At 31.8% G+C, this 72,089-nt stretch overlaps 4 protein-coding genes and 3 long non-coding RNA genes across 25 annotated transcripts in view; 5 read left to right on the forward strand and 2 right to left on the reverse strand.

Moving 5' to 3' along the window:
- Positions 1 to 21,959: 21,959 nt before the first annotated feature.
- On the forward strand, positions 21,960 to 35,813 carry LOC123888969 (protein NRT1/ PTR FAMILY 5.6-like). Its single transcript, XM_045938145.1, has 4 exons — positions 21,960 to 22,271; positions 32,814 to 33,031; positions 33,379 to 33,926; positions 34,710 to 35,813. Exons 1-4 carry the CDS (start codon positions 22,139 to 22,141, stop codon positions 35,569 to 35,571), a joined length of 1,761 nt encoding a protein of 586 aa, XP_045794101.1. The 5' UTR covers positions 21,960 to 22,138; the 3' UTR covers positions 35,572 to 35,813.
- On the forward strand, positions 25,250 to 30,310 carry LOC123888970. 19 transcript variants are annotated; one of them, XR_006802403.1, is made up of 8 exons: positions 25,250 to 27,210; positions 27,495 to 27,611; positions 27,905 to 27,972; positions 28,079 to 28,302; positions 28,384 to 28,484; positions 29,399 to 29,574; positions 29,678 to 29,750; positions 29,939 to 30,247. XR_006802403.1 is itself a non-coding variant. In XM_045938147.1 (7 exons), exons 3-7 carry the CDS (start codon positions 28,160 to 28,162, stop codon positions 29,528 to 29,530), a joined length of 249 nt encoding a protein of 82 aa, XP_045794103.1. In that variant the 5' UTR covers positions 26,857 to 27,210; positions 27,495 to 27,972; positions 28,079 to 28,159; the 3' UTR covers positions 29,531 to 30,287. The 19 variants fall into 19 exon arrangements, 2 of the variants coding, with proteins under 2 accessions (XP_045794103.1, XP_045794102.1); XR_006802398.1 differs by having other exon boundaries at positions 26,857 to 27,210; positions 28,079 to 28,183; positions 28,245 to 28,302; positions 28,384 to 29,574; positions 29,939 to 30,287; XR_006802409.1 differs by having other exon boundaries at positions 26,857 to 27,210; positions 28,167 to 28,302; positions 28,384 to 29,574; positions 29,939 to 30,309.
- A 636-nt stretch (positions 35,814 to 36,449) lies between the features above and the next one.
- Positions 36,450 to 41,019, reverse strand: LOC123888971. The gene is made up of 3 exons (XR_006802411.1): positions 40,926 to 41,019; positions 40,677 to 40,762; positions 36,450 to 36,548 (listed from the first exon to the last, which is right to left on the reverse strand). It is a non-coding gene; the product is annotated as an uncharacterized LOC123888971 (long non-coding RNA).
- Positions 41,020 to 47,716: 6,697 nt separating this feature from the next.
- LOC123893204 (BEL1-like homeodomain protein 9) lies at positions 47,717 to 51,802 on the forward strand. Its single transcript, XM_045943134.1, has 4 exons — positions 47,717 to 48,489; positions 50,219 to 50,583; positions 50,932 to 50,992; positions 51,089 to 51,802. The coding sequence occupies exons 1-4, from the start codon at positions 47,794 to 47,796 to the stop codon at positions 51,572 to 51,574; spliced, it is 1,608 nt and encodes a 535-aa protein (XP_045799090.1). The 5' UTR covers positions 47,717 to 47,793; the 3' UTR covers positions 51,575 to 51,802.
- A 4,627-nt stretch (positions 51,803 to 56,429) lies between these two features.
- Positions 56,430 to 57,786, forward strand: LOC123890548. The gene is made up of 3 exons (XR_006802858.1): positions 56,430 to 56,588; positions 56,682 to 56,778; positions 57,494 to 57,786. It is a non-coding gene; the product is annotated as an uncharacterized LOC123890548 (long non-coding RNA).
- Positions 57,787 to 62,961: 5,175 nt separating this feature from the next.
- LOC123888093 lies at positions 62,962 to 65,257 on the reverse strand. The gene is made up of 2 exons (XM_045937054.1): positions 64,101 to 65,257; positions 62,962 to 63,308 (listed from the first exon to the last, which is right to left on the reverse strand). Exons 1-2 carry the CDS (start codon positions 64,261 to 64,263, stop codon positions 62,962 to 62,964), a joined length of 510 nt encoding a protein of 169 aa, XP_045793010.1. The 5' UTR covers positions 64,264 to 65,257.
- A 5,848-nt stretch (positions 65,258 to 71,105) lies between these two features.
- The window catches only part of LOC123889343, a 1,933-nt gene continuing 949 nt past the window's right edge, over positions 71,106 to 72,089 (forward strand). Inside the window, exons 1-2 of the long non-coding RNA XR_006802460.1 lie at positions 71,106 to 71,260; positions 71,353 to 71,452. This is a non-coding gene — a long non-coding RNA (uncharacterized LOC123889343). The remainder of the gene's footprint in view (positions 71,261 to 71,352; positions 71,453 to 72,089) is intronic.

A 72,089-nucleotide genomic window follows, 5' to 3' on the forward strand; every position in this document is an offset into this window, starting at 1 on the left:
AAGTTGTGCAGGCATGTGCCCACACAACCGTCTACTTGCCTCCGTCCCTAAACAGTGTTCGCAAGTTATGTTGTGAAACATTTTTTTTTTTAGATTTTGCGTATTTACAACATTTGCTTTGTATAATGCAAGGGGGCATCACAAATCAAGGGGCACGCGAGAAAGATACCGGTGGGAAAATAAATTCTCAAATTAGATATCACATCTTTCTATAATAAAATCTTAAACATTGTTGCATGGAGCATAGCTCAGTTGGCAAGTATTGTGCTATATGTGCAAGAATTGGGGATTGGAGTTCGAATTCCGAACACTCCGCTTATTCACTTTTAAAGTAAATTTTCTAGTCACTACGCTATTTTTATACAATCCTTATTGTGCTAACAACTACATTTTTTTTATGACACAACTAAGAGTAACTACATAAACAAAACGACACACCACATTTTTATCCCAAACTTTAAAATATTAGATATATGAATCTAATTTCTCTTATATATTATTTAACATCCATATTTCCATGCAATATGAGATTTCTGCTCGCACTTAAACAAACTAGCACATTCATTAAAATGTGCCGTAAAATGAGTACCACATATTTCCCCATCATATATATATAATTTAATCAAGAGATACTCTTTTATTTTTATTAAATAATTGTTTTTAATAAAGCTCAAATTGACATATTTTATGTGTCAAATGGCTGTTGGGTGACAAAATATATGAAAGATATAGCTTGATTGTCAGTGGCAGAGTGCCAGAGTGGGCCGTAAAGATTTTGATTAGTTCATTGCTTTTTGTTGCTATGTTCTGCACTACTAACAAAAGCACACTATCTTAAAAGAAAGCAATTATCAAATTGTAAACATGCTGATAAATTTATCTAATTCATTTATGTTAACCCTATAATTTTGAGGGAGGTTTTAATAATCTAGAGTTCAGTTATGAGGTAGATAAAATTTGGATTTTTTTTAATCAGTTAAATTTTATTAATAGACAAATCTCCTAAACAAGAAGTATAAGAGATTGTCGGATCAAATAAAGAAAGACAAGGTGATAAAAACACCTTAACCAATCAAAAAGTACGATAAACCTAGACCACCACATCAAGACACCTTTAACAAAAGTTTAATTGTCTATCCCCACCACTAAAATGCAACAAAACAAAGCCAACAAAAACAAAATCACGCAAACACAACCGCAACCGTAACCTATATAACACCATGTAAAATTCTAAAATACTCCTTGACGTCCTACTCCAACCCCAACTTAAAACCATAGCAAAACACTGAAGTGAAGCAGAATAGAAATATCTCCCACCGAAAACACCATTGTCGAGTCAGACCCTTCCAAACGAAGAAAAACCCGTCAACTAAACACACTCCACACAGATCTAAGCAAACTACAACCCACCAAAGCATCTAGGTCGGTAGAGACCGTCGGAAGCCTCTGGTATAAGCAAACAGTTCACATTTGCGATTTGATTGCATGGCTGCCGGAGAAAACTCGGGAAAGAAAGCATCGACAAAGTTTTGACGGAGAGAAATACATTCTTAAACTACAACAAATCATGCATCCATCAACAACCACCAAACATCACACCCAACCACTGCCAGAGCATCAAAACATCGCTTGAGCAGCAACAACACTATCGGAACCCCCACTGCAAATAGCACCAAAACACACCAAACACAGAAGTAAAACAACAACCACCTCCAAACATCACACCCAACCATTGCCGGAGTTAAAAATTATTCTTATTAAGAATTAAACTCTAGTTCTCTCGAATCATTCATCTTAAAAAGAGTTTATATTAACCACTTAAGCCCAATATTTTAGTTGTGTAAAAAAAAACCCCAATATTTTAGTTAAATTTATCCAATCAATTCTTTTCATGAATGTAACATCAGTTTTATGAGTGAATTATTTACTCAAATTATTGATAAAATCTTTAAAATCTCAAACGTGGGGTAAAGAGATCTCAGATACCAACTTTAGGGAGCATATATATGTTACATTTTAAAAGTACTTTAAACTATTATGAACAATCATTTTTCGACCGATAACAATGTTGAAATTTTTTATTTTTTTATTGTTACAGAAAAAACATGTTAATTACAAATTTTTTAGCATTTACAACATAATGACAAGTTCACTAGTTAACTTTACATTTTTTTCGATGGCTTTGACATTCACAATTACAATTTTTTAAGTTTTCACATTCAAAGGTGTCCACGGTGGGTCAAGAAAAGCTTGTTTACAAAAATATATCATTCTCAAACAAGGTGAACTTTTTTTAGTGTATCAAAATAATAGCCTTCCAATTGAGACTAAGAATTTTTTTTTTTTTTTTTTTTTTTTTTTTTGTGTTTTGACGCAATTGAGACTAAGATGTTAAAGAATTTAAGCCACAACATTTTGACCTTATTTGCTATTTTCTGAGGTATTATTTGCTTTCACATTCACAACAAGTTTGATTTTTTTTATTATTACGATTTTTTTTAACCCACTTAATGTTGGTCCAATGATGTTGGGTTGAGTCCTTGAAGTATGCTCCTCTCAAGGTCTCAGGTTCGATTCTCTCTGGTGCCAATTTTCGGTAGGCTAAAAAACTCTGGCTTTAAATGAGGCCCCCATAAGTGGGCGGTGGAATTGGTCCCTTTGAATTAGTCGGCTCTAGGGTCGGATACCAAATTTTCAAAAAAAAAAAATTGATTTTTTTTTGTTTTTTTTTTGTTTACTTCAAGTTTGATCTTAAAAGTTGTCTTTAGTGAATTGAGGAAAACAATATTTATAAACTACCATGAACTTTAAACCATGTGCTAAGAAAATTTTGACGAAGTACAAAGAGAATTTATATAAAGCATAAGATTGACGGTCAAGTTTAGTATGAGAAAAGCGTGTAGGTCTTCTATGGTGGAACCTAATTTTTACTGTTAGATCACAAAAGTTTACAATAAACTATAATAAAGTGTCCACACCGTATTCTATCCTCTTTCATTAAAATTATTTTTTAATTTATATATTATTATTATTATTACGATTTAATTGATATGCACCGACGGTGTAAAATAATTTTACACTGTCAACCAATACCAACCATGTTTTCCGCCACATCACCCCACTCCATCCCACTTTCTTGATATGACATGGCAAAATAATGATTTTTTATTGGACGATTGTGCAAAACTATTTTACACAGTCGGTGCATATCAATTAAACTCTTATTATTAAATTAATTATGTTTTATTATTAAATTAATTTTTATATGCCAAAATTAATCTTTCTTTATCTTTCAAAGTTTATATTGTGATTGCAATTTTTAATCTTTGTCGATATTATTTTCATTTCTTAATCCTTCTTTAATTTATTAGTAATTTTATTTGTTGTTACCATGTATGACCAAATATCAGGAGTAAGGAAACAATGGAATTCTCCATGTTAATTAATTTATTTTTTATCTCCTCAATTCACTATATTAATATTTTTAAAGTATGTTTGTTACATATTATTTGAGAGAAAAATCAACATTTTTAATAGTTTTATTTGTGTTTATTTAGGCTTTGAAACAATTTCTAGTCTAAAAATGTAATTTTTCTCATTAGAATATAAATTAGTTTATTATTTTAATAATTATTGTAAATGATAGAGAATATTTAAAAAAGCCACTATTAGGAGATTCGATCTCCTGCAACTGCTATCGGAGAGGGGTAAAAACACTTGATGTCAGAACAGACCACCGAACCATTAGGTGATCCAGTGGACCGGATACTAGTGGGAAAAAATCACTATTATGTAGACAAAAACAAATCAACTTAAAATTGAGATGTTAAATTAATAAAATGAGATATTTAGTACAATGAGACTTCCTCTTATGTGTGTTTAATCTATCAACCTTCTCTATTTCTAAGTTCGATTTTTCGATTTTTTTTCACCTTTGTTATTGTACATGTACACTTTGACGTGAAATATATATTACATTAAAATAAAATTTTGGCATATAAAAATTAATTTAATAATAACATATAATTAATTTAATAATAATAATATATAAATTAAAAATTAATTTTGATGAAAGAGGATAGAATATGGTGTGGATACTTTATTATAGCCTATGGTAGACCTTTGTGATCTAAAGGTGAAAATTTGTTTCCCGCCATGGAAGACCTGCATGTCTTTCCCATGCTAGACTTGCCCAAGATTGACTTGGGCTTAACTATCCAAGGAAATTGAAAAATTGTAGCCAAAGGTCATTCGTGGGGTTTGTTGGAGTAAGCCCTAAGAGCCAATCTATTTTCATAGTATTTGCTTTAGGAGTTTGAATATAAATATGGCATTTCTTTATTATATTTGTAAGGTTGCAAAATAATGAAGTCCCTAGAATAGAAAGTCCGTTTAATAATTAAGTGTGACTTAATCATGAGATAATATTAAACATAAGGACACTATTCTTAAAGTATCCGTAGTCGAGCTTTAAGGTAAAGGGGATAACCTTAAAGCATAAAGACTATTATGAAGATAGACTGATGATCACATCTCATGGATCATGGGATAAGGAGTTATCAAGTCTTGACGTAGGTATAAATATTAGGAGTAATATTTATACTGGATTGACCCGCTATGAGAGTACTACATGCAAAGTTATGCAAAGTGTCATAAGTTACTCTCATGGTGATAATGGTGTAAACCGCCCTTAGACCTGAAACCACTTTGTACCCTAGATGTGGAGTCAAGTACTTTGTTGCTGATCTAACGTTATCCGTAACAGGATAACCATAAAGGCAGTTGATGGGTACTTCACAAAGCATGCTGAGGGACAGTAGTGACCTAGATGGAATTTGCCAATCCTGCATAACAGGATAAATGTCATGGGCCCAATATTGAACTGGACAAAGATGACACCAAGTATGTTTTGTGTTCAATATAGACATAAAGGGCAAAGGGGTAATTATACACACTGATATTATCACAAGAGGTTATGTTTAGATCATATGTTAATTTCTCGTAACTTGAGTAGCAGTGATGTGTTGCTAGATACCGCTCACTGTTTATTGTAATAAATAGTGATTTATTATAATTGTCAATGTTACGGAAACCTACAGGGTCACACACATAAGAACAATCTAGTGAGATTGGAACACCGTAAGGTACGGTGCACCTTGGAGAAATAAGGAAATATGATAAGGGTATTATGGTAATTAAAATGAGCATTACATCATATGGTATGATGTAGCAAGAAGGGGGTGCAAATATGTACTAGACATATTTACATGAGAATGGCGCCCACTATAGCCCATTTAGTTAAAAGGGCTTTAGTGTAATTTTGCCATGGCAAGTGGTTCTATAAATAGAACCCTTGTGGTAAGGAGAAAAAGTTACACACTTTTGTTACTCATTCTCATGAGCCTTTGTTCTCTCCTCTCTTGAGAAACCCTAATCACCTTTCTAGAGTTTTTTGTGAAAAACCCTAATCCTTATTTTGTGCCTCCTTTCTCCTAACCCTTCAAACCATTGGAGCTAGCACTCCATTGAAGGTTGTTGTTCGTGTGGACTGGCTAGAGGCGTTATACCTTTAACGCTTGTGATCAAATTCGTTGGTGACTTGGTGGTGACCTTGTTCGTGACGGTTCGAGGTTCTTGTTCGTGACCTTGTTCGTGATTCGAAGTGTTCGATAGCCGTTCGTGATTTAAAGGGAGTTTTCGAACCAAAAGGTAAAACTCTAAACACAATTCATGACCATTCGTAAGGATCACAAAAGGAAAATTTTAAAATTCCGCTGCTTTTATCGTATCAATTTTCCTTCAGTGGTATCAGAGCCACTTACGAAACCATGAATTGATGTTTGTTTAAATTCATGAATTCAGTTTTAATATGATTAAAACAGTTAATAAAAGATTAAAATCGAGTAATTAAAATTTGACGGTTGTTTGTGTATAAATTGGATGATTAACATTGAAACGGCTCCGGAATCCGACACTTGTATGGTGGAGCATGCGATATGTTGATTGTCCTAAGGTTACACGAACAAGAACAGTCAATACTTACATGTGATGTAAGTTTTGTGTATGAATTGGGTAATTAACATTGAAACGGCTTCGGAATCCGACACTTGTATGGTGAAGCATGCGATATGTTAATTGTCCTAAGGTTACACAATCAAGAACGGCCATAAACTTATATATGATATAAGTAACCGTAATGCAAAATGGTGTATGTGATATACCGTTAGTAATTTCGTTAAAATTATTATGAAAGTTATTCAATTAAAGCGAGCCGTGTTCATTTGTTTCGGAATCCGACATTTGTATGGTGAAACAATGACATGTTGATCAATTGGATTGAATTTGGTCATAAGGAATTTTGACGGCATGAAAGGGTTGCACAAATGTTGTGTCATTAAAATTAGGATTTGCAAAACGTATCAAGTGTTGATGCGAAAAGTAGATGATAAATATATTTAATTTTGAAATCGTTTCAAAATTCTAGAAATATCTTTTAAAATTGTTTTAAAAGATAATATCATCAATTTTGGAAATATTTTATTCAAAAGGGTTTTGATTAAATAATTTTCCATATTTGACAAATATATTTAATTATGAAATCGTTTCAAATCTCTAGAAATATCTTTTAAAATTGTTTTAAAAGATAATATTGCCAATTTTGGAAATATTTTATTCAAAAAGGTTTTGATTAAATAATTTTCCATATTTGGAGAATTGTCAAAAGATTTAATTCTACTTTAAAATAATGTTATTTATTTTAGCAAATTTTGATTCGAAATATTTAATTGTGAATTAAATATTTGAATCAAACTTACCTGATTTGATCAATCGCCGGATTTAATTAATTATGAGACTTTAATAATAATAAAGTTTGTTTGTTATTATTATATTTGATGATCGGTTATGGCCTTAGTTTATTTATTTTATTGCATTTGGTTTTTAAATACGGCCTGCGTGTCGTGCCTTATCTCTATTCTCTATATTCTCTTCTCATCCACTCCCTCGTATGTAAAACGAGTATTCTTTTATATTATTATGTAATATTATGAAGAAGAAGAACAATGGAGGTCAACCTTGGAGATCATGCTTGGAGAAGTATAGATCGTTTTAGGTTAGATTAGGTTCTCTCATTGGCTTGGGAGAACAAATGCGCTATGGGCCATAACTGTTTCATTTTATTATATTATGTATGTTGATGCATGTTATGAATGGAGTGACGTCATTGTATGTAAGCCGTGGTAAGGTGAGATCAAATTAATTATAAAAGCCCTCAAAGGAATTAATATTAAGTTTTATTGCTTTCCAACGAATAGCGCCCTTCAAGATCAATATCGATCAATGTAGGTTTTGCCAACGCGAAGTGCATTGTCAATATTGATAAGTTGCGGTGAGGTAATTTATTTATCCGATCGCTATTTAATGGGTCTAACTTAACTAAAGAAAATATAATAAGATTATATGACTTTAGAAGCAAGTATTGGGTCATTCCATGTGATGGATTAGAATAAGTGTTATTCACCCAATAGAAAGGATATGAGAGTTGTATGAGATACAATTGGAAAGGAGTTTCCTACCTAAATAACTAAGTTTTGTGTAATCAGCCCAACGCTGACTTAAAACGAAGTGAAATATGGATCTCATTCTCACTAGAAAATCTTCCAACGGGATTTTCCGAATCAAATGTCGAGGGTCATTTGTTTTGAGTAAAATAGTGAGAGAGCGTATTTAATTAAAGACCAAATTAAATATGATTTAGTCATAATATCTTACATATCTTTGTAATTAGAATTTCGAAATACAATACATATTAAGTTGTCCTTATGAAGGACAAGATTTTCAGAAAGGAGTTTCTGTATTGGTACAAATTGAGAATTGTTCTCAAATGCGAGAAAACTATAAGTCTTGAACTATAAACTGTGAACAACCTACCATAACTAGATTGAAAAGGGATACTTGTTAGAAGCATCAAGTTGACGTCTAGATATAGAATATATAATAAATGATGTGATCATTTAATCTCAAGTAAGATCCTTTTGAAAGAACTTTAGAGTATGATAAATTTCTCAATGGATCAAAAGTTGGTCATAGGATCAATCTAACAAATTATAATGGAATAGATATAGACAAAATTGTTTTGAATATCTACCGGAATTTGTTGAGTTGAATGAGAATTAATTTGCACTATCAAAGATTTGAGATATAATATAAATAAGATTTATATTCCTCTTATTTGAATAGTACAAAATGGTTGTCAAAGTAGAACGGCTATGGTTAGACCATTAAATAAAAATGACGTAAATAGTTCTTGGAAGAGTCAAACCAAAAGTATGAAGTGAGACTTCAATAATGCACATATTGTTATAGAAAGTCAAAATTTCTATTTCTACATCAAAAGTATATGATACAAGATGTTGAATCTCAATTTTTCGAAAATAGAGATGCTTAAAGAATTAGAACATTGGCTATAATTTTAAGTCAACTCATATCTAGAATGAAAATTGTTTCATTGATAATGAGAGCTTATGCAATGACTTAAAATCAAGTTTGAAATGGAACACAATAATTGTTATTGAATTCCATCTAGTAATAGAAGTAGCAATTGTATATCTTGTATTGACAATATATGAATTGTAGCCTTAAATGATAAGATAAGTAATGGTCCTATCATTTAAGCAAAGTTTTCTATACTATTACTCCAAGTCAAGTAATGGACTAGGGTTCCATGGTCTTGATAGGGTTATCTATAACAATCGTGATAAGAGCCAAATATGATTTGGACCTTAAATATATCAAGAGCATTGTTGTTTAGTACAAATATTCGATGTGTCAATAAAATAACGCATGACCTATTTGAACAATATACATAAGATGTATGTCGACCACTAAACATATTTTGTATATTGAGTTTATTTTACTTCATTAACATTGATGATTAAAATCATTAGATGTTGGTAGGTGTATGACACCAATTAGAAATCTTTGAATTTGTCAAAGAAATTCAACAATGAAGAAAATAGAACTCGACAAAAGTATTTAAGTTATATGAATGAGTCATATCAGTAAATACTTAATTAAAAGACTATAATAACTATTTTATCACATCATGTTTGACATGATTTAAGGATAGTTTAATTATATATTGACTCTTTCTATAAATCTCTTTATTTATAATTAATCTTCACCCACAATTAGTTCCCTTTTAAAATGATCATAAAGACACCATATGCGATATGGAGGTAAGAGTACCAAGTTTGTCTTTATGAGAATTTTGGATTAAAATTTATTAGATAAATCTAATTCCAAATGAATGAATGAATAAGTGGAAATATCCTAAAGAAAGGGATATTGGTCCTATATCACTCTTAAGGACAAAAGGTTGTTTTGTTGCTAGGTTTGAAACATTCCTCTAGTGGGAGTGTGTCTCTAAAAGAGACAGTGGGAGTGATATAGAACTTGAATAAATTCAAGTACCACAAAACATATTTATTTAAAAGGGAATGCAAACCGGTTCCTCAAGGTTGTTGAAGAACCATTGTTTTAAAGTTGCACAAATCCAAGATAAGTCTAACATATCACATATGGCTACAAGGTATGGTTTTATCATGACTCAGCAATGTGATATGATTCTCATGGAAGATGAGTCTTTGACTTTCTAAAAGGTCGTAAGACGATCTAGATTATGAGAAGTGGCTAAATGCCATGAAATCTCATACAGAATCCATATACACTAACCTTATGTAGATAATGGTTATGTCTTCAAGATGAGTAAGACTCATACGATGAAAGTGAGTATTCTTTTTGAACACTGATATGGATGGTATTAAGAATACCTTATAATATTTGATTGCTTCTGCTAAATGTTGTACTACATGTTTTGGTAGATGGATAACAAAGTTGCATTCCTTAATTGGAATGACCTCATATATATGCGTTGGACATATACGTAAGGGTTTTGTTGATCCAAATGATGCTAGAAAGGTATATAACTTGTAGCTATCTAATTTTGATTAGATAGAGTTCTCAGAAAATTAAATTATTGTTTGTTCCTTTTATGAAGTTTTATGAAAACAAATTAACAAGGACAAACCTATCTAACTTTGATTAGATCGAATAAATTTGAATATTTGTTCCTTTTGAAAGTTTTGTGGAAAACAAATGAAGGACAAATATAAATCTTGTGCATACAAAGTTTTAGTGGGAGTGATAATATCTGATATCATATTAATCATCAAGACATTTTTCTTATACATGTGAGACATGACTAAGAAAATAACTCTTGATGAAACACTTAGGCAAGAATTCCTAAAGAGTTAGGAATAACCTATGTACCAAAATTGAAATTAGTGTTTGACACTAACTTACCTTCAAGAATATCCCTAAGGACCTTAAAGGAACTAAGGCCTATTTCTTGAAATAGATAGGTATGGGAAGGATCATTATAAGGAAGTTATAATGAAGGAAGTTTCCATACCAATGTATTGTATATCATGGCTGAATACAAGCATTGAAAGCTATAAGATAAGCTTCGTAATATGTTTGTTTCAGTTAAATAAGTTGTGTATTTAAGATTGGATCGTTTGGCTCATGATTGAGCTAAAGATATGTTTCCGGTGTTACAAGTCACATTAATCACATTAGTGATGGTAATAGTTTAATCTTGCAAGAACACTTGAAAATAGATCTCACCGACGATTCATGAATATACTTAGACACTTATATATTTCGATAGAGATCGAAATAGAACGTTGGAAGATACGTAAGATACCAACATAGGAAATAGTTCCTTATCCACTAACAAAGCCTCTTGCGCAGTTGAAGCGTGATGGGCATACTAAGTCTATAGGTATTAAGAGAAACCTAGATTGGCTTTAGTGCTAGTGGGAGATTGTTGGAGTAAGCCCTAAGAGCCAATCTATTTTCATAGTATTTGCTTTAGGAGTTTGAATATAAATATGGCATTTCTTTATTATATTTGTAAGGTTGCAAAATAATGAAGTCCCTAGAATAGAAAGTCCGTTTAATAATTAAGTGTGACTTAATCATGAGATAATATTAAACATAAGGACACTATTCTTAAAGTATCCGTAGTCGAGCTTTAAGGTAAAGGGGATAACCTTAAAGCATAAAGACTATTATGAAGATAGACTGATGATCACATCTCATGGATCATGGGATAAGGAGTTATCAAGTCTTGACGTAGGTATAAATATTAGGAGTAATATTTATACTGGATTGACCCGCTATGAGAGTACTACATGCAAAGTTATGCAAAGTGTCATAAGTTACTCTCATGGTGATAATGGTGTAAACCGCCCTTAGACCTGAAACCACTTTGTACCCTAGATGTGGAGTCAAGTACTTTGTTGCTGATCTAACGTTATCCGTAACAGGATAACCATAAAGGCAGTTGATGGGTACTTCACAAAGCATGCTGAGGGACAGTAGTGACCTAGATGGAATTTGCCAATCCTGCATAACAGGATAAATGTCATGGGCCCAATATTGAACTGGACAAAGATGACACCAAGTATGTTTTGTGTTCAATATAGACATAAAGGGCAAAGGGGTAATTATACACACTGATATTATCACAAGAGGTTATGTTTAGATCATATGTTAATTTCTCGTAACTTGAGTAGCAGTGATGTGTTGCTAGATACCGCTCACTGTTTATTGTAATAAATAGTGATTTATTATAATTGTCAATGTTACGGAAACCTACAGGGTCACACACATAAGAACAATCTAGTGAGATTGGAACACCGTAAGGTACGGTGCACCTTGGAGAAATAAGGAAATATGATAAGGGTATTATGGTAATTAAAATGAGCATTACATCATATGGTATGATGTAGCAAGAAGGGGGTGCAAATATGTACTAGACATATTTACATGAGAATGGCGCCCACTATAGCCCATTTAGTTAAAAGGGCTTTAGTGTAATTTTGCCATGGCAAGTGGTTCTATAAATAGAACCCTTGTGGTAAGGAGAAAAAGTTACACACTTTTGTTACTCATTCTCATGAGCCTTTGTTCTCTCCTCTCTTGAGAAACCCTAATCACCTTTCTAGAGTTTTTTGTGAAAAACCCTAATCCTTATTTTGTGCCTCCTTTCTCCTAACCCTTCAAACCATTGGAGCTAGCACTCCATTGAAGGTTGTTGTTCGTGTGGACTGGCTAGAGGCGTTATACCTTTAACGCTTGTGATCAAATTCGTTGGTGACTTGGTGGTGACCTTGTTCGTGACGGTTCGAGGTTCTTGTTCGTGACCTTGTTCGTGATTCGAAGTGTTCGATAGCCGTTCGTGATTTAAAGGGAGTTTTCGAACCAAAAGGTAAAACTCTAAACACAATTCATGACCATTCGTAAGGATCACAAAAGGAAAATTTTAAAATTCCGCTGCTTTTATCGTATCAATTTTCCTTCAGGGTTTTCACGAAACTCGTTCTCGTACCATAAAGTATTTTTCATAGGCTTAAATGCCGTTTTGACTAAAAATTGTTTATGTGACATTTTAAAATTAAAAAGTTTGGCTAAATTTTGTCCAACCCGACCCGCAAACATCCCTAGGATTGAGTTAGGTCTAACCTTATCTAAAAGGATTAAATATATTTTTGGTCTCTATATTTTGCGAAATTGTCAAGAATGGTCCCTACATTTTAAAAATGGTAAAAAAAAATCCCATAAGTTTTCCGCTATCAAGAATGGTCCATTCCGTCTATTTTTTCAAGGTCAGCTAACGAAATGCTTATTTGTGGACCCACCATTTTAATTTTAGTCCCTACATTTTGCAAAATAGGCAAGAATAGTCCCTATATTTTAAAAAATTATGGGATTCTTTTTTACCTTTTTAAAAATATAGGACCATTATTGCCTATTTCGCAAAATGTAGGTACTAAAATTTTAAATAGTGGGGTCCACTAATAATCATTCTGCTAGTCGATGTGGAAAAAAATAGACGGAATTGACCATTCATGATAACGGAAAAATTTATGGGATTTTTTTGACCATTTTTAAAATGTAGGGACCATTCTTGACAATTTTGCAAAATGTAGGGACTACAAAAAAAACATATTTAACTCATTCTAAAATGATATCAGATTCTCATCTAAAATGTGTTGGGCCACCTACTATCAAGTTTCTACTATCGTACCACCTAATATTATGTTTTCTTTAATACTTTTTTTTACTGTAAAATAAATAATAATACTAAAGTTTTATGAATTTGTAAAAATAAATTTTTAAAAATAATTTTATTATTTTTAAAATTTATTTGTTAAAATTCTTTTTAAATTTATTTTTTATTATTTTTGAAGATTCTTAAAAAAAAATTATTAAAAAAAGAATAATAAAGTTTTAAGAATTTTTTTTGCATTAAAAAATAATAATAAAGTTTTAAGAATTTTTATTTCAAAAAAAAAAAAATTAACTGACGTGGATTTTTTAAAATAAATGTATTCCCACTTGTGCATGCCACATCAGCAAATGTGCACAGTTAGATGCCAACTTGTCCATCTAGGAGGCAAAATGAATAAATCTTGACATTGCAGGGGGGTAAACAGAAAAAAAATTCGCAAGGGAGGCAAACGAAAAATCTCAAATTTTACAGGGGTGTAAATAGACATTTACCCTATAAATTATAAATTAACGTAAAAATATATTTATTTGCCTAAATTATTTTTTATAAACTAAAAAATAATTAGCTAATAACAAAACTAAATCTCATAATATTGATTGCATATTGGCCTAATTTATTGATCAAATCATAGAAACCAATTTGTGTATAATGTAACATTCGTGTTACTTGTATGTATATAATCATGGAGTGATAGAACTAGTATAAAATTTTAATTTAAAAAATAAATAAAAGGTGATATTTTCATCTTAATTAAAAGGTGATATTTATGCTTTTAAATTACTTAAAAAAAATCTACAAATCCAAGCTCAATTGACAAAAAAATATCAAAATTATTTGGCTGAACATCAAGATCGGAGTTTGAATCTTGAATCCCTCATTTATAAGTGTGAGTTTGTGATCACTTTATCATTTCGTCAGTCTACCAAAAATTATTTCTTGACAAAAAAAAAAGAGGAAATTAAAACATTTGGTAGGTTATGCTTTCCTCCTTCTAGATAACACATTGATTGGATTCATATGAGCGCACAACGTGAAAGTGCTTTGCCACGATGAGTAGTGTTTATTACTATCTCATCAGGTTTTAATTATAATAATTATTTTATATTTATTAGAAACATTTTTTTTTTGAAAATTTGGTATACGACTAATTCAAGGGAACCAATCCCACCGTCCACTTGCGAGGGACACATTTAAAGCCAGAGTTTTTTTTTTTGTTTTGTATGAACTTAGCCCACCAAAATTAACACAAGGGGAAATCGAATATTCAACAGAAACATTAATTAGATGTAATTCATTTCTTTGATGTTAAATGATAATTGTGTATTCTCAAAAGAGTAATTGAAAAATAAAACTTACACAGCATTGAAATAATGAGTGATTATTAGTCTTAATATTAGAAAATTATGAAATGAGTGATGTATGTACCGACTTAAGCAATCAATAAGATGAGATCCATTATGAATGCTCTTGTGTGGGAGGATTACCGCAAATACTTGAACAAAAAGAAGATGAAAAATTATGGTTGCGCAAATAATTTTTAAAATGTGTGCCGACAGACTAAGCAATTAGTTTATGCAAATGAGTAAACCAACTCTATCATACTTGAAAATCTTTGACATAAATTGCACTCTTTGACATGAATTACACACTCACACTCAGTGTATTAACCAATGATATTTTACAAAATAAATTTTCTCTAATTACTCTCGATATAATGATTTGGAATTGATCGATGGAATTACATTGGAATGAAGAATTTCAAAGAATAAAACTTTAAATAGTGTGCAGTAGCGGACCCAGGGGGTGGCTGGGGAGGGCCACGGCCCACCCCCAAAAAATATGAAATTACTTAAATATCCTTGGTATTATTTATAAAATTTAAGATATATACTGTATATATATTGAATGAAGCGTATAATTAAAAAGTTGATGGTGTAGCCCAGCCGACTGGGACACGCTTGTTTACCAAAAGGGTGCTGGTTCAAACCTCACCATAATCAATTTTTGAATTTTTTATCTTTTCCTTCTTTAAAAAACACTCTCCAGCCACAATTTTTGGATTCCAAAAAAGACATTTTATTTATTTATAGGTACAAAAAAAAAAAGCAGTTGATTTTCAGTACAAAAAATGGATAGTTTCTATTTATTTATTTTTTTCTAAAAATACACAAACTATTTTGAATTAAAAACCAATCATTATTTTTTGATAATCAATTTTGTGTAAATATTAGTTTAAAGTAAGCTGCTTAAAACACGTAGAATATTATTTAAAGTATGCAATTTATTTTTTTTATGAAGAATTTTTTTTTTTGAAAAAAATTTGTGCTTATTAGCGGCCCACCCAGATTTTATTTCCTGGTTCCGCCACTGATAGTGTGGCTATGTTTATCAACAAATATATCAACATAATGAGCAAAGACTAATACGAGGAGGGCAAGAAGCCAACGCCATGATGTTGACATATAGTTCAATTTGAGAAGTATAGTATACTCCATGTCTCCATCAAGTATTTATCACCTAGACTTTTTTAGCTTGTAGAATAATACGGAATTGGATAGCCTGCAGTTGAATTTTTACTGCAGAATCCTGCTGTAGAGCAAAAACCACTACAATCCACTTTATCTTTTTTAATTTGTAATTTATTTATATTATTTAAATAATAATTGTGACTGATTTGTTCAACTGTGTGACCCTGCAGTTTAACACAACTGCAGGTAATCCAAGTCCGAATAATACTACTACATACAAACGGGAGTGATAGAATTAACTAAAAGCATGCATTATTGTACAATAGATAAAATAAGGATTCTTGAAGTTGATAATATTTTGATTTGTTCTTCATATACTTCGATTGGAATAACATAGTTATGCTTTATTACTTATGGAAGATATATCCGGAGCATATGGTGTGTATGAATTGAAAATAAAAAATTTAGAGTTCTATATTATTAAGTAGTATAAGCATTTTAGTATATGTAATTTGAAAAAATTATCAAGTTTTAAATTCGTTAGTTTACGTATATTGTTTAGCTTCAAATATTATATAAAGAGTGTTAATTTTTTGAGAGAAAAACACACTAAGCTTGAGGCATTCTTAGTGCCATATTGAAGTTATTTTAGTACCATATATTGAGTGATCTTTGTTAGGGTGTACTTGAGTCAGATTGGGTTGGGTTTGACCAAAACCAAAACTCAAACCACATATGGTATTTCGGGCTGGGTCTAGTAAAATAACCACTCGTTATAACATTGAGCCGGGTTGGATAAATCGACTAATTTCCTGGTTGGATTGGGTTGGGTTGTGGTTTACTCGAATTATTTTTCTATTTTTTTATATTAAATATCTAAATGTCGAATCATCGTATTTTTTCATAAAAATAACTCAATCGATGTACTTTCTTGAAAAATAGTGTAACTTTTTTTCACTATAAAAAATAATCACCCACTTTTTGTGTAAATTCACTAATTTACGGGTTAGATAGTGTGCTATCCAAATGATTTTTTTTTTTGCTTTTTTTAATATCAAATAACTAAACGATGAATCACTATATTTGTTTATGAAAATTATTCAATTTTTTTAATTTTTTTTAAAAATAGTGCGATGAATTATCATATATTTATTTATAAAAATTATTCAATCTTTTTTATTTTTCGTAAAAAACAGTATAACTCATTTTCAATATAAAAATATGTAATGATCAAATGAAAAAATCTTTAGTATTTTCATAAAAAATATTTTAAAAAACATAGCACTAGTGGGTCAGTGGTTTTTTGGGTAGGGTCCGGTTTTACCCAAAACCCGATTTTTTTAATGAGTTTTTCATTTTTGAAATCCATATCCACCCATTTGCCCGACCCAATCCACTTTTTTGGGTTGGATTGAGTGGATTTGACCGGGTCGACCGGATATGCTCAATTCATGTACACCCCTAATCTTTGTGTCATATTTGAGGGTGTATTTCTATAACGAGCTTACAATGCAGTAGAACTCTGATATAAGTCACAAAACATCTTAAATATAACGATTTAATTTGTGACTCATTTCAATAACCTATTCGGTGACTAAAATTTATTTTAAATGATTTTTAACTCCGATAATAACAATTAATTACAATATACGTAAAATAAGAAAGAATGCAAACTTTGTCAAAAATAAGAAGGCTTAAATCCACTTTTAACATCCCAAGTTTATTGTGATCGTGAGATTTCAATCTTTCGGTCTCTGTTTTTTTTGTTCAACTGATCTGATCCATATGATTTTTCCTTTTATATTTATTTTCTCTAAATATAGGTTGAGGTGACAATTAATTGACATGACACCCAACTCACAGCGTGTAAGCGTGAATTTGTATTAAATTTAAGGGTAAAATGTGTTTTTCATTTGTAATGTAGACAAATTTGAGTTTTAATCCTTAAAAAAAATTCTTTCGTTTTATCCTTGTAATGTCAAATTTCTTTCATATTAGTCATTCATTTGGACATTCAGTAAAAAATGCTCATGTGGCCGGAATTTGCAGACTAGACCACTATCACGTGTGTAAGGAACACTGACATGGCTTCTTTTTTCTTTTTTTTGTCTATCTCATAAAGAAAAATTAAAAATAGTGTGAAAAGACACAAATCCTCATGGACTAATTTTAAAACACATAAAATCTCAAAAACCTTTCATTATCTTCAAGAAAGAAAAATTCCAGAAAAAACATTCAAAGTTCAAACCCAACAATTTGCATCTCTTCATTTCAAACAATACAAGTCTTACCACAAAATTAATCCTTCAACCTAAAATATTATTAAAAAATAAAATAAAATCAAGCATGCTTCACTAGAATGGATGCCTACACCGACCAAGAAAATTCACCTTTGTCTATACCAAAAAATCCAACAAAATCACAAACTATTCACACACCAACCGAACAATTTTTCCTTCAATTTTTTTTTCCATCACCGAAGAATTTCTCCCTCATCTCCCATTAGTGGAATTTCCCCCTCCCTGTAAACCGCCGCCGACAACTTCTTAAGCCCCACCACCACCGTATACATCCTTCATTTCTATGCCTTTTCTTCCTCTATCTTTTTCACAACATGATCTTAACCTCTCTTTTTTCTCTTGCGGGACCTTTGCTCTTCTCCTTGTCATGCAACCACAGCTCACTCCATCAACACCACGCCTTCAAGCCTCTACTTTTTTCACTATCCTAGTTCGGATTCGTATAGAAAGTTGAAAAACAAAAATGATATGAATCTAAGAAAAAAAAGAAAGCAATTTTTACCTTTTGTTTCAACCCCTCTAAAAAATAATAATTAAGTCACAAAAAAATCTCAAGTCAAGGTTAAAATCCTTCATGGCGGTAATTTAGTCAACATATTCAATGTCATGTTAGCTTTTTTATGTGATGTGTCAAAAGAAGCGACTAAAACCATAAAATTATGATATTACATAGACAAATTGTAAGAATTTTGTTTTAGGAACAAAAACTCAAATTCGCGTACATTACAGAGACTATAAAAACATATTTTACCCTAAATTTAACAATAAAAAATGCAATTAAATTAATAGAACGTGAGAGGATATGAAATCTCCAATGAAGGATTCAAATTTCTAAAATTATTGTGTTTCAATTTATAAATCTTTGGATCCTTTAGCGACTTTTTTTTCTTTTCATTTTGTTGATTTTAGACGCAAAATCTCAAATAACAAAATGAACAAGATGATGAAGCGCAAGAGGACACAACTATATATTAGTAAGCATTTGTTGGGTTATGGAGTCTGAGTATCATCACATTGAGCCTTGAATAATTACATAAGTGAGTTTGACAACGGTATCTTAAACCAAAACCTTAAAGCATTATGTTGATGGCTTCTCTCATTCATAAAGTACGACATCTACTTTTTCAACAAATCTGAAATTCAACTCACACTCGAAATATCAATAATTTTTTCCTCAAGTGTGAGTCCACCCATTTTTATAGGTGTGCTCCCCCTCAAACGAATGTTTTTTCATCCACTTACACCGTCGTTGAGATCCATCAATGGAACACGCCGCCTGCACACCTTGGTCAGGAAGACTTTTGACACAACCACATATGTAAGTTTGACACCACATTTTAATAAAAAATCTTAAAACATTAGATTGATGAGTTCTCACTAATAAAGTATTTAACATCTACTTTTTAATCCAATATGAAACTCAAAATTCACACTTAAAATCTCAACAGCCTCATCGTCGTCTATGGTCGTGGTTGAGAATTTTGATGTTCATGAATCATTTTAGATTTACTTGGTGGAAATTGGGTCATAAAAATATGAGTCTATTTTTTTTTTGTTACAATTATGAGTCTATTTAAATAACGATTATTAATTTTTTTCAATTTACATTTTACTCCCTTTTGAATTAAATTGGTTAATTAAGTACTACATCAATTCATTGTGTCATATCATCATAAATTTGGGGAAATATTGAGAGAATGACTACCAAATTAAAAAGAAGAAAATATACGGACCAAAATAACTTAAAAAAAGGGATTAAAATTAAATAGTATTATCTCAATTCTGAAAAAGTTGAATTGAAGGCAGAATCGTATTATTTAGACAGCAAAACTTTATTACAGCCATAAATTTTGAATGACCTGATTTAAATTAAAGGTGTGGTGGATTTTTTCTTCTTCTTTGTATATTGTCTTAGCATACAAGGTTAGGGTCCTTGGGGAGATATTGTCATAATCAATATTCAATTATGGCATAACGAAAAAAGTTCAAAAGTTTATGGATTTCATTGTCTTATTTTCTCTACAAAAGTGCTAAATGTTTTGTAAGTGAGGTTTCAGAACATTGGAGTACTTATCTTTTGGTGTCAATTCTAAACCACAAAATGTTATTTGCGCGACATGTGTAAGTTGCATAATAAGAGCATCTTCGATATAAAATATCATAAAAGTTTTTTAACAATAAAATATTAATTTGACATGGCATGTGAGATTTTGATAATGGGAATCTTCTTTCCTCTCAGCTCCTTAATCTTCCGATCCTTCATCTCTTTGGCAAGATTATACTTCAACCACTAGTGCAAAATTACGTTTTTTAAGTCAAGTAAAAATGACTTCTTAAGTCTATTTCATGTCCAACTTAATATTAATCGACATAAGATATATTTATTTAAACAGGGCCGTCTCCGAGTATTTAGAGGTCTCGGGCAAATGATAAAAATGAGCCTCTTATATAAATATAAAACAATATTTAATATTATTGGTTCAATTCCCCATTTTCTCTGATCTCTTAAAATGAAAAAAAGGAAAAAAAAAATTGTCACTGGTAGGAATCAAACACATACCTCACCGGCCTACAATAACTTAGGAACGAAACACAAACCACTGCACCGAATCACATTTATTGTTACATTTTCTCCATAACAAATGCTTGACCTATAATCTAGATGGTGGGCTTGAAAAAAATTGAGGCCCAAAAATGTTGAGGCCCTGGGCTGGGAACCTGGTTGCCCTGGCCCAAAACCGGACCTGTATTTAAAGTCAATCTTTGAGCCGAATTAAAAAAATAACTTCTTATAAATCGGATATGATTAATATAGACTCTAAAAGACCATTTTTACCAGAGTTAATAACAGATTTGTTTTGCACCAAGAAAAAAAAAAGCAGATTTGTTAACTGATTTGTATAGTAAATTTAGTTAATATATTCTTTTTTTGAAAACAACATTCATTCATTTAAACTAATAGAATAAATCACATAATACAAATGTGGAAATTGCTAAAAAATAAAAAGGATAAATATGCGAACAAACTCACATCATCCACGTTAATAGCATACAACGGCAAAATGCCTACCAATGTGACATAGACTACAAATATGACAAAATTGAAGTGCTCAGAATACCTATGTCTTCGAGTATGCAAATCTTAAAACCTAAACCCTAAATATGACAATATTGAAGTGCTCATTGAAAAACTAAATATATGTGAAAATCATTTATTTGAATAAAAGTGAAAGGAAAAAACAATTTAGAAGGGTGATTTTGAGTCAAAAATTGACCATAAAACCACCCCACTTTGGTGGATGAGGAAAAAGAGAAAACTAGGGTTTAAGAAAATAAGGGGCGGCTGAGTTATAACATATCTTTGTTAAGTTGTTTTTGGCTTTGTTTGATAAAATTAAGGTATAAGCTAGCTGATAGATGAAAAGTTAGCTGATAGCTAAAAAGCTAATAGAATAAAATTAAAATGTTCGGTAAATTTAGTTGTTGTAAGTACAAAATAACATTAAAGTACATGATTATTTTATGTGAGTTTGTAGTTATTTTTGTGAGTGGGTAGTTTTTTTATTTAAAAAAATAAAGAAATAATAAAATTAAAATAATAAGGTCAAAATTGAAATGAAAGGTAAAAAGCTAATGAAAAAACTATAAGCTAATGAAAAAAGTTTGTTATCAAATACCTCTAATTTTATGAAACAGACCTATAAGCTAACATAATAAGCTATAAGCTAACTTATTTGTGTTACCAAATACACTTTGTATTAATTTTGATTTTGTCTCCGATGATTTTTATTTTTTATATAAATAATATTTTTTCCTTCAAAACATATTATATTTTAGGATGATCAAAATTTTCTTAATAATGACATGTAAAGAAAAAGCAAATCAAACGATAAATTTATTCAAATGATAAGGATTTTGATCCCTTAAGCAAATGGTCAGGGTTTGACTATTGACTCTCGTGTATGAAAAAAATTCGATTGAGAAAGGAAAAATGATTATTTTGTATGCTCCAGAAGATTAGATCAGAGGTGGAAACTTTATACCTACATGGTACTAAAAAAAAAAGGAGCAAACCAAATCCTTATCTATTTTTTTCCCTATAAAAGGAGGTGAAGTAATGACTGTGTAGTACACAACTAGCTCACATTATACTCTCTATAATTTGGAACTTTTGAGCTATATAGCTAGCAAGGGGAAAGCTAATACTTCTCTAGCTAGCAAGTTGCTACAAGATGGAGAAGATGAATCCAGAAGTAAAAGAAGATGATGAGATGAAATGGGTTCATGATTCTTCTGTTGATCATAAAGGAAGTATTCCACTTCGAGCTTCAACTGGTTCTTGGAAAGCTGCTTTTTTCATTTTTGGTAAGGAAATAATGTTTCCTAATTGCTCTTCTCCTATCTAAATTATTGCATTCAATATTAATAATAATATGACTAACTTTGTTGTTGTGTTTTCATTATCTTCCTTTAATCATCAAACTTTCACCAATCACTTTTGTGATACTCACATCATGCATGTACTTTTTATCTACTTCCATTTGGCTTTAAATATACTCCCTCCGTCCCAAAATATAAGGGAAAATTGGTCAACTAAAGTTGATGTATCTAGTCCAGATTTTTAACCAAATACATCAACTTTCTTTGACCAATTTTCCCTTATATTTTGGGACATAGTAGTATAAGATAAGATAAGATCAATTTATCAATTAGTTGGAAAAAACCTATTCTTAATATCTATCTAGTTTATTATATTTCATTCCACTTATATATGTATGAAGCCAATGAGTGGAGTATACATTTGCATAATTTTTTATTGACACAATGCAAAATGGAAAAATATATCACATTTTCTTTTTGACACAAAGCAAAATGGCAACATATATCGCAATTAATTTTAGATAAGAAATATAACAATTAATAACTCTATTAGTAAAATTTAAATTAATAAGAAAAAGTTGTACCAAAAAAACAAGTTAATAAGAAAATTTTAGAGAGTGAAGCCAATTTGTTGACAATGGTTTATTAATATTAAGAAATGGTATTTTTGCACTCTAATAAAATGATTCCAAGGGGCAATCAAAAACTTTGATATTAGATCTTTTGTGGGTTCTCGGTTAACAGGTTTGTGATTGTTTCGAATGGTATATTTGATCGGCGTGTTTGAGTAACAGTAATCTAGACGCGTATGAACTTGAACTTAAAAATTAAACGTAAAAACAATAAATTGCCGGAATATAGATTAAGTTCATATATCAATCGAGAGAATTTCAACATATTTTAAGAATGATATATTACTAATTTCATTATTAAATTTAGTAGAAAAAAAATAGAGTGGAAGTTATTATTTTTTCATCTCTATTCTAAAATTGGCCACTAATTACTATATTTGTAGTATAGAAATTGCTGCAACATGAACTTATACTTGTACCTAAAATTCACAATAATTCAGAGCAGAAATTCATAATGAAAATAGAATGCATAAAGATTATGAGACATCTACCCCATTTAGAAAGTTAATTACTAGCAATGGATATATATGCTTCAAAAAAAAGTATAAGACTGGATTGTGGACAGCACCACATGCGCACATTAATTGGTTTATAGTGTTTGGAGAAGTTTGAAGTAATCATCTACTTTATATATGCTCATTTGAATTTGTATTTTTTTTCCCTTTCTATATGTTTCATTCGCAAGAGATAATTCTATTTAAGATGGAATTTTTAACAACTAAATTACTCGACAAAAAAAAATAATACTAAATGTTGGTCCCTCATTTTGTCTGGGTATATAAAACCTCTTCCGCTATCCAACCTTTGATTTTTTTGGTCAAGCAGCTTAATGGCTAAGTGAGATGATCGAGGTTCGAACTCCGACCTTCTACGTATATAATGCAATCTACTTTTTTTCTCTTATATGTTTTCTTCACCAAAGATAATCCTATTAAGATAAATATATAGGTTCTTTCATTTTAGTTGTCTCAATTTAAAGAAAGAAATTTAATAGAGATAAAACTATAGATGTTAATTAAAATGTAAGTAAAACGATTTAGATGTTTAATATAACATCAAGCCATTTGCAAAAAGTTCTACAATATCACTTGGTTGGATATATTGTCAGTTATTTAGACAATAATCATATGATAATTTCCAGCTTAAAATAAATTATCAACTAAAACCTTTAAACCAATTAACAATAATTAAAATATTTCATTGATTTGATTTTCAGTCCCATTTTTAAAGAGAGATAGTAGTAATTACTAGTATGATCAATCCACTAAAAGCGGTGAATTCCCAGGAGCACTAATATTATCATGTGAATTTTTTGGTACACATGTGGATATGTATCGATATATTTATTAACGTGAATAATTTTGATTGGTTTACGAATAGTATTTATTGATTTTTCTATAATAATATTATTTGTGGACAAATCACAATCATTCATCTAAACCATGTACCGGTACATATCCACATAATATGTATACCACTATGTTCATATTATTAATGAATAATAACAAATTCCATAATATTGTACCCAAAAAAAACAAATGTCTGTTAACCACACAAATTTGTCTTATTGTATTGACATTAAGAAATTAAGGTGCTATATGCTATTGGTAGTGATTCTTTTTTAAGATGCTGACCCTTTAAAGCAATTATTACGAATTCATTATAAAAAGAAAAAACAATTATTACGAATTATGGTTTCAACTTTAAAGTTTGAAAAAATTAAGTTGGGTTTACTGTGTTGGGACAATTGTAATTAGAATTTGACCTTTGTCTTTCTAGATTATCAAGTTATACAAAGACTGAGTGAATATTAGTGTTCTCTTTATCTGCCCTGCTTCTATTTTTAAATCCAAACTCAATCAACCCAAATTTTTTCTGTTAAATTTGTAACGAATTTGAACGGATACGAATTTTCTTGTCATGATGACAACTATACTTTGTATAGTATCTCTTCCCTTATAATGTATATTTTGCTTATAAAAAAAATATCCAAACAGTAACATTTACTACTAAATATAGTATTTTTTTGGTTACATACTACTAAATATAGTATAATATAGGTGGATAAATTAAAACCTTATATAGATTTTTTGGAACAAACATTAAAACTTTATAGTTATCCTATTATGTTGTATTTTCGGTTTTTAATAAAAATAACTTTGCTTTAATTAACCAACAATGAATTAGTCCAAGTGGTAAGAGTATTGGTCCCTTTAAATATGTGGTCAAAAGTTTGATTTCTGACTCATACGTATGAAGAAAACTCGATTGGGAGGAAAGAACTCATCTTGTGTGCCCCACAGGTTCCCCGATGAAGATAAGCTCCTCCTTCTCTTTAAGCTCTTTATTGTAATGGTTGGAATACCCACAAAACTCTTCTTAATATAATATTCATTTGCTTATTCCAAAAAAAACAAACGATGGTGGAAAATTAGTATCAATATCATGGTAAGAAAAACTTTGCTTTAATTGTTCTATATTCCTAGTCATCTTTTTAGTGTATATACTAGATAATGTAAAATAACTTTTCTATTATGTTTTATATTTCATAATTCATATGCTAATCCATTATCCATCTATCATGATATATATGTTGCCTGAAGTGGTTGACCTCTTTCAATTTTTTTTACTAAAACAAATGATTTTGATTCATTCAAATTGGTAAAGTACATCAGATTCAAGTACAAATTTAATATCGCTAAAAACGAAAATGATGAATCTGCGAACAAACTCACATCATCCAAGTTAATAGCATAAAACGACATACTCATGCCTACAAATAATGTGATAAAATTAAAGTAATCGGAATACCTATGTTTCCGGATCTGCATCTTGGAGAACTTAATCACCGTGTAAATCAGTAATTGACCGAGGTTGATCTGTCAATTCAATCAAACGAACACTACAACAAACGGGAATACAAACACCGCACAAAGACGGGACGACGAAATAAAATAAAATAAAAAACACAAAAAAAAAATTTAATCTATGTGAAAACCACTTATATAGATTAAAGCAAATAGAAAAATATGCAAAGAGGTGATTTTGGATCGAAAAAGACTCAAAATCACCCCATTTTTTATGAAAGGACGAGAAGAAAACTTAAAAAAAAAAGAGGAGCTTATCTCTCTAGGGCGGCTTAGTGATAGATGAAGGAGATATATGTTAGAATTATGTGGGTTGACCTCTTACATTGTCTACCACAAAACTAATTACTATGTCTCTTGAATATATGTAAATATCCAAACAATTAAAGACCCACACATTCCACTAGTTTACAATATTCCTACTGCACTAGGGATGCAAATGATTGAGCTATCATGTCGTCTTTCTTTTATTGGCTTAACAATTATACTAAAATATATTTTGTTAGTACTGTAGCATAGATTATTTTTAGTTTATAGCAACAATTTAGTGAATATTGAATATTATTTGTGGATTGATTTTTCTGTATTCATATTCACTACTACAAAAAAGAGTTTTAATAGCGCCCATTTAATAGCGCTTTTTTGAAAATGCTATTAAAAGATTAAACGGAGCCCTTATTATAGCGCCTTTCTAAAAAGCGCTGTTAAAGCCTTGACCCAAAGTACATATAATAGCGTTTTGTTAGAAACCGATATTAAAGACATAAACGCGCAGCTTTATATTAGCGCTTTTGAAAAAGTGCTGTTAAAGCTAATACCCTATAATAGCGCGTTTTACATAACCGCTATTGTAAAATGAAATTAATAAATAAAAATTGTGGTGGGTGGGTGTCGAACCCTGGTCCTTGGTTCCTAAATCATCATATAATAAAAAACACATAAAAAAAAATAAATAAGCAGGGAAAAATTTATCACTAATTTATCACCACGATCTTCAATCCACTTCAAGGAAAAATTGAATTCAAACCCTAGAAAAAAAAATCAATGTTCTTCTAACTTCTTCAAACCATTCCTAGCAAACATTGAACTCAAACCCTAAGATTCAAAATCGATCGTCTTGTGGCTTCAAACCCAAAGGAATCTCGGTCCTCTGTAATCAAACTCAGAGCAAACGGAACTCAAAGAGGTTGATTCCCAGATAAATTGAAGTTAGAGCAATCGGAACTCAGATAAGTTGTTTCCCAGATTAATCGTTCAACTCGTCTTCTCCAATCACACTCGGCAATTCTAATATCCAAGAACCCATAAACCACTTTGAACCCTAACCCATAACCCAAAAATCATCTTCTCTCCAAGAACCTTAATCCAATAACCCACGAATTTAACCGTCACCATGCTTTCACAACTCAAACTGCCGTCATTAAGGTATGCTTACAATTGAATTTGCAAAATTGATTTAATTTAGAAGACAAAGTTGTTTTTGGGTGTTGGTAATCACCTGTTATTTTTTCAACTGTAGTGGTGTGTTTACAATTGTGATTTTTAGTGGAAGATATTAAATTTGTGATTTTCAATTGCACTTATTTTTAGTTCATTGTTCCATATCTACTCTAATTTTCAATTGCTATAGAAGCTTATTCCACTTCTTACACCAAAGTAGTATGACAGAGCACTTAAAGTGACTCATTAAATTTGACTTATTTTTAAAGGGGTCATTGAGAAACTGTAAGCCACTAGACAACATGACATATATTGATCCAACTGTGTATGCGAGCTATTACTGAGTATGCATAGCAGTGGAGTCACTCTCTGATTCACTCAAACGGGTATGTTATTGACTGTGAAATGTTTTGTTGATATATTTATTCCTTTTTTGCTGTCTCAAATCATGAGAGTTACATGAGAGTTCATAGTAGTCTATGGTTTATTTTCTATTTATCTGCATATATGATATATGATATGATATTAGTGAATGCACATTTTTTTTATAATCTGTTAGGATTTGGCATTTGATCACTTTAACTATTATTATATTCAGTTTCAATTTCTTACTTTTGGGTTTAATTTGTTTACCTTATTATTATTTTTATAAAAAAAATTTGTGTTACTGATTTTTAAGGTTTGGGTCCAAAGGAAGAAGAACACAGTAGCTTTTTCCACAAAACCAAAGCAAGTTGCAGAGTCTAGGTGACTCTCTCATCTTTAATTATGTGATTGCGTGTTACAAATTTTCATTCAATTCAATTTATACCAACTAATAATAATAATTCTTATTTATGAATCTCTTCTTCAGTGGATTTAATAATGTGGAAAGATGTTTCAAGATCAGCATTTGTGTTTAGTATTGGAACATTCATTATAATCTCATTTTCTTATGCAAGGGATATATCAATTTGAGGTTAGAAATCTACACTAAAGAGTTTATCTTTTACTGCTCCAGAACTGAAGTTTTTCTGCAGTTGGCAGTTTTGGCTAGATGTGGCAGTTTCATAACAATTTGGAAGATGGCTAAATTCGGTAACTTTTCAAATTGTACTGTATAAGTCTGTTCAAATTTTTTGCATTTCAATTCAGTTCTTTTTTTTTGTGATCTGTTAGGATTTTGCATTTCTGCACTGCTGGGAGATAACATCTACAACTACCTTGTTCAAAAAAACATCTACAACTACAACTTTCGAGAGCTACTTGCCCATCCTATTGTGAGTATCTGTTGATTTTGTTGTTTGGAATGCCTACTCTTTCAAGTTTCTCTACTCCACTCATCTATTTAGGTTACTATATACTTATGTAGGTACTAGGTATGAGTTGAAGTTATTAATCTAGCCTTATTCTAGTTACACTGTACATGTCCTAAATTGATTAAGTTAATGCACTCCATTCACCATTTTATCTATGTCATAAGTTTCTCATTAAATTTATTTGTGTTGTTATAAATTTCAAGTGTTAGATTTGGGCTTGTTTATTGTAGAATAAAAGTTCGATACATATTTCCATGTCCACTTTTAGTTGATCCTTTCCTCTAATCAGAAGAACGACCAAATGTATGCAGGGGTTTTAGATATCCCTTTGTACTTTGAGCCTTGTTTTAATGTACTTCAGTGATTCCAATTTGTCTTAGAAATGCTGATTTCTCTTTTACTATCCACATGGTCTTTTACTTCAAGGTTATTATTATATTCGGAGAACTCTTTAGTCAAGGTATGTTCTCTAATGTTGGACTTCTTTAGTCATGGAAACAAAGTATCACTCACTAATGTAATCTAGCTGTTTTTCTTTTAGTAAATTAAGATAAGTCTCAGAGAACATAACCATGTTGAATTGTGAGAAAAACAATAAACAAAAAGAGATACAAAAGCAATCAAAGTTTTCACGTATTGTCTTCTAGCAGAGACGGAGGGGTATATTTTTTGTCTTGCATATATTTGGCACATCCCAAGCGCCGACAAGTTTTTATATAACTTTAAAATGCCTCAATAGAACCTGTTATATTCATATCACATGAGTAATTTCATGATAATAATAACTTCACATTCTCATTCATGTTCATTATAGTGTTTGTTTCAAGACATTTGAAAGTCCTGTTATGATTAAGCCATGCATTCGAGCGTTGTAGATTGAAAATGGAATAAATCTCTATTCAGCAACAATTCTTATATGCCCAGTCTCTGTCGAAGGTGCTTCATTTGAATCAATAAGTTATATAAATGATGCAGCACAAACCTTAAGGTATCCAAGTGGAGTGTAGGTGAGAATTAATATGAATGTCAAAATGGAAGAGCTCAACTACAGGTTATATGTCTCTTAATTGATATTAAAGCTTTTGGTTATTAGTTAGTTTATGTTTTTCCCCCTTTCTTTTTAATTTCATTATAGTTAATTAATTTTGTTATAGGTTAGTTTGTGCGAGACCGCGACCGTCGTTGTTCCATCTCGTCGAACCTCCATCTCCATCCTTATCAATTAAGGTCTTCCTGAGCTATTTGCATTATGTGCTTTGTCACGCTTGGAATTGGAGAGTGATGCTTTCGTAGTGTTTCTTTTTCTGCTCTTTTGTTATTATAGGTTTCAGTTGCACTATTAGACACGAGTTATTGGATCAATATGTCATGAGCACAAGATATTGACTATATTGAGTATATTTTTAATTTTTCAGGGACTACATGAAAACATCAGAGGTGTTGGCTTGGTTTGGGAAATGGTAGAGGAATGCTTAGGTTAATTTTAATTTGGTTGCTTTGGTGTTCTGAACTCATCAGCTAGTTGCAAGAAATGGTCTGTTGGGAGGTTATTATTCACGTTGTAGTAAACCAATTTTGTTGTCTTGTGCTGGTTGTTATCTTATTAAGGTTGAGAATCATATATAGGAAGGACCTTTGTATTAGCATATTAGCATAATTGAGTTTCTTTTGATGGTGATAGTTATGTACTCAGCTTGAATATTATATCAGTCCAAATGTATATTACTCATGTTATATATTGGAAAAGTACTTTTTATTCTCTATAAAGTACTTGATATTATTTGCTATATTTTAAATTTTAAAATTAAGCTCCAGGTTACATATATTAAAAAAAAAAAAGCACCAGGTTGAATTAAAAAAAAATAAATCATAAGACATACAATAGCGCTTTCATATAAATCGCTATAAAACGTTTAGAAAAAACAGCCTTACTATAGCGCTTTAAGCACGGGCGCTATTAAAACTGGAACCTTTAATAGCGCTTTTCTCATAAACCGCTATTAAAACCTATTGACAAAGGCATTAAAATACGCGTAATCAGTTATACTATAGCGTTTTAATACTTATAATAGCGCTTTTTGAAAACGTTATAATAGGCGTGATACCTATAATAGCGGATCCATCAATAGCGCTTTTAAATGCTATAAAAGCCAAAAAAAAAACGCTATAAAAGCCCTTTTTTGTAGTAGTGATTGCTAAGTATTTAAATTATATTAACTACATTTAGAATAATCATTTAATAAAATATACTTCTCTTAATATCAATGCATAATTCTTTTTGCCATTTCAAAAATATATCCCTCTTAGTACACCTTGTACTTAGGGGTTGATTGTTTAATAATAGTTCATTTTGCCATTTCAAAAAAAAAAAATCTGAGTTTTAAACCTTAGTGTTTTTTTTCTTTGTATTTTTCTTTTTGTGTTAACTATTCGGTTCTCAGAGAAAGGGTCCTGATAATTCAGAGTTTAGTTAAAAGGTAAGTAAAGTATGATAAAAAATTGTTCATTCAGAAATCGAACTCGAATTCATTCAAAGTTTGTTCTTTAATAAAGTTCATTAATTACTTGAGCTCAATTATTAGTATTATTTTATGAATATATTTTTATTTTATTTTTGTCAATTAACCTAGCGGCTAGAATTTCACTTTTAAAAGTGAATAAGTAAGAGTATCATGGTTCGAATACCGGTCCATAGGCGGTTGAGCAATAGATCGAAGAGGTATCTCTAACAAAGGGAGAAGACCAGAGGTATAGATCCAATAAGTCAGTCAATCTCGTAAGTAGACTTTCCTTTTCCTGTACAGCTAGTAGGCGAAAAAATTTACTCGTGCAATATCCTTATTAACTAAGTTATGCTCACAGAGTCACAGTGACGTTTATGAGTATGTTCTTAAAAGAGGGATAATTGAATTATGTTTTCATTATAGTATTTATTATAAATTAGATATAAGATAATTAGATGTATATTAATTAAGAAATAATTAGATGTAGTTAATTTTTTTAAAACAATACATACAAATCTCATAAAAAGGAACAAAGGAAAATTCAAGAAGTGTCACATCTCTAAGGAAATAGATAGTAACCATTTACTTATGGAAAAAATCTACTACAAGATTCTGAGTATCAAAATACTGAAAAAGAATAGAATTGCACATGAATGCTTTATGTACAAGTGGTACTTAGAGTCCAAGATTAGGGATGTATGGCTCAAGTTGCTTATTCTCTTCGAAATAGATCTCAAGTATGTGGTAATCTTAACAATGACTAGTGACAGAAACACTTACTTAGACACACTCATTTGAGCACAAGATTTAGGCACACACACATACAAATAAAAATAAATTAAAATTGTCACATCAATTCCACTTTAACCATTTTATCTTTATTTTTTTAAAATTTTTTGTGAGTGTGCCTAACACATATAATTTATGTTTGTGCCTATAGTAGACTTTCTCGTGACTTAAGACATCATTTCAATTATACAATTGCATCTCAAATCGCTGACTTTTTCTATATTCAAATGGTTAACATTATTACTTGAATTTGCAACACTAATATTAATCATTTTCAATTCCATGAACAAAATTTTGTCTGCACTTATCATATACTTTATGCTATACAGCAGGGGATGTTTAAATTCCAATATTTCCCCTACTTTAATTTTATTGAATTTGCATTACACGGCTTATAGGATACTTGATTTTTTTTGTCAGATAGTTTAGTTGTTAGAAAATTATCTTTTAAGATGAATAAATGGATGTAGCAGGGTTTGAACCTTAATCTCTGCATATTACATGCAATGTCCCTACCAACTCATGAGCCATGCTCACAAGACTAATATAGGAGACTTTAACGATATAACAATTAGTTGTCTGTAAAACACAATTAATGATATCATAATTTGAAAACTGTTTGTTTAACTATAGTTAGGCTATATTAAATTTTTTTCCCCTCGTGTTTCACTTTGCTTTGTAAAGTTTTTTTCCATGTTCTATATTCTTAAGAGACCAATGTCTAACTTTTGTAACACATAAGAGACTAAAATAAAACAAAAAATAAATGTTATCTACTACCACAGTAGAACTTGTTAGTTAGGTCAGATGTTATGACCGGGGGTTCGAATCCCGGTTCCTTCACTTCCACGTGAGTTTATAATGATTTTGTCATTTCGTCTATGTACAAAAAAAAAAAAAGCTTAAAACTAATGCAAGGGAACGAAAGTGTAATTTGGTCAAATTTTACATTCATTAACCACAAGAGAATGATTAATTTCGGGATAATTGTTTTCAGCAATTGAGTTTAGTGAGAGATTAAGCTACTTCGGAATAGCAACTAGCTTAGTCCTTTATCTCACAAAGGTTATGCATCAAGATCTTAAGACAGCAGCAAGGAATGTTAATTATTGGGCTGGTGTCACAACTCTGATGCCACTATTTGGTGGATTCATAGCTGATGCATATTTGGGTCGTTACTCCACTGTGTTTGCATCTTGCATTGTTTATCTTATGGTAAGTTCAATCACTATACCATTACAACTTCATTAGTACATTACTGCTTTACACTACTATTGTTGTTATTGTTTAATTTTACATAACAGTTCCTAGAGCTGTTAAAAATGGGTCGGGCTGGTGGGCCGGCCAATTAGCCCACAATTATGGATGGGTCAGGCCTCAAAAAAGGTTGCCCAAATACAATCGGGACTTTTTTGCCCGGACCCATTTAGCCCATATGTAAATTGGGCTGAGCCGGGTTAGCCCATTGGGTTTCGGACCAGCCCATTTAGTCCATATTATGTTGTCTTTTTCCTCCAAAGATTCTTACTTACAACTTGTTAATATGGTAAAAAAAATCACAGGGTTTGGTACTCCTTACACTATCATGGTTCTTACCAAGCTTAAAGCCATGTGATCATACTAACATGTGCAGTGAACCAAGGAAAATTCATGAAGTGTTTTTCTTCCTAGCAATCTACTTAATCTCTATAGGAACTGGAGGCCACAAACCCTCTTTGGAGAGTTTTGGAGCTGATCAATTTGATGAAGATCATATTGAAGAAAGGAAGCAAAAAATGTCATTTTTCAATTGGTGGAATTGTGCTCTATGTAGTGGACTTATTCTAGGAGTAACCCTTATTGTTTATATACAAGATAACATAAATTGGGGTGCTGCTGATATCATTTTTACAGGAGTTATGGCTCTTTCACTTATCATCTTCATTATGGGAAGGCCTTACTATAGGTATAGGATACCATGTGGGAGTCCTTTGACTCCAATGTTGCAAGTTCTTGTTGCTGCTATCTCTAAAAGGAAGGTTCCATATCCTTCAAATCCTGATCAATTGTATGAGGTTCCCAAGTTTCATGGCAACAATAGAAAGTTTCTTTGCCACACTAAAAAACTCAGGTATGTTCTACTTAAACTAGCGGTTGTTTACCAAATTCCTACGTAAACAGTTCCATATTTATCACAATTTTAAAAATGACTCAATTGAAGTGCTAGATAGCTACAAAGCACTGACACACAAACGCGAGACACAGCATTGACAAGTCGATACCAACAATAATTGATATAATCACCCGTGTCAGTGTATGTTGGGTTTCAAGTATGAATGGTTAAGTCTCACATCGACTATGAATGAGAAGAATGTTGGATTTATAAGAGAGGTAACCTATTAATCTAATGCCTTAAAGTTTTTGGTGAAATGTGGCGTCTCCCTCTCTTGTGGTCCTGGAGCATTGGCTCCATTATTTCTTCCGAACTCCCCCGGACTCTCCAACAGTGTCGAACATTGAAATATGTCTGTCAGCAGACATGTATTCAATCAAAAGTGTCTGTGCTACAATAGCAAGTCTTAAGTAGCATCGACACTTTACATTGAAGGCATGTCTGTTGTACGACGCATGTCAATGGCACCGATTATTCCATTTTTTCAAATTATTGTTGGTATTGACTTTTCAGTATGTTAGTGCTTCATAACTAGCTACACTAAGGTTTTGCTTCCAACACTCTTTCTATTATTATTTGTTGAATTTCATGTGGACACCTCTAGTTCATGTGGATGCTATTTCTTGTGTGATGAGACTTGGGACCTATTTCAAAAGTCAACAAACTCACACCAATGAGAGAGTGTTGGAAAGAATGAGTCAAACATTGTGTTCCTAAACTTCTCATATGATTTGTTTTCAGATTTCTTGACAAGGCAGCTATAATTGAAAATGATGGAAATTTAGCAGAGAAACAAAGTCCTTGGAAGCTAGTAAATGTAACCACAGTTGAAGAAATGAAACTAATAATCAATATGATTCCCATTTGGGTATTCACTATACCATTTGGAATAAGTGTGGCTCAAACATCAACATTCTTCATCAAACAAAGTGCTGTATTAAACAGAAAAATAGGCGAAAGGTTTGAACTTCCACCGTCTTCAATTTTCACAGTTGCAGCCTTAGGAATGATAATTTCTGTGGCCATTTATGACAAGATTCTTGTACCTATCTTAAGAAAAGTAAATCAAAATGAGAGAGGAATCAACATCCTTCAAAGGATTGGTTTTGGAATGTTTTTCACTATTGCAACAATGATAGTAGCAGCTTTAATAGAGAAAAAGAGACTTGAAGCTGCTAAGGATTCACTAACAATGAGTGTCTTTTGGTTGGTTCCACAATTTCTAATTATCGGTTTCGGTGACGGATTTACTCTTGTTGGATTGCAAGAATATTTCTATGACCAAGTTCCGGATTCAATGAGAAGTTTAGGAATAGCTTTTTATCTAAGTGTGATTGGAGCTGCGAATTTCATTAGTAGTATAATGATAACAATTGTTGATCACATAACAAAGAAGAATGGGAAGAGTTGGTTTGGTAAGGATTTGAATAGTAGTAGATTGGACAAATTTTATTGGCTATTGGCAGGTATAACTACATTGAATTTGTTCTTGTTTGTGTTCGTTGCTCGAAGATATTCATACAAAAATGTGCAAAAGATTGCAATTGTTGATTCTAGCTGTGATAGCAAAAGTGACTGTGGCAAGGTAGAAAATTCAGTTTGAGTTTGTTACTAAAATAGGGGAGAACCTGAGTTTGATTCTTGGTGGGAACAATTTTTGGTCGGATTTTACTTACCTCGCGGCCTAACTCTGGATTACCGGGGCTCCTTCCTCTGGGAACCAGAGGGTTAATATAAAAAAAAATAGGGAATGTTCTACTTATAGTATTTTATCAAATATATATCTTTTGATTATTAGCAATTTGTATTTATGTTGCATATATACAACTTTATATTATGCTCCCATCCTTAAAATCTCATATTGTTCATCATGAAGAGCACTTACATTTTATCCCTAAATTCTCAACTCAACAAATTAATGTGCATATGATAACTGGTTTTTGAATACAAATTTTAATAAATAAGGCATATAGGTCTCTCATATACATAGTTGAAGATTAGTAAAAGCCTGGTTTGTTCAAAGCAATGTTTTAAAAACCGAACCGGACCGGCCGGTCCGACCGGTTCGACCGCGAACCGGTGCCCTCGGCGGTCCGGACGACTAGCAAGAACCGCTAGTCAGTGGAACCGGTCAAGAACCGGTGGGAACCGGTGTGAACCGGTGTGAACCGGTGAACCGGTGAACCGGTGAACCGGAAAAACCGGCCGGTTTTTCTCTCACTTAAAAAAAAAAAAAAAAACTGATTTTTTAATAAAAAAAAACGATGGATTGAAAGGTTTTTTATTTTGACAACACGATGGATTGAAATTGAAAGGTTAAAAAATCAAAAATCTTTCCTTTCCAACCATAGACTCAAACACGTGAAAAAATTATATGAACGGTTCAATATAAACGGCTCAATAACGGTTGAACCGATCCGACCGGTTGACCCTTGAACCAGTTGTCACAACGGTTCGACCTCCGGTCCGGTTCTTAAAACATTGGTTCAAAGATACATATTTTAGCAACTAACCTTTGTATTGTACATCGTTTGTATCCAATATTGTCGATCGGTATTTAGCTGCATGCATCATAACTTCCTATGACAAAGAAGAAATGAGTAGTTCAACAATGAAAAAGAAGAAAAAACTACAGCAATGTCGTCAAAGAGTATAGCTGAAAAAAACAGATTAAATATGTCATTTGAAAAACTTTAAAACACGACGTTCAGAAAAATGTGTCCAAATAGGTGTTTTCTCTTTATAGCTGAAATAACAAACTTGGTTCCCTCTTGCTCTCATCTTCTTTTCCTGCATACTCTACCTATTATGTACTTATGTTATTCCCTCCCTAGCAGTTCCTAACATGATGAAAAAGTTTGTATTTTGTCATTTACTTAACCTAAATACACTAATCTAACCAAGACATTGGGCTCAAGTGGTTAATGAACTCTCCCTAGGACATATTGTTCGGGAGAACCCGAGTTCTATTCCTGGTGGGAATAATTCTTGGCTAGACTTTATTTACCTCGCAGCTAAACTCTGGATTACCGAGGCCCCTTCCCCTGAAAACCAGAGGGTTAACTAAGAAAAAAAATACACTATCCAACCTTTGGTTTACCAATTGTTTCTAATAAAGTGGTTATATGGTTGGTAAGTTTCTTTGTGAAAATATTTGCTTAACAAAAATTCAAATAACAGATGTTTCAATGTACATTTTGAAAGTACAGTACTCTGTAGTTTGATGGATCATAAAATTAGTAAGATAAATGATAATGGGGCAAAAGAAAATGTGACGTAATTTCGTGTCCCTAAATTCATATCTATTATCACCAATTTAGTTCTCAAACAATTAAAATCAACTAAAAGTCAGTCCCTAAAATACCCTCCCATCCAACTAGTCAGTATCTTCCATTAGTAACCCCTAAAAAACAACCATTTAATCCCTAAAATGATAATCCTTAATATTTTTGTTCCTCGGGAGAAAAATGGTACTAACCTGTTGGATATGCCTTGAAATCTCGGTAATAAGAAGTCGGAAAATCATGTTTTTGGGAGATTTTGCCTGCTCACGCCCAGGCGTGGAAGCTGGCGCCCAGGCGTGCAGAACTGAGATCAATTCTGCCTTCTCACGCCCAGGCGCAACGCGTTTTGACAGCATGTGTTGTTTTGCTGTTTTTTTTTTGGGAAAAATCTTTTCTTGGAGGGTATTCTGACTTGGATTTGTTTTATTTTAAAATAGATTTGTTACTAGTTTTTTGGCATATATTTTTCTATAAATAGGGATCACTTTATTCATAGAAAAATTGAGAGAGAGTGAGAGAGAAAGGGAGCAACAATATAGGGTTTTCAATTAGGATTTGCCGCCGACACAAGGCTAGAGTTTTAGAGAGAAACAAGAGGGGGTTGTCTCTTGGTATAACTCTAGGGTTAGGCAAAGGGGATTGATTACACCTTGGGAAACACTTATCAAATTGAGTCTCTTGGCCACGGGAAGAGATTCGGGTTTTGGGTAGAATTAGGATTAATTCTTGTAACCCAATTGGGAATTTCTTTGTAGCGTTACTCTTTGATATAGTGGAACGGAGGGGCTGCTCTCTCCCCCAGACTAGGCCATTATTGGACCGAACTGGGTAAACAAATATTGTGTTCTTTCTTCTCCTTTATCTTGTTTATTGGTTATTATTATTATTGCTTATTCCGCTTAATTATTGGTTGTTGTTCTATTGCTCCACACATCAATTTCTTATCATTGGTGTGATTTTAAGACGAATTCACAATAATTGGCGCCCACCGTGGGGCAATTGGAACAATTTGAAGTGAGCACCATGGTTTCTAAGTCGGATATCGAGGGACTTTCCGAAAGCAATTTGGAATTGTGGAAAGTGAAGATGGAAGCAATTTTAATGTTCGAGATGATGGATAAAACATGGAGTGTTGTTATCTGGTGCCTCGAAGATAAAAGGTTAATGGAGATCGCGAAGAAGGTCGACCTGGAGAGGCGGTGGTAATAATACTCGGGTTACTATCTGAAACAACAACTTTATTATGCGGAGGTGCTAGTGGAAGTTGAGAATCGTTTGAGTGTTGAGTCATCGACGTTGGATGCTCCAATCACATGTGGTCAAAGAATGAATACTTTGAGACTCTAGAGCTAGTTGAAGGTGAAGTCGTTCATCTTGAAAACGTAAAGCTTGAAGGTTTAAGGTATGAGTTCAGTTTGTCTTACGAAGTTTGACAATCGTGAGTTTCTTTACACGATGTGAGGTATGTTTCTAAACTTAGATGCAAAGATAGTTGGTTCTACTATTGGTCATGCATCTATAACTAGTGGTGATTCTCATAATGTGGTTGAGTTGTGGGACTTCGGGTGGACCTGTTAGTGACATGAGTTTAGTTGGACTAGTGAACAAGGTTTACTAGGTGTTGAACTGAACTAGAATTGTTGGAGACTAACAATAGCTTGAAGTATGTTTCAGAGGAGTTGAAGAGGTCTTGCATGTTACAAGGTGGAGATCATGGTGGGTATACTTTGGTGGAAACTCAGTTTGAGGTGGAGTCTTCCAATAGTGGTAGACAGTCAACATTAGCTCTTGGCTATCTAATCGGAGATAGGGAGAAGAGTGGTATTGTTGAACCAAAGAGGATGACCATGGAGACCTTGTCGGTTATGTTTCAATTGTGGCTGAAGAAGTGCAAGACCTTGAGAGGATCTTCAGGGAGGCAATTGAAAGCAACAGGTGATCAGACTTGGTAACTTGTGAGACTGCTGGAGGTAGTTTGATATAAGGAGAGTTTGATGTTGCAGCTTGTGGAACCACCTAAAATTCCAAGGTTGGTTTGGAGCCAAGCAAAACTTCGAGAGTACGGAAGGCATTCCGGGGTCGAAGAGTGGTGGAGGCTTGTAGGGCTATCGCAAAAATCCATGGATAGTCATAGGCAAGCGATTCTTCAGGAGGACGGAAAAGGCACAATCCGGGGGCTGAAGAGGGATGGTAGAGCTTGTTGAGCTATCTAAAATTCCGATGATAGTTAGGAGCAAGCGTTTCTTCAGGGAGGTACGGACTTGACCAGTTCGGAGTCTGAAGAGGGTGCGGTGAATCTTGTGGGGCTACCTAAAATCCTATGGTAGTGGGATGCAAGATCTTCATGAGAGCGGAAGGCATTCTGAGGATGAAGAAGGAGGTACGATCCAGTGATCTTGAATAGAAGATTCAAGATGGAGAGAGCAGCACGATGGTTGATCGGATCACCATTGATTTAAAGGCAAGGTGGAGAATTGTTGGATATGCCTTGAAATCTCGGTAACAAGAAGTCAGAAAATCATGTTTTTGGGAGATTTTGTCTGCTCACGCCCAGGCGTGGAAGCTGGCGCCCAGGCGTGCAGAACTGAGATCAATTCTGCCTTCTCACGCCCAGGCGCAACGCGTTTTGACAGCATGTGTTGTTTTGCTGTTTTTTTTTTGGGAAAAATCTTTTCTTGGAGGGTATTCTGACTTGAATTTGTTTTATTTTAAAATAGATTTGTTACTAGTTTTTTGGCATATATTTTTCTATAAATAGGGATCACTTTATTCATAGAAAAATTGAGAGAGAGTGAGAGAGAAAGGGAGCAACAATATAGGGTTTTCAATTAGGATTTGCCGCCGACACAAGGCTAGAGTTTTAGAGAGAAACAAGAGGGGGTTGTCTCTTGGTATAACTCTAGGGTTAGGCAAAGGGGATTGATTACACCTTGGGAAACACTTATCAAATTGAGTCTCTTGGCCACGGGAAGAGATTCGGGTTTTGGGTAGAATTAGGATTAATTCTTGTAACCCAATTGGGAATTTCTTTGTAGCGTTACTCTTTGATATAGTGGAACGGAGGGGCTGCTCTCTCCCCCAGACTAGGCCATTATTGGACCAAACTGGGTAAACAAATATTGTGTTCTTTCTTCTCCTTTATCTTGTTTATTGGTTATTATTATTATTGCTTATTCCGCTTAATTATTGGTTGTCGTTCTATTGCTCCACACATCAAGTTCTTATCATTGGTGTGATTTTAAGACGAATTCACAACATAACCAATTTTCAAGTATAAGCATAATTGACTAACGGAAGAAAAATCCAAGAAAATCAATATAATGCTTAAGTAGTAGTTGGATTAAACTCAATTTTGGTAAAACTGTTTCCATTCAAAAGTGAGTAAATAAATATTGTGTAAAATGGATTTGAAAGAATGAAATACCTCAATGACTGAAATGCTATCTCATGAGTTTGACGATTTGATAGTGTCTGCAATGAATTCCTCTGTTTTGAATGAAACAAACCTAACTGCGAGAGTGAGTATTAGAGTTTCAAATATTTTGGATATCAATGTGTTTTATTTTTTCTCCAATGCAAAAACTAATCCCAAAACAAAAATGTTTTTTGAAGTTTTTTTTTTTTTTTCAAAATGTTATTTCAACACAAATTTTTAAATAAAAATACGACAAACCTATGTATTTCTGCACATAGGGAAAGAATGTGGATGTCGTGTTTTTGTCCATAAAAATGTGTTTATATAACATAGTTCATCCCAAAATAACCGATGTATCTACGACTCAACTCATGCCATATTGAAAAAAAATTATTCAAGAAAATTGAATAATTTGTTGCGACTCAAAACAGAATTGTTAGATGGTTAATATTTCAAGCTTGTACTTTTAGAAGCAGGGTGAATCTCTGGATCTAACAACAAAGGTAATTTCTTCAAAATGATATAATAATAATAATAATAATAATAATAATAATAATAATTGGTTAATTATAATAAGGAAGTGGATTAGGTTGTCTTGGAAAATGTCCTTAAGAATACAAAATGAAATTACAATTTTACAAGTATAAAATAAAGTTAGAAAAGAGATTGACAATGCTAAGTTGTGTTTACTCATTGATGAAGCTCTTGATGAATTAAAAAAGAACAAATGGTTGTAGTTATTAGATTTGTTGAGGTACATACCTTATGATGACTCCGGCAAGAAATGCACTATCCTTAATTCCATTGAGACATAGAAGGATGGCAGAATTTTTCTGTAAAATTTGAAGGCCGCAAAGAACATTTTAAATTACTGATTGGCAAAGTCGGTTGCAGCTTTAAAGAGTAAGATTAAAAAAATGTTTTTTTTCAAAAACGGTGAACATATAGACATCGAGCACATGACCTATTTAGATTCATTAACGGACATCACGTATGACTCCCACGTAGATACAATAAAAAAAATTGGTACAAATTGAAGGGTGATTGTGAAATGCAATTCATGTTTTCTTGTGTTGAAAATGAAAAAGAACCACATCGTTTCTACGCGACCTTAAAAAAACTAGTTAAGTTGTTGTATGTGGTTTATTTTTTTTATGGTTTATGTACTTTAGTTAATTAAAAATGATGTAAGTCTTGATTTTATTAATGAAATTTTATTTAGTGATTTCGTATGAATGTAGACAATTACGTGTTTGTAGTAAAATTTAAGCCTTAATATTGATAGATTCATTCATAATGTAATAGAAAAAACGTAGGAAAAAATACATAAAATTAATAACTAGAGTTACGAAGAGGGTCCCGCAGCATTAGGACAATTAGTAATCTTATGACCCGACATCCGACATAAACCACATAGCTTCCCTTTTTGTTGAAATCGTCAATTTCGGTTCTAATGCGAGTGTGATTTTGGATGTTATTTCTTGATCCTTTTCATATCAGGATGAGGAAAAAGTACCTCACCTTCATATTTGGGTCAATAGCTTTGGGTTTGAACCACTTCGAAGTTATGATCATATAAGGAAGATACATTGACAACTTTGCACACATCATCAATGTACAGTTGATAATCTTGATGAGCGTGAGCACATGCAGCAATAACATGCGAACAAGACAAATGTAAAGCCTGAAATTTTCCAAAGTGACACCACCTTATTTGCAAGTTTAATTTAAAGCAATCCATTGATCGACCTTTGTGGGGATCCTTAGTTTCCCGAACTGAGAAAGTAAAATGTTGCCTATCACCGGAAACTCAACATTTCAATGAAAATTTCACAAATGTTTACTACCTCGATGAATCTATACAACCCCAACCAACCCAACAAATCCCCCAAGAATTCACGTGGGCGCGGCTGCTGCATCTGACGATTTCTTAAATTTAATGTGGGCTGATGGTCAAGGTTCCTCGTGGACTCACGGTCAAGTTATAAATTTTCTTGGAGTGAATGAGGCAGAACAAATAAATCCAAAACAGGACAACGATGACGTGCAATTATATGGACGAGGACATCGACGTTCTCGACCTTGTGGCATTGGAGGACATAGGCAAAGACCATTTTAGTGTTTTTTTTTTTTTTTTGCATTTCATTAACTAGTAAATATTCAATAAATAATGGAATAATATCAAAATTACGGAAACAAACTCAAGAATTGGCCGCCCGAGCAAGAATATGAGCAAACATATTCGTTTATCTCCTAACAAACTTCACTATTATCAGTATTATTGTAATAAATTATATTTCGGAATGTATATACTATTATTATAATTTTATTTTTATCATAATTTTATTTATTGTTATTATCATAACCTTTTTGACATTTAAAAAAATAACATTTGCTAAAATCATTTAAAATGCTGTACTGAATAAAAATATATTTAAAAAAAAAAAATATCAAAAACCCTCTCTTTATTCTCTCCCCCATGCAGAGACCCTAAAAAACATAACAAAAAAACTTTGGTCAATGGCGGCACTACCATTGTCGCGACCAGCAAGTGCATGGCGGAAGTGACAATGTCGCCACTTTTGTTCCCTGCTGCGAACGCAGATTTTGTGTCTTCAGATGAATATTACGGAAAAAAAATTTGGAAGAGGGATATTGTTGGAATTTTGAGGAAAAAAATCCTCTATTCTTCACTGCTGTTACGGTCTTTAAGCAAAAGATTACATGAACAGAACATTAAGTTAATTATTGACATTGTGTTAGGTAGTACTGTAGAAAATATTAGTAATCTCTTAATTATTGACGTGCCTATTATGAGCACTGACATGTCATTGTCCGTGTTAGACTACTACTATTTGTTACTCCCTACTGTTTAAACTCGTGGCTTCTTCTACCCCAAGCTTTTCCTCTGAAAATTCTCCTTTCCGATGCTACTGACTGCACGGTTCATGAACATAGTTGCAATACTGTTTAATCAGAATTTTTCAACAAAATGGCCATGCCCACGTGCATTTAATTAATCCATTTCTACTTTGTGTGTTGTCGAAAATTAATGCACATTTACACAAGTTTAGAGTTAGAAGAGCGGTACTCCGGATACAAATATATAAAAAAAATACTTTAAATTTTGGAAATAAATATAAATAAAAGTCAACTAATTTTAAACTAATCAATACTACTATTATTAATAGGATCATGTTAACTTGTGTTCTAAGGGCACATGTTAAGCTACCTAAAAATAGAAATATATAGTATTTAATGATACAAATAATTTAATGCTTGACAATTGAATACAACACAACAAGTTCAATAAATATTTTTCACATTTATCTTCTTAACATGTGCCTTAAGGCACAAGTTAACATTCTCCTTATTAATATATTGTTATTTAATCATTTCACTTTTCAAAAGTTTATGTGATTTCTAAGGTATAAATTACTTTTCAAAGAGTAATATAGTAAACTTAACTCATGTTTTACATTAAATCAAGAAAATTAATTACACTTAACTAAATTTCTTAAACACCGCATAAACAGGTATTTTTTCTTATATTTGTGTCGGAGGGAGTAGTAAGTAATAACTAGCAATACACAAGTTCGTTTTTATTACTCACTCCGTCCCAAAACTTTAGTCTTTTTGGAGTTTTGCACGGAGATTAAGAAATAACTAGTAAAATTATTTTTACCCTTACTTTATTAAGAAAGAGAAAATATATTTAATTAATGCCTAAACTTTTATAAGGATACAAATGGTAAAGTATCACTAAATGTGTATTAGTTTCTTAAAAAGACTAAAAATTTTGGACGAAAATAAAAAGGTAAAAGACTAAAGATTTGGGACGGAGGAAGTATTAGATTAGATTAAGGAGTTTTATTCTTAAGATTAATATGTAAGAGTCAAATTTTGAATTGAAAACACCCGATTTATTTATATTTAAGATGAATTTTTAACTATGAGACTATTTAACCAAAAGAATAAAAATAAATCTTTGCATAATGCAATATCCTTGTCTTACTTATACACATTAGACAAAATTCATTTGATTAGTGTTTCCAAAGTATTTCGACTTGAAGTCACATTAGACGACCCTAAACATGTTGAATGGTGAAGATGAACTACGAACAAATGACTTGAATGGTCAAATTAAACTAGACATGCTTAATGTTGGAGTTGACAATGGTCGAGCTTTGCTAAGCATGATGAATGGTGGTGCCAAACTAGGCATGTGCTAGATAGTCAAAGTGTAATAGAGGTGATAAGATATGATCATGTATATCTGTCCAGAATCCACCAAATGTCATGCCTATTAAGACATAGATATTTATTCTACATTGAGTCGGCTTGTATCAGTCCAATATAACCACGCCAACAAAGTTGAAGTAATTTCAAACGATGTTGTGTTTTCCGTTGGTGTTGCTTGCTAGCTGGCGGAGTGTCGCCGCGAATGAATCTTTTTGTTAGGGCTCGTTGTTACGCAGCCACGTGGTTTGTTCCACCATCGTGGAATGCTCTATTTAGTTGTTGTAGTGTCTGACTGACTTTCTCGTTCTGAGACTCTAAGATAATTTTTCAGATTTATTGAAATATACAGGTTTCGAGATTTTAAGTTTGTCGTTGGTGCTGTTTAATATTCGTGTCATGTTTGATTCAGACAGTTTTCATTATCTTCGTCATTCTCTGGATTAACACTAGACTGGCTGACCTGAAAGAGTCATTACTTGTTATTGTTGTTGCACGAAATTGTTGGTTCTTGGACTCGTTCTGTGTTAGTGATCAGTTTATTCATCCGTAGTTACTTTTTTACCGATTTCTGTTCGTCTTGTGCGGAGATCTGACTAATAATATTTTCGCTGTTCAAAATATATATATATATTATATGGGATTTGCTATAACACACCCACCCATTTTTATGAAGGTGTGCATTAGCAACGTACACCTTAGGGTGTATTTAATCACTTTTTAGTTATTAGTTGCTAAAACACACCTTCTAAAAAATTAGTGGGTGTATTCTAGCAAATGCTTATAGGAGTTGCTAAAGTACACCCACTTATTTTTTAGAAGGAGTGTTTTAGCAACATGCACCTCAAGATGTATATTACCACTTTTTAGTTATAACTTGCTAATACACACCTTCTAAAAAATAAGTGGGTGTACGTTAGCAAAACCCTATATATATATATATATATATATATATATATATATATATATATTCATTCGGTTTCTTTCAAGAATTTTTTTTTCATATTTTACACAGCTTTTTCTCATTGAACAAAAAAAAATTCACACACCTCACAATACACACCGGTTTAAGATGACGACAAAATTCAGAAATTTAGTTTGTCAGAAATATCTGAAAAACACACAGTTTTTCAGAAGCAGCATACTAGTTCAATTATTACCGGAAATAGCCGGTGCATCTCAAAACCCAATGTATCATCATCATCATGAACACACGCATATTCCAAGATAAAGAGAAAAAACAAACAAGAGAAAGAAAAACCACAGTAGTCACAGTACTGTTCTACTGTTGTTACCTCATCAATTCAACAGTACCCAGTATTGGTTTTTGGTTTTCATATGCTTCTAAGAGTGAGTGTGTGTGTGTGACTTTGTGTGCATTTTCAGTCTCACATGCGTATTGAAAATACACCCATTGCTCCATTGATTTTTTTTATAAAATTAGGAAAATGGTACATAACATTTCTTTTCTTTTTTATTTTAAAATTTGTGTATTTAATATTAAAATATATAAAAAAAGTTATCTTTTCATTGTTAATGTTAATTTTATTTTGATTTTTTTTATATGTTTAATAAGTGTCTGTAACCACGGTTTAATATTACCCTTAAAATTAAGGTCTTGTTAATGTGTATACAAAAAACATGTTAGTAATTTAAAATTAGAATTATTGTATTGGAAAATACAAGAATGGAAAAATTAATACTTCCTCCGGTCCTTAATATAAAAAGGAGTTTATTTTTTAGATACATTGAAATATTAATGTATCTAGATAATAATATAGTTTAGATACATCAATATATCAATGTATCTAAAAGTGTATTTACTCTTATATTAAGGACCAGAGGAAGTATGTATTAGTGCCGAGCATCGGTCAAGTTCGAGTTCAAAATTCCCAAACTGATAAAAACTGCAATCTCTTAATTTAGACACAATTTCGACCGTTTACATATTCGGTTTGTTCGGGTGTCAGGTCATACATTTGACGAGTATAATAGGTCAACTTTAACGGGTTAACTTCATTGGTTTCAATAATTTTCTTTCGATCTCTATTTTTTCCCTCAAACCAAACTCATAGAATGTTATTACTATTTTTATTTCTTTAATAATTATCTTTTGGAACTACGGCCTTCGGCCTTCGTCCCTAATTATAGGAGCATTTTACAAAAAAAGTTATTTTAAATATAAGACCCTTTATAAATTTTTAGCTACAATTATTACTCTATTTCCAGATATATATTCATTAATTTGCATTGAAATATGAAAAGTAACATTAAATATAAGATCAAATTAGTAAACATCTCACTTAAATAAAAGAAAATGTTAGTTGGTTCAGTGACGATTGACGCTGAACTTAGTGGAGAGGACCAAGGTTCGATCTCCCGCAATTGCATTTGCGAGACGATTGGAACCACTTGATGTCAGAAATCATTCCGAACTCTGGACTATTAGGCTATTAGGGCCCCATTCCCTAAGAACTAGAGGATGAAAACAAAAAAATAAACAAAATTATTACTCCAACAACTTTTTTTAATGTCATATTTTTTTTTATAGTTTCCTACTGCTCCTCCGATCATAAATTTAGTCTATATTATAAACTAAATATATTAAATTTTAAATAAATATTAAAAATAAAATTTCTCTTATATTTAGGATCGGAGCGATTAGTATTTAAGACTAGAGAGTATTTAATACTCCTACTGTATTTCCCTACTTATGATTAAGACAACTGATTAATCCTTTTGATCATAATCCTTTTGATCATTTCCCGTATCTATTCACCACTTAACTCATCTTCATCATCATCATCATTACTACTATAACTTATCATTTCACAATCACAATCACCATCACTCTCTCTCTCTCTCTCTCTCTCTCTCTCTCTCTACCATGGCAGAGGAGGGTTTTGAACATTACCATATACCACAACAAAGCAGAAGAGAAAAGCTTAGATTTTTATCTCAAAACCAACCAAATTTCATTGAATCTTCAACAACCCTTCATCCAAATTATCCACCTTTACCTTCTCCCTACGACCCTTCACTCATTTCTTCTCTTTTCTTACCTTCAACCAACCAAAACCACAGTATAATGAATCCTAACCCTTTACTTTATCAACCACAAAACCATGGTTACACTGATATTAGTGCTAGTAGTAGTAGTAACACTAACAACAATGAAGTAATGTTGTTAAAGTCTGAACCTTTATCATTAACTTTATCATCAAACCAAAACAATTATCAGATGAATATTCATAACCCTTTAGAGGTTAATAACCTTCAGAAATATGGTTCTGTTATTGATGTTTCAAGGAACACAGTTCCATTAGGACCATTTACTGGTTATGCTACTGTTTTGAAGGGATCAAGGTTTTTGAAACCTGCTCAACAACTATTAGATGAGATATGTTATGTTGGGATTTGTGCTGATGAAAAAATTGTTACTGCTGTTGATGCATCTTTTATATTGGAAAATCATTATGAACAAGAGAGTAATGAAATTGGTAATGGTGTTGATGATATGCTTGGTGATGGAAATAATGAGAGTAGGAAGAACAAGTCTAGACTATTAATTGTGCTTGATGAGGTATTTTTTATTTTTTTATTTTGTGAAATTTTCTTTTTTGAGGTGTTATATGCAATTGACAATTTCATGAAATGGATTGTACAAAAAAAAAAAAAATTCATGAAATGGGTCGTCATATATATGGTGTTATTTATTTTTGAGTTTAATTCATGAAATGGGTCTTCATATATATGGTGTTATTCATGAAATGTTTTTAGGGATGAAAACATGTTATTTTATTTTACAGCGACGAAAATCAAAATTTGTTAATTTTATAGCGATGAAAAATATATTTTAATTTAACCCTAAAATTAATCATAAGTCATAAATATAGTAAAACATGATTATTGCTCCAAGGGTTACTAGTAAAATACCCATTCTTATGCTAAAATATTATTAGTGATTTAATCTAGTAAAATGCCCCTGCTTCGTCCCATAAGTGTAGCTCACTTGGCAGCTACCAAGTCATTATTGGAGTGGTCGTGATTCGAGCCTCAAATTTCACGTTTTTTAACATTTAAATGTGTGAGTCTTGCTATTAGGCTACTTGACCCTTCTTCTGCACGGGTCGCACGGGTGATATCCACACACAATGAGAAAGCCATATTCGTGATTTTTCAGAAAGTCTCCGAAAATAGGGGGAAAATTAAGTCTCAAAGAAAAGAAGGTAAATAGATTTAAATATTTGAATGTCAAATGAAATAAAATTATGAACTAAGTTTGAAATAAATAATGAACTTTAGCAATATTTGAATGTTCAATGCAGTAAGTGAGCAGAATTTCAAATATTTAAATCTATTTTACCTTCTTTTCTTCCAGACGTTAACCCCTATCTTTGGAGACTTTTTGAAAAATCATGAATATGACTTTCTGATTGTGTGTGGAAATCATCGCAGCAAAGAACTTGTTACAGTCATTACAAAGAACTATCCCCCCACCACGCCAAATTAGAAATTTCCTGGAAAGATGTTTGCAAAGAAAATTACTTCAAGGCCGGTGATACTATTTGCTTTAAGTTCGCATTTAATGATTCACACCAAAGATAACACCTTTTCAATAGAAAACTACTACAGGGAATCTTGTTCCAATAGAATATATATTGTTTCACTTTATTTTCCAATTATTGTTCATAATTTGATGCAAGATGTTCTTCCGAAAGTACAACTTGAGGCAAGATGAAATTGGTCCTTTCAATGATACTATGGAGTTTGAGAGAGTATTCTTGATTGCATATAGCTCCTTAACGTTTTGATGTTTATGTGTAGTATTAATTTGTATTTTGTAATCATGTTTATAATAAGGTGTTCGGTATAGAATATCTTATATTAAATTTCAATTTTTAATTAAATACTCCATCCGTTCTAAAGTAAGTGTTATTAAGGTTGTCACATATATTACGAAAAACAATGAATGAATAAGTGCAACAAATTTACAAAATTGTCCTCGTTAGCTATAGGCTATTAACAATTGTCATACGTGAAACGACACTTATTTTAGGACAGAGGGAATATAAGTTTTGAGAAGTTATACTTGTAAAGTTATGCTGTTTCATAATCTTGCATTAGCAATGTATGAGTTCTAATTTCAGGACGAAATAGACACGTAGGCTTTTGTTCTGTAATCATTTAAATCTGATTTCTTGAGTTTTCTTAAAATTTTGTCGGCCTGCTTAAAGAACAGCAGCAAATTAAAGAAAGTTTGATAATTAATTCAAATTGTGAGATGATTCTTCTTTTTCAATCATGAACAGATTTGCAGGAGATACAGACAGTACTATCAGCAGATTCATGCAGTAATAACTTCGTTTGAATATGTGGCCGGCCTCGGAAATGCAGCACCGTACGCAAGTTTGGCTATAAATGCCATGTCCAAACAGTTTAGATGCGTGAAGAGTATGATTACTGACCAGCTTCAGTTTATCAGTAAGTCCAATTTTCAGATAAGCAATAGAAAGGATGAATCTCCAAGGTTTCGTAACGGTGATGGAGCCTCTTACAGCCAAAGGCTAGCGTTTCTAGAGCACGTCCAACAACCTGTTTGGCGACCTCAAAGAGGACTCCCTGAGCGCGCTGTTAGTGTTCTCAAGGCATGGCTGTTTGAACACTTTCTGCATCCGTAAGCGTGTTATTTCAATCTTATTAATTAATAGTATCTTATGAAGCACAAACGTCTGACATGACATGACCACATTGACACTGATAATTTAAGAAATTATTAGTGATTGAATGGAATTTCCTTTATTAGTCTTGTGTGGCTATTGGACACTTTCATGTGTCGGACATCCAAACACGGTGGTATATAAGCATGGTTTCAAAATTCATGTCACGTCACAATCATTGATATTGCGAATAATTATGGTCAAATACGGATGATGCAGCCTCAGTTGTTGTTTCATTACAGTTGTGGAGACATGCTTTTTTGATTTTGCATTTAGATTACTGATATGTTGTTTTCTTGTTACAGTTATCCAACTGATACTGACAAGCTAATGTTGGCTAAACAAACCGGTCTATCTCGTAACCAGGTAAAAATTTCAAGATAAAATACTCCATTTTCCGCATCATTTCACGCGTGAGGGATTCTCCGTATTATTATAATTAACAATGCCTATGTATTACAGGTATCTAATTGGTTTATAAATGCAAGAGTTAGGCTTTGGAAACCAATGGTGGAGGAAATACACATGCTTGAATCACAACAATCTCAAAAGGAATCATCTCAAAGAGAAGAACATAGGAACAATTTCAGTGATAACAACATTGCTGATCAGAATCCATCTTCATCCACAGACAAGTTTCACGATGTCACATATAAACGAACTAGAAATGAACTTCACAATATGCCGGTGGTGAATCAACAAGTTGGTAATGTTGGAGTGAGCATGATGAATAGCGGCGCAACAAGCAATGGCGTATCTCTAACACTTGGCCTTCATCAAAATCATGCAATGGGATTATCTGATCAGCGATTTGACATGTGCGCTGCACAGCGTTTTGGTCTTGCACTTCAACCTGATAGCTACGTCATGAGTGGTTTTCAATTACAGAATCGACAATTCGGGAGAGATTTTATTGGAGGGCAACTTTTGCATGACTTTGTAGGATGAATCTTCAATCTATCTACTAACTTTGCATTTACTAACCATGTTTCTATCATTGGTTTCATCTATCACTAGATATTAGGAGAAGGAGAGTGATTAAAATTGGCTTCTAGTTTGGAATTAAGTGGTATTGTACTTGTACATTCATTTTAGCTAGTAGTGGTAAAAGGTTAAGTGTTGTTAATTGATTGTCCTTTATTACAATGTTTAAGGTAAAATGGATATATTTGAGTATGTGACTTGGTTATTGGATCTTTGTTGAACACGGTGGCGAAGCTATACTAAAATGTCGGGGTGGGCCGTAGCGTAGTATGACTTTTTTGTTTTGGGGGCATTTATATGTTGCATGGGTACTCTATTTTAGACCGAGTACCGGTACCCGGTACGTACCGGGTACCGGTACGCGTATGGTACTCCCCCGGTACGCACCGACGCCGTACCTATTTTTTTTTTTTTTTTTTTGCAACGGGTACACACGTGGTACACCTGTGGTACTCGCGTGGTACACCAATCCAAAAAAATACGATTTTTTTTCTCCTTTTTCTTTTATTATTAGTTTTTTTTATAGGAAGATTTACGTTTTTTATTTGTTTATAATATAAAGTAGCAATTATTGCTAAAAAACAATAACAAAGTAGCCGTCGAAATTATTCACTCATTCATTGAAATAGAATAGACTAAATTCAAAGAGAGATGAAGATCTAGTTTTTATTCATACCAATTTTCGTCTTCTCTCAAGAAAGAGAAATATTAATACTTATAATGAAAGTGCAACAAAAACGTGGGATATTCGTAGAGATGAATGAGATTTTATTTAATATATAGTTGATATTCTTGAAATTGCTAGTCTTTCTCGCGGTGAACCTAACTAGAGGTCACTCTTTTTAGTGATGATGAAGAGGGAAATAATTGACTCTTTTTGAGCTAATTGGTTTTTAATTTCATATTTTGATGTTTCGAACAATTTAAATTACATTTAAAGTGTGTTGTGATATTTTTTATGTTTAATTATTTGTTTTAACAATATAACTATATTATTTGATATATATAATTATATTTTTTAAAAAAATTATAGGGACGTACCTGTACCTTAGTTTTTCTAAAAATGACGTACCCCGTACCGGTACCGGTATCGGATACCGGTACCGTACCCGCACCCGGGCAAGAGATCTAGTATAATATTTTTATTACACTATTTTTTTTTTATTTTCAATAATCAATATTACACTACTTAATAATTTAAACGAATACAAATTTAACAAAATATATATTTGGATTGAAAATTTGTATTATATAAATCGTTCAGTCAAATTTTAAAACCCATAAAAATTTACTGTTTCAATAAAATGACATAAATTAGTAAGATCAATAAGATCAAATAAGTTTTAAATTTCTATTAAAAAAGCAATTATGTTTTAAATTTTTTGTAACATTTTATGGAAATAAATATTAACCACATTCTTTTTGTAGTTAATTCATTTAAAAATGTAAGGAAAAGCTTTAAAAAAATGTAAGAAAAAATTGAAAATGGCTGACAGATGAGTTGAACACGCCACCCTTTGGTAAAATTACACAAAACAATACACAAAACAACCAAAATAGGCTAGACAACATTTTCTTTAAAACTTTGAACCTAATAATATATATAACGATTTGTGCAAAATTATGTATATAGTATATATATACCTATTAAAAGAAAATTGCTTTTTTGACCCCCCTATTCTTCTTCCAAACCCCCCATGTTGACCGTTTTGCCCTTGGGAAAAAATGTTCGGTACATGAAACCCGAACCTACGAACCAAAAATTGTTTTTTTTAACGTTTCGGTACTTACGAACCGAAAACGCTTTGGTTTGGTCCACAGTTACCAAAGTGACCCTATAGAGCCTAGGTGACAGAAAATTATACTTTCATAACCACTTTGACACTCAATCGGGATTGTTGCGATCTAGGGCGTTTTTGGGAGGTTTTGAAGGCATCAAAGCAACGATTCATCACCCAAAAAGGGATCCTATACTCATTTGAAGTCAGGGGCGATTTCACCTCCTGGCTAGCCTGGGCACGTGTCTGGGCTCGGTATATATATATATATATATATATATATATATATATATATATATATATATATATATATATATATATATATATATATATATATATATATATATATATATATATATATTAGGGTTCTTACTATAATATGAAAATTCTAATGTTTGAGTAAAAATTAATAAAATTTAAGTGTATATTCATAATCCCCATGAAATTCTGAGAAAAATGGTATATTTACATGTCCAATTTGGTGCAAGAATGAAAAAAAGCGATTTTTGAGGTTTTGGTGATGGTGAGCATGAGGTGTTCAAAGAGTAACTTTAATATATATATTGGTTAAGCTGTAATTATGTCATCATGTGTTCGTTGGCCCAGTGGTCCTACATTTGGTTGATCATGTAGAGGGGTTTAAGTTCAACTCCTAGTGTCCCCATTTATTTTTTTACCCTTTTGTTTTTTTACTTAATTTTATTTTATTTGTTTATATACATTATTAAAAATATATAAAAATTCCAAACATATACTATTTATTTCTTATATATATATATAGTTAACAATGGTCTGATCCGGTTGAACTCCGATCCGAAAACTTTAAACCAATAAATATTTGTACTTTGCGGTTAACATTGTGCATAGGCTTGATAATATTCCTGGAGTCGCCACTGTTTGGAGTTATACAACAGGTAATCTTTACTTTAAATGTTTATTTTTCGAGTTTTCAAAGTTTAGCTGTCAAACTGAGTTTTGGTAGATAGGTACCAAATCCTTGTTTCGGTAGATGCAAACCAAAATAATAAAAAATATCCTGATTTTCTTGTTTTGGTTGAAATACTTAGGTGTTGGTATGGCAGAACCAATAGATGATTCGAAAGCAAATATTGATGATCCTATTATTGTGGAACCTGTCATTACTGAACCTATTGTTGTGGAACCTGTCGTTGCTGAACCTAATGTTGTGGAACCCGACGTTGAGGAGCATATAGTAGTGGACATCGCACATTTTTTTTGAGTGCAAAAAAATATAAGGTGCGAGATGATTTTATTGGATGGTGTCGTAAAGAGGCATTAAAAACTGGATTTACAGTTGTGATTGGGAGGTCAGATAATGTTTTGACGCAAATGATGAAGGTTTTGGGTTTCTGCTGGTATATTAGACCATTTCGGTTCGTGCGAACCGAACATTAGCGTGTTCGGTACAAACCTACCGAACGTTAGCGTGTTCGGTACCAACCTACCGAAATTGAGTTTTTCCTGTTTTTGCGCCCTAAGATAGCAATAAAACACGCTCTCGGTAGTTACGAATCGAAATATTATTCTTCGGTTCGTATGTATAGAACGATACTCAGACCAAAACTAGGGTATTTTGGGATTTTTGGACGGTTTGGGAGACACATTGGGGTTTAAAAAGCAATTTTTCTATTAAAAATCAAAAAATTTGGGACGGGCCGCGGCCCTCCCCAGCCAACGGGGAGCTCTACCCCTGGTTGAACATATATATTAGATGTTTTCTCTTCGGGCCCTCCGTGTTTCTTTTATACCCCAAATATTACAATTTTGCCCTTGATTAACTTCGGTTCGCAGAAACCGAATTTTTTTTAGTACAAGTTCAGAGTAAAGTTTGGTTTTTATAAATCGAAATTTGTTTTCAAGGAAAAAAAAACTTCGATTTCTATAAACCGAAGTTTTTTGCAAGGGCAAAATTGAAAATTCAGGGGGTATAAAAAAAACACGGGGGCTGAAGAGAAAGTGGGTATATATTATTGTTAGGGACATGTCTTGTTGTATCCAATAGGTAGACTTGAAACAATCCAATACAAAAGCAATGGACCAAGAAAAGACAAACCCAAAACTAAACATTCTAACAAGAGAATTTCTTCTTTTGTCAAAAAATAAAGAAAAGAATTTCCCAATTTACCCCTCGCTACTTAGGTTGTGAGTATCTAAATAGCAAAAAAATTGGGGAATAAAGAGTTCGCATTCTATGATGCAAACTATGAACTGGGTTCGCATTATAGGATGCGAACCTTATAATTTTTTTTGTCCTCTTCACCATTCTCTCATCACCCATGAAACAATTTTGAATGAAACACAATTCGCAAGTTAAATGTAAGTATAAATGTAAATTTGTTCATATCAAATAAAATAACTATTCAGAATATAGCTATCTTTACGCTGTGTGTGATTGGTCGATAATGTCACAGCCGCTTTAATGGCAAATTAAAATATGGTAATAGATAGTGGCCACATTTTTATAAGGTTCAATAGTGCAAATTGAGTTCGCACTCTAAATAGAGAATTGTGTTTCAGTTCGCACCCAATTTGGCGAGTGACAATTTTATTTGACTCAAGTCCAACATCTGAAAAATTTTGGGATGGAAATTTAAGTCCCAATACGTTTTTGCGGGTTTAGCGTGCCGGCCCATACGGTTAGTGCATCTTGACAGCTCTACACATTGCCCTCAGACTTCATGGAACAAAATTTTATTGGTAATCTTTCAAGGTCTCTCCTTCTAGCCATATTTTATTTAACAAGATACAAAGATGAAACCTTTTAAGATATGTGGGTTGATTTCCACTAATTCTAATACATAATTTTTTCCCCCTCTGTATTATGAAAAGCTAGATAAGAAATAAAAATAATAATAATGAAAGGCTTGTAAAACAATACGAACTCTATAGTTACAAATAAAATTATTTGATAAGATCTATTCTATGAGTTAAAGGGACAATATTATTAATATTGTACTTTAGAGATATTTGATAATTATTATGATTTAAGAAAAACTTATTGTAACAACATTATCATTAAAAATGATGTAAACATAGCAAGAGATTTTGACTATATAAAGTACCTAAACCATTTTATATTTTTTACATGCAAAGGTGAAAAAAAATGGTTCAAACTCTCAAGTTTGTTTATATTTTGATCCTTTTTGTTTCTCTTTTTATCATTGCGGTCGTTGGTCAAAGTAAGTTCATTCTCTTAATATTTTTTGTTTATTTTATACACAACCTTTCACCCATTTTTAGTAATATTTCCTTATACTCATTGTACATTACAGAAAAGTGTGATAATGTCTACGACTGCTATAAATTAGATCCAAGTGAGCCTTATGGATCGTTGAGGTGCTCTGGAGGTTATTGTATAAGCCTGATAGAGTAAATCTTATTTCTCTATTTTGACCTTCCATTTTCTTTTTGCTTATCATATTGTTGTCACTCTTATAATTTCTCTTATACTTTCATATATATATATATATATATATATATATATATATATATATATATATATATATATAAATGATTGGAAGTGTGATACAATGAAGAAGCATATTTAAACAATATTGTTTGTTGGGGAATTAACGACGAAGAGATTTTTAAAGATAAATTTGATCTATGTGCTTGATTTATAATCTAAGAAGATTATAATTGAGTTATAGAGTTCAAAAGAGGAGAGAAAATGATTGAGTTTGTGTTATCTTGAGGATCTTGGTTAATTGCCAAAGGAGTGGAAGCAAGTTAAAATTTTAAACTATTTTCATTAATTTGTTTTGTTAGAAGTATAATATTTCAGATATAATCCTGCACTTTCTTTTATTTCATATAAACATATTATTAATTTTTTGTTACCATGTGCTCATAGTATAATTTCTTGAGTTTGAATTATCGATATAACATGCAAAAGTAGTAGAGATGCACGAACATTGCATTTGATATACATATTTTGTACAACTATATTACATGGTTTGATTTTTCAAATTTACTTTTGTGTATTTGTTTCAATCCATGGAAATTGTTATACCACTTGAAGTGATTTGAAACTTATCTCACCCCAAGTTTTCTACTTATTTTCTCTTTAATGAATTATATGCAGGCAAATATGGGGACATCCTTGATTATCAATGGTGGGATATTATCCTCACTAATATTTGTAATGTTTATTCTAAGAATATATTTTATCTTCCTAGATTTTGTTAGTTTTGTTTGGAGCACTGCACTCTTTTTTCCTTTATTTGGTTTATTCTTTAGGATTTTACTATTAAGGTTTTTAATGAGGCAGTAATAATTTGTTTTAGTTCTCACTTGGGTTTTGACCTAGTTCCCCCAAGTTTTATACTCTCTTTTTTACTTATACGTTATTGCGAGTTAACTTGATTTTTAAATTGATTGAATGGGTGTCAATTTAGCTGAGATATGTTCATTTGGATTATTTGAGTTACCTCTTGTTTTTTTTAAAAAAAGTATATGCATGTGCTATATCTTAGACTGAATATAGTAGTATCAAGGTGTTTGTTCATGAGAATAAAATGGACAATTATTCTCTCACATATACCAGGGTGTTCTTTAAAGTTTGTTGGATTATTTTTTTATGTTTAAATTTACTTGTAAGGCTTTGGTTGATTCTTTAATTAATCATATTTTAGAAAATAACTTAATGTTCATTAATTAAATAAAAAGATTGACCTAATTATTAATTCATGGAAAATATATATTACTTTCACACATTTCTACAAAGGATAATTACTCATTTAACACCACACAAAGGTTACTAATGAAATCTAGAAGAGTGAAAAGGCATACATAGGTGCAATACAAGTTAACTGTTGTATTTTTATTAAGTACTTTATTCCTAAAGTAAAGTAATTGGTTTGTCCCTTGTTGGCTAAACAAAGTGTGATACTTGGGAAATGATTCAGTGCAGTCAAAATATACGCAGTCAGTACATATATACAAACCATCCGATTTTGATCAGACGGTTAAGATTTTAAGTTAAGATATTAGTTAGTTTTTAAAATATAAAACTAAGTTTTAAATTTGACCATCCGATCTGTTATTGAACGGCTCCGATGTGCCCGAATGTAGTGCAGTCAGAAATCCCTGACTACACTCAAACCTGGTCCGTGATACTTGCTCAATCAATAATTATTCCAACGGTCCTATGTATCTCCTGTATTTTCTAGTTTTAATAACAACTAGCTAAAATACATGTGCATTCACACGAGTCTAGACTTTTATTTGATATTTAAGTTTGTCATTATATTACGGTAAAAATTTATTTAGAATAAAATATTTAAAAATTTGTTATATAATATTAGTCAAATATAAGTGAAACTATTGTGTTATTTCTTATAAAACTTATTAAATGAATAAATTATCAATGACAAATATTTATCCAATTTTTGATGTATCAGTGACAAATAATGGTCCCATGTATATTTTTTATAATCTTTATTATATATATATATATATATATTAATTTTGTTTAGTGAAATTTTTATGGCTATAAATTGTTTTGTTTTGTTCCTATCCATAATATATTATATTCATATTTTTAAACATATCATATATTTTTATTGTATTTATTTTATATTCTTTCTATATTCCTACCAACGATAATAATTCATTTAACACCACACAAAGGTCACTAATGAAATCTAGAAGGGTGAAAAGGCATACATAGGTGCAATACAAGTTAACTGTTGTATTTTTATTAAGTATTTTATTCCTAAAGTAAAGTAATCGGTTTGTCCCTTGTTGGCTAAACAAAGTGTGATACTTGGTCGATAGTATGCATGAGGTCCTAGGTTCAATCGTCATTGCTAATATTGTAAACCAAAAAAAGTGTGATACTTGCTCAATGAATAATTATTCCAACAGTCCTATATGCATATACTATATGATTATAGCCGTGATTGATTAGCCGTCGAGATCTGTGATGGATTTCATCGGAAACGCCGTGTTTCGCCGCTGGGTCGCGTGGCTCTGGTTTGGTGTGCAAAACGACGGGTTTCCGTATGGGTTCCTGTCATGGCCGCCACTGTGTACGGTGGTGGTTGTGGTTCAGCGTTTGCTGTTCAGATCTGCAACTGTTCCGATTTGTTGTTCACTGGTTTTGTCCTCTGGTGTTCTGAACCTGAGATGGTGGCCACGTCCCTGGTCACTATTCGTGGTACTAGTATCGTGTACTCTTTACAACGTATTTTAACACTAGCTGTTGGAGGTATCGAAGGTGTTGTTCTTTAAACGTCTCTGACTCTCGTTTGCTAAGTACAAGTAGTCTACTGTGGCAAACACAAGGTTTTTTTTTGTACAGTGTATACAGATTGACGATCCATATATGGGTTGTTGTAGAAATTCATTTTGTTGGAATTTTTCCACGAACTAGATTCTTCACGACATAAACCGACGTCATATTGTCCGAAAGGACTAGGTGCGTAGATGCTCCGTGGTAACTAAAAATTGTTCGTCGTGCTAATGGGTTTGTTGTTTTTTTGGTGTTTCCTCGATTCGTGGTGCTCAATACCTTTGACTGGCCATCAATCGATCTGACTTTTGTCATCTGGGGCTGAGTTGTTTTCAACAAGACTTTCTCTTATATTGTCTCTATGGTGCCGTATTTATTCCTTGATTCTGGACTGTTTGGCTTGAAAAAGCCCTTATCACTTGTTGCATACTGTAGGGAGTAGCGGGTACGTGAACTACTTTCGTGCTGACGATCGGTTCATCCGCCTGAACTTAGGATTCTAGTTTGTCTTTTAAGATTAACTAGGAGTGGATTTATGTTTCATTGTCCTTTTAGACTCACTAGGTTAGGTCTATGTCCCCACAGTTTATGTAGATATTTTTTTTCTCTTTTTTTTTAATATAATAAGGAGATATAGGCAAAGGATGGGAATGAAGCCTGCTTTATCCCTTGATGTCTAGATGCTCCTCGTCTTATAAAAAAAAACTGTATTTTCTAGTTTTAATAACAACTAGTTAAAAGACCCGTGCATTCACACATGTCTTGACTTTTATTCGATATTTAAGTTTGTCATTATATTATAGTAAGGTAAAAATTTATTTAGAATAAAATATTTAAAAATTTGTTATATAATATTATTAAAATATAAGTGAAACTATTGTGTCATTTCTTGTAAAACCTATTGAATGAATAAATTATCGATGACAAATATTAATCCAGTGACAATAATGGTCCCATATATGTAATTAAATAATTTCACTTATTTTTCAAAGTGTTCCTTATAAAAAGCACCGGAGTACTACCCAAATCCTCACCACTAGACAAAAAAAAAAAAATAGGAAGAGAAAGTGAAATTTGTTTTTTGTACATAACATATTCAATTTTTTTTTTTACATAATATATTAAATTTATGGAAAGAGAAAGTGTGTGCAAAAAGATAAGAATTTATTGATGGATTAAAATTATAGTATAATAGGAAGATAAAATGCAAAAATACAGTTTCTTAATTTGGTATTACTATTCTAAATCGACAATTAAAAAAAAACGGAGGGAGTAATAACAATGAAAGATTGATAAAACAAAAATGAACTCTATAATTACAAGCAAAGTTATTTTGTGATATATATTCTATGAGCTAAAGGGACAAATACTATTCAACAGTATACTTTAGAGACATTTAATAATTATTGTAGTTTTAAAAAGTGATTTATATAGCAACAACATAATCATTAAAAACTACTTAATTGATGTAAACATAACAAATGGTTTTTATTATATAAAGTGATCAAACCGGTTTATATTTGATCATAAAAAAAAAAACCCATTTTATATTTGTTACATGCAAAGTTGAAGAAAAAATGGCTCAAACTTTCAAATTTGCTTATTTTGTGATCATCTTAGTTTCCCTTTTTATTGTTGTCGTCGTTGGTCAGAGTAAGCTCAATTTTCATATTATTTTTTGTTTATTTTATACACAATCTTTCACCCATATTAGTAATATTTTCATATTATTGTACATTACAGAAGAGTGTGATACAGAAGCTGATTGCTATAAATTATACGTGTGTCATGCTCCTGGAACAATGAAGTGCTTGCATGGTGTTTGTGTAAGTCCGGGAGCAGAGTAAGTCTTATTTCTATGTTATTACCTTCTAGTTTTTTTGCTTATCATAATGTTTTGATTCTTTTAATTTCTCTTATACTTTCATATATTTCTCCGATCTTATAAAAGCATGTTAAACATTTTTCTCTGAATGGAATATATATATATATAAATGCAACAAAATTTTTCTGAATGGAATATATATAATTTTTTTTATACTTTCATATATTTCTCCGATCTTGTAAAAGCATGATAAATATTTTTCTGAATGTAATCCAATGAATGCAACAAAATTCAAATTCCTACAATGAAGAAGCATATTTAATATATTATGAAATCTTTATTATCAATTTTTTTTTGGGAATTAACAATGTAGAGATTTCTAAGGATAAATATGACCTACATGATTGATTTAAATAAAATGATTTTACAATTTAGGGTGTAATCTTTAGGATTGTCATATAGCCACATTAATAAACTTTTTTTTGAAATACTAAGTTTATACATGTAGTATATGTAGTTGTAGAGATTTGAATTATTAGATAGTTTCAATTTGTAAAAGCAATCAATATAAAATTCATCTTATTTTTATATAGTATATATGGTGAGTTCTATCATGCAAGAGTTGATCAAGTGGTGCACGGTGCACCATTTATCAATAACCTTATAACAAATACAAATTTTATAAGACCGATGATTGAATCCGATTTAAAGTTTATATCATATAGATTAAGGTAAATCAGAACCGGACCGATGATTGAATCGACGTGTTTACTGGTTCAAGGTTCAACTGGTTGAACTGGAGTTTGATTGAGTCGGATTGTTTTTTATAAAATAATGTATAAAAAATAATGTACTAAATAATATTAATAAATATGAGTGACAAAAGCCTCGGTGAGTCCCTACCTACACCTAGAATGTCAGTAGTTATAGAGATACTTATTCACAATTGATTATTAGTCAAGAGTCATCATCAAATTTATACAAATCATAAACATATAGTCATATATGATCGTGGCTAGTGTACAATTGTTAAGTTTCAAATGATGGGGACTTAGCTAACATTTTGACGGTCTATATTTGGTTGGGTTTCTTATTATGGGAATCCACATGATATGTATTAATTTGTGAGTCATAATTGTAGCCTTTCATAATTGTTCACTAGCCACGATCATTAGTTTTTAACATGTAAAAATTTGTTTTCCATATACAAGTTTTATTTCAGTGATCAACTGTCTACATTTTCATTTAGGTATTCTAATCTTACGAGTCCATGATTTCTAATTTCTCAATCACATTATCTAAGTATTTAATGCTACAATCATGATTAGGAGTCCTATGATTTTCTTCAAGCATGTTACTAATCAACTGGGACTTAAAAAGAAGGTTTGGAACATGGCTCCATGACTAGAGTCATGTTTCCAGAGGGCAATCCTGACTCAATTTAAGGCCTATAAAATAGGTTTTCTACACTTCTAGGGCTGCTTGACTCGATTCACAGCACCTTGTGATTCATATTCAGTGAATTCACTTGACACATATTCTTACTATACATCATATTCAAGCCAGATACCATATTCTTACTATACATCATATTCAAATCTCTAAAATTCAAATGACCAAATCTATAATGCCAAGTCCATTCATCTCTTTCTACTGCAGTAGCTGAGCACTTATGATTCATCACATTGAGTTCAATTTTAAAAGTCCTATTCTTTGACATTGGAGCTTTCAAAATTAACTTTCTGTTTGAACCCATCAGTTTCATTATTCCATCTTCTATAGCTATCATGTAATTCTTCTCTATTAGTTGCCCTATACTAAGAAGATTACACTTCATACCTGGAATTAGGGGTGTACGTGGGCCGGATTGGGTTGAGTTTGGCCAAAACCAAAACCCAAACCACATATGGTACTCCGGGTTGGGTTTAGTAAAATAACCACCCGTTATAACATTGGGCCGGGTTGGGTAAATCCACTCATTTCCGGGTTGGATTGGGTTGGGTTGTGGGTTACCCAAATTATTTTTCTATTTTTTTTATTAAATATCTAAATATTGAATCATCATATTTTCTCATAAAAAATAACTCAATCAATGTATCTTCTTGAAAAATAGGGTAACTTTTTTTCACTATAAAAAATAATCACCCATTTTTGTGTGTAAATCTACTAATTTACGGGTTGGATAGCGTGTTATCCAAATGATTTTTTTGCTTTTTTTTAATATCAAATGACTAAACCATGAATCACTATATTTGTTTATGAAAATTATTCAAATTTTTTAAATTTTTAAAAAATAATGCGAAAAGTTATCATATTTGTTTATAAAAATTATTCAATCTTTTTTATTTTCGTAAAAAATAGTATAACTCATTTTCAATATAAAAAATATTTAATAATCAAATGAAAAAATCTTTAGTATTTTCATAAAAAAATTTCAAGAAACATAGCACTAGTGGGTTAGTGGGTTTTTTGGGTTGGGTTCGGTTTTACCCGAAACCCGATTTTTTTAATGGGTTTTTCATTTTTGAAATCCATATCCACCCACTTGCCCAACCCAACCCACTTTTTTGGGTTGGGTTGGGTGGGTTTGACCGGGTCGACCGGATTTGCCCAACCCTTGTACACCCCTACCTGGAATGTACAAAACATCATTGACGAAGGATTGTTCTCCATTCTTGCTTCTGATGCACACAACTCCTACACCTTCTGAATTCAATGTGCTGTCATTTGCAAATTTCACTTCGTTCTTGTGAGATTGGTTGAAGATAGAAAACCAATCTCTTCTTCCTGTCATGTGTGTAGAACAACCAGAATCCGTACCACTCTTCACCACAGTTCAAATCTTCCTTAATTGCAAACATAGTCTGGTTAGGCTCAATGCGCGCCTATGGCAAGAGATGCAGAAATTGCAATAGAAAGCTAGGTGAAGAAGATGAATGAAAAAGCAATTAAAGACTTAACAAAGAATGAATTGTTTAGGGAGAAAGAGAGAAATTTTATTCATCCACTATTGGGCCACAAAATTCACAATACAATCACAAACGAAATGCATCTAAGCATTTATACAAGTTGCTTCACACATAAGAAACAAAGTTAGCTCATAACCAACTTCTAACTAACACCCTAACAAACTCAAAAGTGGTTATCAACTCCCTAACTAACAAACATATCTATTACTTGACACCTAAGCAACAAATCATAACAAACTATTCTGTTACTTGCAGAATAAGTAACTGCCTAAACAATATGAATTACACAAATTCTCAACAAAAATAAATAGAATAGGTACTAGATATTTCAATGAGGATTGATGTTAGTTGTCAGGTAAAAGAATTGAATCACGATTTTGATGTAATCGAGGATGGTATTTGGGTGACACTTTGTTTATGACTTACTTAGCTTGTGAAAAGTGAGGATGGTATCACTTTTTTTTTTATGATAATTACAAGATGATATTTGATTTATATTTTCTATACGTTAAACATACATACACATGCTGTTTAACTTGGGATCAGATACTCTGCTGTAGTTAGAGCACACAGTTACACGCTGTAGCACATTTCAGCCATCCATTTCAAATCGGTCGGTTCAACATGCAAAAGGAGTAGAGATGCATGGATGAACATTGCATTTGATATACATATCTTGTACAATTATATTAACACCTTAGACAGTTTTATTTTTCAATTGTACTTTTGTGTATCTGTTTCAATCCATTGAAATTGTTATACCATTGATTTGTAATTTATCTCACTCCATGTTTTACTTATTTATCTTTAATGAATTATATGCAGGCTCTATGATTAGGATGAGAACGAGTAGTAGTATCAAGATGTTTGTTCATGAGAATAAAGTGGAGCATTATTCTCTCACATATGCATGCTAGGCTGTTCTATAAAGTTTGTTGGATTATTCTCTCAAAAATAATAGTGGGATGCTATCCCCACTAATATATGTAATGTTTATTCTACGATTAAATTTTGTCTTCTTCTTGAATATAGATTATGTTAGTTGTGTTAATTTTGTCTTCTTGAATATACGATTAAATTTTGTCTTCTTGAATATATATATTATTATTTTATGTTGTATTTTTGTGACCATGGATGTCGGTTGGTGTAAGTCTGAGAGACCAATTAGTTTTATGTTAAACTTATGACCTGTAAAATTACTATAGTAGAAATTAGAATTTTGAAATATTAAATAATATTCTTCTACTTATTTGTTTTCTATTTAATTTTCTATTTTGATAGAACTCCGTTGAGACTGTTTCTGCGCATTATTTTAAAATATGAAAATTTGTTACAATGATTTAATGAGCTTGAAATGTGTTTAGAAATATTCTTGTCGTGTTGAAATTTCCAAAATATATTTTCTTTTAATTTTTGATTAAAAGGTCAATTTTAAATTTTACAGACTCCGATTGTCGTCAAAATATTTTCCAAGCTAAGGAGCTAAAATTTATTCGGGAAGTTATGAATTGTTTTAATTAAAATGTCTACGGTATAATTTTTTTGTTTCCGTAAAATTTAAGTGCAAACGCGAAGATATGATTCTTTTAAGCACAAACACGGGAACTGAGTGAGACAATGTGGGAAACGGATTCTCAACTGCAATTGTGTCTGCTGCCGCCTATACTGCCTATTTGTTTTTTTTTTTTTTTTTTTTTTTGAAAAGCAAATTTTATTGCAGAGTGAGTAATGCACAAGATGTGCAAAATCACTACACCATGTCAAGTCAAAATACAAGGCAGCCATCAATACAATTGCTAGAAAACCACCAATTCAACCAGGAACTAATACAACAAGCTAAAAATCTGTACTGTACTACCAGATAAACAACACCTAACAAAACAAGAGACAAGATGCACTTCATAAAAGAATAACAATGCATCTAGTACTGGTACTTATTAGTACAGGCACATAAATAAAAACTTTAAGCTTTGTCAACACTGATGAAAGGCTTGCCAATGCTGAACATCCAGACTAAAAATCCAGTAAAAAACCAGCACTGCAGAGAGCAATGATAAACAGCAAAACAGTTCAAAAAGTAATGCAACATGGGATCTCACGTCACACCACTAGCACACTCTTGGACTTTGGAAGTGGATCCTTCCGATCCAAGATAAATGGGCGAAGACCTTATGAGATACAACCAAATCAACATACTTTAAAGGAGCAAATGCACATAACTTAAATACTTCTTCCAACGATAACCTGCACTAATTCAGACAAAGTAACACACTGACAAAAAAACACAGATATAAATGCAAAAACAGATCCACAATATCTGAATCATTCTTGAAGCCTTCCTCCATTGACTCCAACACAAGCCAATGGATTCGTACGCCATATACTTAGATAATAGTTAAACCCCTTAGCTCGACCTCTTAGGATTCTCCAAGAAAGGATTTTGCTCTCTTCCAACACTTTTTCCCATTCAAAACTGGTGTGATTAAAAGTCATATTGTTTCTTGCTTTCCATATCAATGAGACAACAACGAACCAAATAACTCCAATTCTGTATCTAATCATGACATTTCCAGGGACCAGGTTTTTCATAAGGAGAAGATGGGTCAGACCTCCTTCCGCAAGAACAACCGGGATCCCTAACCATCTCACAATCTCTCTCCAAATTGCCCCTTATGTCGGATAGTTGAAAAATAAGTGGTCTTCTCCGTTTCCGGGATACCACAGACGCCTACACGAAGAGAAGACGAATTAAATGTTACTCCTCTCTTTCTCAAATTTTCTTTTGTCGGTAATCTATTATGAAACAGCCTCCAAACTAAGGTCGACATATTCGATGGAATTAGATTATTCCAAACGTCTCTATACCAATCACATTCCTCATTTCCCTCCTCTCCTTCGATTAGTAAGTGATAAGCCTCCTTTACCGAATAAGAATCATCCACCCATTTCCAACGGTCACCCTCACACTCGGATCTCTTCTCTCCCAACACTAACCCGCTGCAAACTTCCAACATCTCTTCTACTGCGCTATTTGTAGCCGCTGGACAACAACTTGTCTTCTTCATCCTCATTTTTTTCGATTCTTTCTCATCACTAGTTATAATGACAACAATAGTAATTGGTGACTTTTATTACTCCCTCTATGCCAAAATAATTGAATCACTTTATGAATAAAACTTTGTCTCAGAATGATTGTCATTATCACTTTTTAATGTAATACTTTCCAATTGCACCCCTAATAATTACTATATGCATTATTCCCTTGGAAACAAATCAATAACTAATAGGGGTAATTTAGTAAAAATATTATTTCTTTTAACAACATCATTACATTTCTTAATATGTGTGAAATAACCTTAAAATACAATTTTTTGAGACGGAGGGTGTAGTATTAAGTATTTAAACACAAGTTGATACTACTAGTGATTAGTGAAATTGAAACCCAATTTGTTTTGTGAATAACAAGTAAACACAAATTGATCATGTACCGTCTCTTGATCATCATACCATATCAAAGATTTCATTAGCATGTGATGTTGTTATGATTTTACCAGATGGGTATATCTATACATGTAAAGTTATGATGTTTCTTAATATGGTTGGAACTTAATCTTGCATTAGCAATTTATATTTCAGGACGAAATAGACAGCATAGACTTTTGCTCTGTAATAATTTAAATCTGATTTCTTGGGTTTTATTAAAATTTTAACGGCCTGCTTAAAAAACAGCAGCAAATTAACGAATAATGAACAGATTTGCAGGAGGTATAGACAGTACTATCAGCAGATTCATGCAGTAATAACTTCGTTTGAATATGTTGCCGGCCTCCATAATGCAGCATCGTATGGCCAGGGTTTCTAGAGCACGTCCAACAACCTGTTTGGCGACCTCAAAGAGGACTCCACGAGCGCTATGTGAGTGTTCTCAAGGCATAGTTGTTTGAACACTTTCTACATTCGTAAGTGTGTTATTTCAATCTTATTAATTAATAGTATCTTATGAAGCACAAACGTCTGACATGGCATGGCCACATTGACACTGATAATAATTTAAGAAATTATTAGTGATTGAATATAATTTCCTTTTTATAAGTCTTGTGTGGCTATTGGACACTTTCATGTGTCGGACATTCAAACACGCCTTAAATTTGAAACGTCGGTGCTATATAAACATGGTTTCAAAATTGAAATCACGTCACAATCCTTGATATTGCGAATAATTATGGTCATATACGGATGATGCAGCCTCAATTGTTGTTTCATTACAGTTGTGGAGACATACTTTTTTAATATTGCGTTTAGATTACTAATATGTTGTTTTATTGTTACAGATATCATACTGATAATGACAAGCTAATGTTGGCTAAACAAACCGGTCTATCTCGTAACATTTTCCGCATCATTTCACGGGTGATGGATTCTCCGTATTATTATAATTAAGAGTGAAATGTCAAATACCTCACTGAAAGATGGATGAGACAAAAATTGATAAAGAGTATGATAGAAAGTGATAAATGATAGAGTATCAGAGTATGATGTTGGTGATTGGTGTTTCTTGTAAGGTTCTGAATTTGATGACTTAGATTGGTCTATTGAGTGGTTAGAACCTCTTGGTTTGGATTTTGAAAGCAATGATAATGATGATGAGGATGATTCTGGTGATTATATAGTTTTGCTGTTTTGGTTCCTTGTTATTCACCTGGTTGCAAGGAGGTTGAAGACTCAAACAATATGCTTTTGAGGCTCAAAATAGACGGAAGGATTGGAGAATAATCAATGGACTCCCGACGATGAAAAGAAGTGGAATTACGATTAAAAAGCTATAAATATTCTCTACTCTTTGGATGTTGTGAATACTATCACAGTTTCTCCTATTTCTTCCATAACTAATTCTCCAACTATTAACATCTTACTCTAGAATTCAAAATTTTAATTATTATTTCTCACTAACAATCCCCTACTTCTAACCCGTCAAATAATTTAGTAAGCACATAAACATATAAATTAACTATATTCTAAATAAATAACGATTTCTAAATTTTGGGGTGTTACAGTGTCCATATGATGAACAAAGAATCAGCCTTGATTTCTTTTTCTTTAATTTCTATTGTATTGGTCTAAATGATTAAGTTTTTTCTTAACTTAACCTTGCCATGCAGTGGATCATGATTCATGAGAATGTAGGACATTTATCTTTTATGGTTGTTTCTCATTCCTACACATTTCAACATACAGTTAGATAAATTTTTTCTTTTGTTATGTTAAATATTTGTTGTCATCAAAATACTTAATGAAATGAGATGTTGCTTGAACACATTTTGTTGTAATACATTTAAGAGTGAAATGAAAAGACAAAATTGTCGATTTATGCTACTGGATCTGCCACGGTCATGCATGTGCCAACACGGGCCTTGACAGGCTTTTAAACACGTAATGGCACAAGGGAACCGGCCGTGGCAGCCTTCCGGCTTGATATTGTCTTGACTTTTCAATTTCTCAACTTTTAGTGATGACTTTCTTGACCTTTGGCTACTAGAAATTGCATTGATTTTCCATCTTATCTTCAAATGCATTCTTTCCTTCGTATTATAAGCATTAAATTCTAAAAATATAAAATAAAGAAAAATAATTTAATTGTTCTAATAAACTAAAATAAAAGCTTAATTTATTAATTTAAATAAAATACTACTAATCCGTGTGCTTATGGTTTTGCTATCACTCAACAAGAGAATCATATTGGAATTTTTTAATGGGTCTTGTTCTAATCATATTTTACTTAACTACACGATTCAAACGCTTCAAGATACGTGGGTCGAGTTACACTAATTCTAATACATAAAATGATTTTGATTTTCCTCTCTATAATGAACGGCTAGACAAAAAATAAAAAAATAGTAATGAAAGGTTGGTAAAATAATCATGAACCACACAAGCAATAATGTTATTTTGTCTCCTTGAGGTTTTGTTATTTAACGGGGTTTCTCGTTCTGACCATATTTTATTAGAGGTTTAATTATTTGGTCACTTATGTTTATTTAAGGTTTCAATTAGTTTTCTATGTTCAAAAACTTTTAAGTTCGTCCCTTACGTTACTGATGTCAACACGAATCCGTCATTTTCGTTAAATTTTGAGTTAACTTTGTCTAAATTTCTGATAAAATTTGAGTTAATTTCGTTTATAACTTTCACGTGACACCCTCCAAAGTTGTCCATGTATGAAAATTATATGTTAGCCAAGTGGGGCGAATTAAATAGAAATTTGACTAAAATGACTAAAACTAGTTAAGAGACCAAATTAAAATCTAAAATAAACATAAGCGATCAAATATGCAATTAAACATTTACAAAACAACAAGACTAAAATGCGAGACATTCAAGATACGTGGGTCTACACTAATCCAATACAATAAAATAATTTTGGTTTTCCTCTCTCTATAATAAAGGATAGACAAAATATAAAAAAGATAATAATGAAAGGTTGGTAAAACAAAAATGAACCCTATAATTACAAGTAAAGTTATTTCGTGATATATATTCTATGAGCTAAAGGGACAAATATTATTCATCGGTGTACGTACTTTAGAGACATTTAATAATTATTCAAATTTTAAAATATGATTCATAGCAACAACATAATCATTAAAAACTACTTAATTGATGTGAACACAACAAACGGGTTTTACTATATAAAGTGATTAAACCCCAGTTTATATTTATTACATGCAAAGGTGAAAAAAAAAATGGCTCAAACTCTCAAATTTGCTTATATTGTTATCCTTTTTGTTTCTATTTTTATCGTTGTAGTCTTTGGTTCAAAATATAGTAAGCTCATTCTCATGTTATATTTTGTTTATTTTATACACAATCATTCATTTATTTTAGTAATATTTCCTTATTTTTAATGTACATTACAGAGTGTGATACCGATGAAGATTGCTATAAATTTTTCCCAAATGCTATTCCTGGAACACTGAAGTGCGTGAAAAGTGTTTGTGTAAGCCCGATAGAATTAAAGTAAGTCTTATTTCTCTATTATTACCTCCTAGTTTTATTGCTCATTATAATATTTTAACTCTTATAATTTCTCTTATATTTTCATATCTTTTGAATGAAATATATATATATATTGATTACAAGGCGTAATCCAATGAATGCAAAAAAATTCGAAGGCCTACAATAGTGAAGGATAAATAAAACCTACATGATTGATTTATAATCTAAGAAGATTAGAATTTAGTGGGGGAGTGTGCTCCTCCTTTAGATCTCGAGTTCGATTATCTCTGGTGCCAATTTGGATGGACTAGTTTAGGTTCTTCAAAAAAAAATTGAAGTCACAAGCAATAAGTAAATAGAAATATTTTGGAACATACATTTTATAAAAACCATAAAGATATTTGCATATATTGTGAATACTCTGTAGTATATAGGAAACCATATACCAATTGTATATAGTCATACAAATATTTTCGATTAGATTTGGCCAATGTATAAACAACATATTTTCTATAGTCTTTATCATTGTCATTTAGGCATAATAAACTTTTTTTTTTCTTTTTTTTCTGAAATACTAACTTATAAGTTTGTACATGTAGTATATGTAGTTGTAGAGATTTGAATAGATAGTTTAATGTGTAAAAGCAATTAATATAAA

Source organism: Trifolium pratense, linkage group LG6 (genome assembly GCF_020283565.1).
Source record: "Trifolium pratense cultivar HEN17-A07 linkage group LG6, ARS_RC_1.1, whole genome shotgun sequence".
In the NCBI taxonomy this organism is placed as follows: Eukaryota; Viridiplantae; Streptophyta; class Magnoliopsida; order Fabales; family Fabaceae; genus Trifolium; species Trifolium pratense.

Bases quoted from the DNA above. Each gene is read 5' to 3' on its own strand.
- LOC123888969 (XM_045938145.1), top strand. From the start codon at position 22,139: ATGGAGAAGATGAATCCAGAAGTAAAAGAAGATGATGAGATGAAATGG. The intron at 22,272-32,813 runs GTAAGGAAATAA...AATTGTTTTCAG, and splicing joins AGCTGCTTTTTTCATTTTTG to CAATTGAGTTTAGTGAGAGA. The intron at 33,927-34,709 runs GTATGTTCTACT...ATTTGTTTTCAG, and splicing joins TGCCACACTAAAAAACTCAG to ATTTCTTGACAAGGCAGCTA.
- LOC123888970 (XM_045938146.1), top strand. From the start codon at position 28,160: ATGCAAGGGATATATCAATTTGAG. The intron at 28,184-28,244 runs GTTAGAAATCTA...GTTTTTCTGCAG, and splicing joins AAGGGATATATCAATTTGAG to TTGGCAGTTTTGGCTAGATG. The intron at 28,303-28,383 runs GTAACTTTTCAA...GTGATCTGTTAG, and splicing joins TTGGAAGATGGCTAAATTCG to GATTTTGCATTTCTGCACTG.
- LOC123893204 (XM_045943134.1), top strand. From the start codon at position 47,794: ATGGCAGAGGAGGGTTTTGAACATTACCATATACCACAACAAAGCAGA. The intron at 50,584-50,931 runs GTAAGCGTGTTA...TTCTTGTTACAG, and splicing joins TTTGAACACTTTCTGCATCC to TTATCCAACTGATACTGACA. The intron at 50,993-51,088 runs GTAAAAATTTCA...TATGTATTACAG, and splicing joins CCGGTCTATCTCGTAACCAG to GTATCTAATTGGTTTATAAA.
- LOC123888093 (XM_045937054.1), bottom strand. From the start codon at position 64,263: ATGACAGGAAGAAGAGATTGGTTTTCTATCTTCAACCAATCTCACAAG. The intron at 63,309-64,100 runs GTAGGGGTGTAC...CCCTAATTCCAG, and splicing joins TGATGTTTTGTACATTCCAG to GTATGAAGTGTAATCTTCTT.